This window comes from Schistocerca serialis, chromosome 11, assembly GCF_023864345.2.
Source record: "Schistocerca serialis cubense isolate TAMUIC-IGC-003099 chromosome 11, iqSchSeri2.2, whole genome shotgun sequence".
NCBI classification, from domain to species: Eukaryota; Metazoa; Arthropoda; class Insecta; order Orthoptera; family Acrididae; genus Schistocerca; species Schistocerca serialis.
In genome coordinates, this window is record NC_064648.1 from 446,330 (window position 1) to 518,418 (window position 72,089).

Here is a 72,089-nt window from a genome sequence, read left to right on the forward strand (position 1 = left end):
TCGTCCTCCAGGCGACTTGTCTCCAAGGGTCTAATGCTGCCTCGGGCACTTTATGGTCGTTCTCTTGTAAGTCTAGATTTACGAATCCGACGCCAAAATGATAGTTAATTGTATCGTTCAGGGCCGCCTAATGACGATGGAACTCTCAAATTGCGTCGAGATTCAATACATCGTCCTCCAGCCGACTTGTCTCCAAGGGTCTATTGCTGCCTCGGGCACCCTATGGTCGTTCTCCTGTGAGTCTAGATTTTCGAATCCGACGCAAAAATGAGAGTTAATTGTAACGTTCAGGGCCTTCTAATGCCGATGGAACACTCAAATTGCGTCGAAATCCAATACATCGGCCTCCAGCCGACTTGTCTCCAAGGGTCTATTGCTGCCTCGGGCACCTTATGGTCGTTCTCCTGTGAGTCTAGATTTTCGAATCCGACGCAAATATGATAGTTAATTGTAACGTTCAGGGCCTTCTAATGACGATGGAACACTCAAATTGCGTAGAGATTCAATACATCGTCCTCCAGCCGACTTGTCTCCAAGGGGATATTGCTGTCTCGGGCACAATATGATCTTTCTCCAGTGAGTCTAGATTTTCGAATCCGACGCAAAAATGATAGTGAATTGTAACGTTCAGCGCCTCCTAAAGACGATAGAAGACTCAAATTGCGTCGAGATTCAATACATCGTCCTCCAGCCGATTTGTCTCCAAGGGGTATATTGCTGTCTCGAGCACCGTATGAACTTCTCCTGTGAGTAGATTTTCGAATCCGATGCGAAACTGATAGTTAGTTGTAAGGTTCAGGGCCTTGTAATGACGATGGAACACCCAAATTGCGTCGAGATTCAATACATCGGCCTCCAGCCGACTTGTCTCCAACGGTCTATTGCTGCCTCGGGCACCTTATGGTCGTTCTCCTGTGAGTTTAGATTTTCGAATCCGACGAAAAACTGATAGTTAATTGTAACATTCAAGGCCTCCTAATGACGATGGAACACTCATTTTGCGTCGCGATCCAATACATCGGCCTCCAGCCGACTTGTCTCCAAGGGTCTATTGCTGCCTCGGGCACCTTATGGTCGTTCTCCTGTGAGTCTAGATTTTCGAATCCGACGCAAAAATCATAGTTAATTGTAACGTTCAGGGCCTTCTAATGACGATGGAACACTCAAATTGCGTAGAGATTCAATACATCGTCCTCCAGCCGACTTGTCTCCAAGGGGATATTGCTGTCTCGGGCACAATATGATCTTTCTCCTGTGAGCCTAGATTTTCGAATCCGACGCAAAAATGATAGTGAATTGTAACGTTCAGCGCCTCCTAATGACGATAGGAGACTCAAATTGCGTCGAGATTCAATACATCGTCCTCCAGCCGATTTGTCTCCAAGGGGTATATTGCTGCCTCGGGCACCTTATGGTCGTTCTCCTGTGAGTCTAGATTTTCGAATCCGACGCAAAAATGATAGTTAATTGTAACGTTCAGGGCCTTGTAATGACGATGGAACACTCAAATTGCGTCGAGATTCAATACATCGTCCTCCAGCCGACTTGTCTCCAAGGGTCTGTTGGTGCCTCGGGCACCGTATGGTCGTTCTCCTGTGAGTTTAGATTATCGAATCCGACGGAAAATTGATAGTTAATTTTAACGTTCAGGGCCTCCTAATGCCGATGGAACACTCACATTGCGTCGAGATTCAATACATCGGCCTCCAGCCGACTTGTCTCCAAGGGGATATTGCTGTCTCGGGCACAATATGATCCTTCTCCTGTGAGTCTAGGTTTTCGAATCCGACGCAAAAATGATAGTGAATTGTAACGTTCAGCGCCTCCTAATGACGATAGAAGACTCAAATTGCGTCGAGATTCAATACATCGTCCTTCAGCCGATTTGTCTCCAAGGGGTATATTGCTGTCTCGAGCACCGTATGAACTTCTCCTGTGAGTAGATTTTCGAATCCCATGGGAAACTGATAGTTAGTTGTAAGGTTCAGGGCCTTGTAATGACGATGGAACACCCAAATTGCGTCGAGATTCAATACATCGGCCTCCAGCCGACTAGTCTCCAACGGTCTATTGCTGCCTCGGGCACCTTATGGTCGTTCTCCTGTGAGTTTAGATTTTCGAATCCGACGAAAAACTGATAGTTAATTGTAACATTCAAGGCCTCCTAATGACGATGGAACACTCATTTTGCGTCGCGTTCCAATACATCGTCCTCCAACCGACTTGTCTCCAAGGGTCAATGGTCGTTCCCCTGTGAGTCTAGATTTTCGAATCCGACGCAAAAATCATAGTTAATTGTAACGTTCAGGGCCTTCTAATGACGATGGAACACTCAAATTGCGTCGAGATTCAATACATCGTCCTCCAGCCGACTTGTCTCCAAGTGGATATTGCTGTCTCGGGCACAATATGATCTTTCTCCTGTGAGCCTAGATTTTCGAATCCGACGCAAAAATGATAGTGTATTGTAACGTTCAGCGCCTCCTAATGACGATAGAAGACTCAAATTGCGTCGAGATTCAATACATCGTCCTCCAGCCGATTTGTCTCCAAGGGGTATATTGCTGTCTCGAGCACCGTATGAACTTCTCCTGTGAGTAGATTTTCGAATCCGACGCGAAACTGATAGTTAATTGTAAGGATCAGGGCTTTGTAATGACAATGGAACACTCAAATTTCGTCGAGATACAATACATCGGCCTACAGCCGACTTGTCTCCAAGGGGTATCGCTGCCTCGGGCACCACATGGTCCTTCTCCTGTGAGTCTAGATTTTCGAATCCGACGCAAAAATTATAGTGAATTGTAACGTTCAGCGCCTCCTAATGTCGATAGAGGACTCAAATTGCGTCGCGATCCAATACATCGTCCTCCAGCCGACTTGTCTCCAAGGGTCTAATGCTGCCTCGGGCACTTTATGGTCGTTCTCTTGTAAGTCTAGATTTACGAATCCGACGCCAAAATGATAGTTAATTGTAACGTTCAGGGCCGCCTAATGACGATGGAGCTCTCAAATTGCGTCGAGATTCAATACATCGTCCTCCAGCCGACTTGTCTCCAAGGGTATATTGCTGCCTCGGGCACCTTATGGTCGTACTCCTGTGAGTCTAGATTTTCGTATCCGACGCAAAAATGATAGTTAATTGTAACGTTCAGGCCTTCTAATGACGATGGAACACTCAAATTGCGTCGAGATTCAATACATCGGCCTCCAGGCGACTTGTCACCAAGGGCCTATTGCTGCCTCGGGCACCTTATGGTCGTTCTCCTGTGAGTCTAGATTTTCGAATCCGACGCAAAAATGATAGTTAATTGTAACGTTCAGGGCCTTCTAATGACGATGGAACACTCAAATTGCGTCGAGATCCAATACATCGGCCTCCAGCCGACTTGTCTCCAAGGGTCTATTGCTGCCTCGGGCACCTTATAGTCGTTCTCCTGTGAGTCTAGATTTTCGAATCCGACGCAAAAATCATAGTTAATTGTAACGTTCAGGGCCTTCTAATGACGATGGAACACTCAAATTGCGTCGAGATTCAATACATCGTCCTCCAGCCGACTTGCCTCCAAGGGGATATTGCTGTCTCGGGCACAATATGATCTTTCTCCTGTGAGTCTAGATTTTCGAATCCGACGCAAAAATGATAGTGAATTGTAACGTTCAGCGCCTCCTAATGACGACAGAAGAATCAAAATGCGTCGGCATTCAATACATCGTCCTCCAGCCGATTTGTCTCCAAGGGGATATTGCTGCCTCGGGCACCAAATGGTTCGTCTGCTGTGAGTCTAGATTTTCGAATCCGACGAAAAACTGATAGTTAATTGTAACATTCAGGGCCTCCTAATGACGATGGAAAACTCAAATTGCGTCGCGATCCAATACATCGTCCTCCAGGCGACTTGTCACCAAGGGTCTAATGCTGCCTCGGGCACTTTATGGTCGTTCTCATGTAAGTCTAGTTTTACGAATGCGACGCCAAAATGATAGTTAATTGTAACGTTCAGGGCCTCCTAATGACGATGGAACTCTCAAATTGCGTCGAGATTCAATACATCGTCCTCCAGCCGACTTGTCTCCAAGGGTCTATTGCTGCCTCGGGCACCTTATGGTCGTTCTCCTGTGAGTCTAGATTTTCGAATCCGACGCAAAAATGAAAGTTAATTGTAACGTTCAGGGCCTTCTAATGACGATGGAACACTCAAATTGCGTCGAGATCCAATACATCGGCCTCCAGCCGACTTGTCTCCAAGGGTCTATTGCTGCCTCGGGCACCTTATGGTCGTTCTCCTGTGAGTCTAGATGTTCGAATCCGACGCAAAAATGATAGTTAATTGTAACGTTCAGGGCCCTCTAATGACGATGGAACACTCAAATTGCGTCGAGATTCAATACATCGTCCTCCAGCCGACTTGTCTCCAAGGGGATATTGCTGTCTCGGGCACAATATGATCTTTCTCCAGTGAGCCTAGATTTTCGAATCCGACGCAAAAATGATAGTGAATTGTAACGTTCAGCGCCTCCTAATGACGATAGAAGACTCAAATTGCGTCGAGATTCAATACACCGTCCTCCAGCCGATTTGTCTCCAAGGGGTATATTGCTGTCTCGAGCACCGTATGAACTTCTCCTGTGAGTAGATTTTCGAATCCGACGCGAAACTGATAGTTAACTGTAAGGTTCAGGGCTTTGTAATGACAATGGAACACTCAAATTGCGTCGAGATTCAAAACATCGGCCTCCAGCCGACTTGTCTCCAAGGGTCTATTGCTGCCTCGGGCACTTTATGGTATTTCTCTTGTAAGTCTAGATTTACGAATGCGACGCCAAAATGATAGTTAATTGTAACGTTCAGGGCCTCCTAATGACGATGGAACTCTCAAATTGCGTCGAGATTCAATACATCGTCCTCCAGCCGACTTGTCTCCAAGGGTCTATTGCTGCCTCGGGCACCTTATGGTCGTTCTCCTGTGAGTTTAGATTTTCGAATCCGACGAAAAACTGATAGCTAATTGTAACATTCAAGGCCTCCTAATGACGATGGAACACTCATTTTGCGTCGAGATCCAATACATCGGCCTCCAGCCGACTTGTCTCCAAGGGTCTATTGCTGCCTCGGGCACCTTATGGTCGTTCTCCTGTGAGTCTAGATTTTCGAATCCGACGCAAAAATCATAGTTAATTGTAACGTTCAGGGCCTTGTAATGACGATGGAACACTCAAATTGCGTCGAGATTCAATACACCGTCCTCCAGCCGATTTGTCTCCAAGGGGTATATTGCTGTCTCGAGCACCGTATGAACTTCTCCTGTGAGTAGATTTTCGAATCCGACGCGAAACTGATAGTTAACTGTAAGGTTCAGGGCTTTGTAATGACAATGGAACACTCAAATTGCGTCGAGATTCAAAACATCGGCCTCCAGCCGACTTGTCTCCAAGGGGATATCGCTGCCTCGGGCACCACATGGTCCTTCTCCTGTGAGTCTAGATTTTCGAATCCGACGCAAAAATGATAGTGAATTGTAACGTTCAGCGCCTCCTAATGTCGATAGAAGACTCAAATTGCGTCGCGATCCAATACATCGTCCTCCAGCCGACTTGTCTCCGAGGGTCTATTGCTGCCTCGGGCACCTTATGGTCGTTCTCCTGTGAGTCTAGATTGTCGAATCCGACGCAAAAATGGTAGTTAATTGTAACGTTCGGGGCCTTGTAATGACGATGGAACACTCAAATTGCGTCGAGATTCAATACAACGTCCTCCAGCCTACTTGTCTCCAAGGGTTTGTTGGTGCCTCGGGCACCGTATGGTCGTTCTCCTGTGAGTTTAGATTATCGAATCCGACGGAAAAATGATACTTAATTTTAACGTTTAGGGCCTCCTAATGCCGATGGAACACGCACATTGCGTCGAGATTCAATACATCGGCCTCCAGCCGACTTGTCTCCAAGGGTCTATTGCTGCCTCGGGCACCTTATGGTCGTTCTCCTGTGAGTCTAGATTTTCGAATCCGACGCAAAAATGATAGTTTATTGTTACGTTCAGGGCCTTCTAATGACGATGGAACACTCAAATTGCGTCGAGATTCAATACATCGCCCTCCAGCCGACTTGTCTCCAAGTGGATATTGCTGTCTCGGGCACAATATGATCGTTCTCCTGTGAGTCTAGATTTTCGAATCCGACGCAAAAATGATAGTGAATTGAAACGTTCAGCGCCTCCTAATGACGATAGAAGACTCAAAATGCGTCGGCATTCAATACATCGTCCTCCAGCCGACTTGTCTCCAACGGTCTATTGCTGCCTCGGGCACCTTATGGTCGTTCTCCTGTGAGTTTAGATTTTCGAATCCGACGAAAAACTGATAGCTAATTGTAACATTCAAGGCCTCCTAATGACGATGGAACACTCATTTTGCGTCGAGATCCAATACATCGGCCTCCAGCCGACTTGTCTCCAAGGGTCTATTGCTGCCTCGGGCACCTTATGGTCGTTCTCCTGTGAGTCTAGATTTTCGAATCCGACGCAAAATTCATAGTTAATTGTAACGTTCAGGGCCTTCTAATGACGATGGAACACTCAAATTGCGTAGAGATTCAATACATCGTCCTCCAGCCGACTTGTCTCCAAGGGGATATTGCTGTCTCGGGCACAATATGATCTTTCTCCAGTGAGTCTAGATTTTCGAATCCGACGCAAAAATGATAGTGAATTGTAACGTTCAGAGCCTCCTAATGACGATAGAAGACTCAAATTGCGTCGAGATTCAATACATCGTCCTCCAGCCGACTTGTCTCCAAGGGCCTATTGCTGCCTCGGGCACCTAGATTTTCGTATCCGACGCAAAAATGATAGTTAATTGTAAGGCTAAGGGCCTTGTAATGACGATGGAACACTCAAATTGCGTCGAGATTCAACACATCGGCCTCCAGCCGACTTGTCTCCAAGGGGATTTCGCTGCCTCGGGCACCACATGGTCCTTCTCCTGTGAGTCTAGATTTTCGAATCCAACGCAAAAATGATAGTGAATTGAAACGTTCAGCGCCTCCTAATGACGATAGAAGACTCAAATTGCGTCGCGATCCAATACATCGTCCTCCAGCCGACTTGTCTCCAAGGGTCTATTGCTGCCTCGGGCACCTTATGGTCGTTCTCCTGTGAGTCTAGATTTTCGAATCCGACGCAAAAATCATAGTTAATTGTAACGTTCAGGGCCTTGTAATGACGATGGAACACTCAAATTGCGTCGAGATTCAATACATCGTCCTCCAGCCGACTTGTCTCCAAGGGGATATTGCTGTCTCGGGCACAATATGATCTTTCTCCTGTGAGCCTAGATTTTCGAATCCGACGCCAAAATGATAGTGAATTGTAACGTTCAGCGCCTCCTAATGACGATAGAAGACTCAAATTGCGTCGAGATTCAATACATCGTCCTCCAGCCGATTTGTCTCCAAGGGGTATATTGCTGCCTCGGGCACCTTATGGTCGTTCTCCTGTGAGTCTAGATTTTCGAATCCGACGCAAAAATGATAGTTAATTTTAACGTTCAGGGCCTCCTAATGCCGATGGATTACTCACATTGCGTCGAGATTCAATACATCGGCCTCCAGCCGACTTGTCTCCAAGGGTCTTTTGCTGCCTCGGGCACCTTATGGTCGTTCTCCTGTGAGTCTAGATTTTCGAATCCGACGCAAAAATGATAGTTAATTGTAACGTTCAGGGGCTTCTAATGACGATGGAACACTCAAATTGCGTCGAGATTCAATACATCGTCCTCCAGCCGACTTGTCTCCAAGGGGATATTGCTGTCTCGGGCACAATATGATCCTTCTCCTGTGAGTCTAGATTTTCGAATCCGACGCAAAAATGATAGTGAATTGTAACGTTCAGCACCTCCTAATGACGATAGAAGACTCAAATTGCGTCGAGATTCAATACATCGTCCTCCAGCCGATTTGTCTCCAAGGGGTATATTGCTGTCTCGAGCACCGTATGAACTTCTCCTGTGAGTAGATTTTCGAATCCGATGCGAAACTGATAGTTAGTTGTAAGGTTCAGGGCCTTGTAATGACGATGGAACACCCAAATTGCGTCGAGATTCAATACATCGGCCTCCAGCCGACTTGTCTCCAACGGTCTACTGCTGCCTCGGGCACCTTATGGTCGTTCTCCTGTGAGTTTAGATTTTCGAATCCGACGAAAAACTGATAGTTAATTGTAACATTCAAGGCCTCCTAATGACGATGGAACACTCATTTTGCGTCGAGATCCAATACATCGGCCTCCAGCCGACTTGTCTCCAAGGGTCTATTGCTGCCTCGGGCACCTTATGGTCGTTCTCCTGTGAGTCTAGATTTTCGAATCCGACGCAAAAATCATAGTTAATTGTAACGTTCAGGGCCTTCTAATGACGATGGAACACTCAAATTGCGTAGAGATTCAATACATCATCCTCCAGCCGACTTGTCTCCAAGGGGATATTGCTGTCTCGGGCACAATATGATCTTTCTCCAGTGAGTCTAGATTTTCGAATCCGACGCAAAAATGATAGTGTATTGTAACGTTCAGAGCCTCCTAATGACGATAGAAGACTCAAATTGCGTCGAGATTCAATACATCGTCCTCCAGCCGACTTGTCTCCAAGGGTCTATTGCTGCCTCGGGCACCTAGATTTTCGTATCCGACGCAAAAATGATAGTTAATTGTAAGGTTAAGGGCCTTGTAATGACGATGGAACACTCAAATTGCGTCGAGATTCAATACATCGGCCTCCAGCCGACTTGTCTCCAAGGGGATTTCGCTGCCTCGGGCACCACATGGTCCTTCTCCTGTGAGTCTAGATTTTCGAATCCGACGCAAAAATGATAGTTAATTGTAACGTTCAGGGCCTTCTAATGACGATGGAACACTCAAATTGCGTCGAGATTCAATACATCGTCCTCCAGCCGACTTGTCTCCAAGGGGATATTGCTTTCTCGGGCACAATACGATCCTTCTCCTGTGAGTCTAGATTTTCGAATCCGACGCAAAAATGATAGTGAATTGTAACGTTCAGCGCCTCCTAATGACGATAGAAGACTCAAATTTCGTCGAGATTCAATACATCGTCCTCCAGCCGATTTGTCTCCAAGGGGTATATTGCTGTCTTGAGCACCGTATGAACTTCTCCTGTGAGTAGATTTTCGAATCCGATGCGAAACTGATAGTTAGTTGTAAGGTTCAGGGCCTTGTAATGACGATGGAACACCCAAATTGCGTCGAGATTCAATACATCGGCCTCCAGCCGACTTGTCTCCAAGGGTCTAATGCTGCCTCGGGCACTTTATGGTCGTTCTCTTGTAAGTCTAGATTTACGAATCCGACGCCAAAATGATTGTTAATTGTAACGTTCAGGCCGCCTAATGATGATGGAACTCTCAAATTGCGTCGAGATTCAATACATCGTCCTCCAGCCGACTTGTCTCCAAGGGTCTATTGCTGCCTCGGGCACCTTATGGTCGTTCTCCTGTGAGTCTAGATTTTCGTATCCGACGCAAAAATGATAGTTAATTGTAACGTTCAGGCCTTCTAATGACGATGGAACACTCAAATTGCGTCGAGATTCAATACATCGGCCTCCAGGCGACTTGTCACCAAGGGTCTATTGCTGCCTCGGGCACCTTATGGTCGTTCTCCTGTGAGTCTAGATTTTCGAATCCGACGCAAAAATGATAGTTAATTGTAACGTTCTGGGCCTTCTAATGACGATGGAACACTCAAATTGCGTCGAGATCCAATACATCGGCCTCCAGCCGACTTGTCTCCAAGGGTCTATTGCTGCCTCGGGCACCTTATAGTCGTTCTCCTGTGAGTCTAGATTTTCGAATCCGACGCAAAAATCATAGTTAATTGTAACGTTCAGCGTCTCCTAATGACGATAGAAGACTCAAAATGCGTCGGCATTCAATACATCGTCCTCCAGCCGATTTGTCTCCAAGGGGATATTGCAGCCTCGGGCACCAAATGGTTCGTCTGCTGTGAGTCTAGATTTTCGAATCCGACGAAAAACTGATAGTTAATTGTAACATTCAGGGCCTCCTAATGACGATGGAAAACTCAAATTGCGTCGCGATCCAATACATCGTCCTCCAGGCGACTTGTCTCCAAGGGTCTAATGCTGCCTCGGGCACTTTATGGTCGTTCTCTTGTAAGTCTAGATTTACGAATGCGACGCCAAAATGATAGTTAATTGTAACGTTCAGGGCCTCCTAATGACGATGGAACTCTCAAATTGCTTTGAGATCCAATACATCGTCCTCCAGCCGACTTGTCTCCAAGGGTCTATTGCTGCCTCGGGCACCTTATGGTCGTTCTCCTGTGAGTCTAGATTTTCGAATCCGACGCAAAAATGATAGTTAATTGTAACGTTCAGGGCCTTCTAATGACGATGGAACACTCAAATTGCGTCGAGATTCAATACATCGTCCTCCAGCCGACTTGTCTCCAAGGGGATATTGCTGTCTCGGGTACAATATGATCCTTCTCCTGTGAGTCTAGATTTTCGAATCCGACGCAAAAATGATAGTGAATTGTAACGTTCAGCGCCTCCTAATGACAATAAGAGACTCACATTGCGTCGGGATTCAATACATCGTCCTCCAGCCAATTTGTCTCCAAGGGGATATTGCTGCCTCGGGCACCAAATGGTTCGTCTGCTGTGAGTCTAGATTTTCGAATCCGACGAAAAACTGATAGTTAATTGTAACATTCAGGGCCTCCTAATGATGATGGAAAACTCAAATTGCGTCGCGATCCAATACATCGTCCTCCAGGCGACTTGTCTCCAAGGGTCTAATGCTGCCTCGGGCACTTTATGGTCGTTCTCTTGTAAGTCTAGATTTACGAATCCGACGCCAAAATGATAGTTAATTGTAACGTTCAGGGCCGCCTAATGACGATGGAACTCTCAAATTGCGTCGAGATTCAATATATCGTCCTCCGGCCGACTTGTCTCCAAGGGTCTCTTGCTGCCTCGGGCACCTTATGGTCGTTCTCCTGTGAGTCTAGATTTTCGTATCCGACGCAAAAATGATGGTTAATTGTAACGTTCAGGCCTTCTAATGACGATGGAACACTCAAATTGCGTCGAGATTCAATACATCGGCCTCCAGCCGACTTGTCACCAAGAGTCTATTGCTGCCTCGGGCACCTTATGGTCGTTCTCCTGTGAGTCTAGATTTTCGAATCCAACGCAAAAATGATAGTTAATTGTAACGTTCACGGCCTTCTAATGACGATGGAACACTCAAATTGCGTCGAGAACCAATACATCGGCCTCCAGCCGACTTGTCTCCAAGGGTCTATTGCTGCCTCGGGCACCTTATGGTCGTTGTCCTGTGAATCTAGATTTTCGAATCCGACGCAAAAATCATAGTTAATTGTAACGTTCAGGGCCTTCTAATGACGATGGAACACTCAAATTGCGTCGAGATTCAATACATCGTCCTCCAGCCGACTGGTCTCCAAGGGGATATTGCTGTCTCGGGCACAATATGATCTTTCTCCAGTGAGTCTAGATTTTCGAATCCGACGCAAAAATGATAGTGAATTGTAACGTTCAGCGCCTCCTAATGACGATAGAAGACTCAAATTGCGTCGAGATTCAATACATCGTCCTCCAGCCGATTTGTCTCCAAGGGGTATATTGCTGTCTCGAGCACCGTATGAACTTCTCCTGTGAGTAGATTTTCGAATCCGATGCGAAACTGATAGTTAATTGTAAGGTTCAGGGCCTTGTAATGACGATGGAACACCCAAATTGCGTCGAGATTCAATACATCGGCCTCCAGCCGACTTGTCTCCAACGGTCTATTGCTGCCTCGGGCACCTTATGGTCGTTCTCCTGTGAGTTTTGATTTTCGAATCCGACGAAAAACTGATAGTTAATTGTAACATTCATGGCCTCCTAATGACGATGGAACACTCATTTTGCGTCGCGATCCAATACATCGTCCTCCAATCGACTTGTCTCCAAGGGTGAATAGCTGCCTCGGGCACCGTATGGTCGTTCCCCTGTGAGTCTAGATTTTCGAATCCGACGCAAAAATCATAGTTAATTGTAACGTTCAGGGCCTTCTAATGACGATGGAACACTCAAATTGCGTCGAGATTCAATACATCGTCCTCCAGCCGACTTGTCTCCAGGGGGATATTGCTGTCTCGGGCATAATATGATCTTTCTCCTGTGAGGCTAGATTTTTTAATCCGACGCAAAAATGATAGTGAATTGTAACGTTCAGAGATTCCTAATGACGATAGAAGACTCAAATTGCGTCGAGATTCAATACATCGTCCTCCAACCGATTTGTCTCCAAGGGGTATATTGCTGTCTCGAGCACCGTATGAACTTCTCCTGAGAGTACATTTTCGAATCCGACGCGAAATTGATAGTTAATTGAAGGTTCAGGGCTTTGTAATGACGATGGAACACTCAAATTGCGTCGAGATTCAATACATCGGCCTCCAGCCGACTTGTCTCCAAAGGGATATTGCTGCCTCGGGCACCACATGGTCCTTCTCCTGTGAGTCTAGATTTTCGAATCCGACGCAAAAATGTTAGTGAATTGAAACGTTCAGCGCCTCCTAATAACGATAGAAGACTCAAATTGCGTCGCGATCCAATACATCGTCCTCCAGCCGACTTGTCTCCAAGGGTCTATTGCTGCCTCGGGCACCTTATTGTCGTTCTCCTGTGAGTCTAGATTTTCGAATCCGACGCAAAAATGATAGCTGATTTTAAAGTTCAGGCCCTCCTAATGCCGATGGAACACTCAAATTGCGTCGACATTCAATACATCGGCCTCCAGCCGACTTGTCTCCAAGGGTCTATTGCTGCCTCGGGCACCTTATGGTCGTTCTCCTGTGAGTCTAGATTTTCGAATCCGACGCAAAAATGATAGTTAATTGTAACGTTCAGGGCCTTCTAATGACGATGGAACACTCAAATTGCGTCGAGATTCACTACATCGTCCTCCAGCCGACTTGTCTCCAAGGGTCTAATGCTGCCTCGGGCACTTTATGGTCGTTCTCTTGTAAGTCTAGATTTACGAATCCGACGCCAAAATGATAGTTAATTGTAACGTTCAGGGCCGCCTAATGACGATGGAACTCTCAAAATGCGTCGAGATTCAATACATCGTCCTCCAGCCAACTTGTCTCCAAGGGTCTATTGCTGCCTCGGGCACCTTATGGTCGTTCTCCTGTGAGTCTAGATTTTGTATCCGACGCAAAAATGATAGTTAATTGTAACGTTCAGGGCCTTGTAATGACGATGGAACACTCAAATTGCGTCGAGATTCAATACATCGGCCTCCAGCCGACTTGTCACCAAGGGTCTATTGCTGCCTCGGGCACCTTATGGTAGTTCTCCTGTGAGTCTAGATTTTCGAATCCAACGCAAAAATGATAGTTAATTGTAACGTTCAGGGCCTTCTAATGACGATGGAACACTCAAACTGCGTCGAGATCCAATACATCGGCCTCCAGCCGCCTTGTCTCCAAGGGTCTATTGCTGCCTCGGGCACCTTATGGTCATTCTCCTGTGAGTCTAGATTTTCGAATCCGACGCAAAAATCATAGTTAATAGTAACGTTCAGGGCCTTCTAATGACGATGGAACACTCAAATTGCGTCGAGATTCAATACATCGTCCTCCATCCGACTTGTCTCCAAGGGGATATTGCTGTCTCGGGCACAATATGATCTTTCTCCTGTGAGTCTAGATTTTCGAATCCGACGCAAAAATGATAGTGAATTGTAACGTTCAGCGCCTCCTAATGACGATAGAAGACTCAAATTGCGTCGAGATTCAATACATCGTCCTCCAGCCGATTTGTCTCCAAGGGGTATATCGCTGTCTCGAGCACCGTATGAACTTCTCCTGTGAGTAGATTTTCGAATCCGACGCGAAACTGATAGTTAATTGTAAGGTTCAGGGCCTTGTAATGACGATGGAACACTCATATTGCGTCGAGATTCAATACATCGGCCTCCAGCCGACTTGTCTCCATGGGGATATTGCTGCCTCGGGCACCACATGGTCCTTCTCCTGTGAGTCTAGATTTTCGAATCCGACGCAAAAATGTTAGTGAATTGAAACGTTCAGCGCCTCCTAATGACGATAGAAGACTCAAATTGCGTCGCGATCCAATACATCGTCCTCCAGCCGACTTGTCTCCAAGGGTCTATTGCTGCCTCGGGCCCTTATGGTCGTTCTCCTGTGAGTTTACACTATCGAATCCGACGCAAAAATGATAGTTAATTTTAACGTTCAGGGCCTCCTAATGCCGGTGGAACACTCAAATTGCGTCGAGATTCAATACATCGGCCTCCAGCCGACTTGTCTCCAAGGGTCTATTGCTGCCTCGGGCACCTTATGGTCGTTCTGTGAGTCTAGATTTTCGTATCCGACGCAAAAATGATAGTTAATTGTAACGTTCAGGGCCTTCTAATGACGATGGAACACTCAAATTGCGTCGAGATTCAATACATCGTCCTCCAGCCGATTTGTCTCCAAGGGGTATATTGCTGTCTCGAGCACCGTATGAACTTCTCCTGTGAGTAGATTTTCGAATCCGACGCGAAACTGATAGTTAATTGTAAGGTTCAGGGCCTTGAAATGACGATGGAACACTCATATTGCGTCGAGATTCAATACATCGTCCTCCAACCGACTTGTCTCCTAGGGTCAATAGCTGCCTCGGGCACCGTATGGTCGTTCCCCTGTGAGGTTAGATTATCGAATCCTACGCAAAAATGATAGTTAATTGTAACGTTTAGGGCCTCCTAATGACGATGGGACACTCAAATTGCGTCGAGATTCAATACATCGTCCTCCAGCCGACTTGTCTCCAAGGGGATATTGCTGTCTCGGGCACAATATGATCCTTCTCCTGTGAGTCTAGATTTTCGAATCCGACGCAAAAATGATAGTGAATTGTAACGTTCAGGGCCTTCTAAAGACGATGGAACACTCAAATTGCGTCGAGATTCAATACATCGGCCTCCAGCCGACTTGTCTCCAAGGGTCTATTGCTGCCTCGGGCACCGTATGAACTTCTCCTGTGAGTCTAGATTTTCGAATCCGACGCGAAACTGATCGTTAATTGTAAGGTTCAGGGCTTTGTAATGACGATGGAACACTCAAATTGCGTCGAGATTCAATACATCGGCCTCCAGCCGACTTGTCTCCAAGGGGATATCGCTGCCTCGGGCACCACATGATCCTTCTCCTGTGAGTCTAGATTTTCGAATCAGACGCAAAAATGATAGTGAATTGTAACGTTCAGCGCCTCCTAATGACGACAGAAGTCTCAAATTGCGTCGCGATCCAATACATCGTCCTCCAGCCGACTTGTCTCCAAGGGTCTATTGCTGCCTCGGGCACCTTATGGTCGTTCTCCTGTGAGTCTAGATTTTCGAATCCGACGCAAAAATGATAGTTAATTGTAACGTTCAGGGCCTTGTAATGACGATGGAACACTCAAATTGCGTCGAGATTTAATACATCGGCCTCCAGCTGACTTGTCTCCAAGGGTCTATTGCTGCCTCGGGCACCTTATGGTCGTTCTCCTCTGAGTCTAGATTTTCGAATCCGACGCAAAAATGATAGTGAATTGTAACGTTCAGGGCCTTCTAATCACGATGGAACACTCAAATTGCGTCGAGATTCAATACATCGTCCTCCAGGCGACTTGTCTCCAAGGGGATATTGCATTCTCGGGCACAATATGATCCTTCTCCTGTGAGTCTAGATTTTCGAATCCGACGCAAAAATGATAGTGAATTGTAACGTTCAGCGCCTCCTAATGACGATAGAAGACTCAAAATGCGTCGGCATTCAATACATCGTCCTCCAGCCGATTTGTCTCCAAGGGGATATTGCTGCCTCGGGCACCACATGGTCCTTCTCCTGTGAGTCTAGATTTTCGAATCCGACGCAAAAATGATAGTTAATTGTAACGTTCAGGGCCTTCTAATGACGATGGAACACTCAAATTGCGTCGAGATCCAATACATCGGCCTCCAGCCGACTTGTCTCCAAGGGTCTTTTGCTGCCTCGGGCACCTTATGGTCGTTCTCCTGTGAGTCCAGATTTTCGAATCCGACGCAAAAATCATAGTTAATTGTAACGTTCAGGGCCTTCTAATTACGATGGAACACTCAAATTGCGTCGAGATTCAATACATCGTCCTCCAGCCGATTTGTCTCCAAGGGGTATATTGCTGTCTCGAGCACCGTATGAACTTCTCCTGTGAGTAGATTTTCGAATCCGACGCGAAACTGACAGTTAATTGTAAGGTTCAGGGCTTTGTAATGACGATGGAACACTCAAATTGCGTCGAGATTCAATACATCGGCCTCCAGCCGACTTGTCTCCAAGGGGATATCGCTGCCTCGGGCACCACATGGTCCTTCTCCTGTGAGTCTAGATTTTCGAATCCGACGCAAAAATAATAGTGAATTGTAACGTTCAGCGCCTCCTAATGACGACAGAAGACTCAAATTGCGTCGCGATCCTATACATCGTCCTCCAGCCGACTTGTCTCCAAGGGTCTATTGCTGCCTCGGGCACCTTATGGTCGTTCTCCTGTGAGTCTAGATTTTCGAATCCGACGCAAAAATGATAGTTAATTGTAACGTTCAGGGCCTTGTAATGACGATGGAACACTCAAATTGCGTCGAGATTCAATACATCGTCCTCCAGCCGACTTGTCTCCAAGGGTATGTTGCTGCCTCGGGCACCGTATGGTCGTTCTCCTGTGAGTTTAGATTATCGAATCCGACGGAAAAATGATAGTTAATTGTAAGGTTCAGGGCCTTGTAATGCCGATGGAACACTCAAATTGCGTCGAGATTCAATACATCGGCCTCCAGCCGTCTTGTCTCCAAGGGTCTATTGCTGCCTCGGGCACCATATGGTCGTTCTCCTGTGAGTCTAGATTTTCGAATCCGACGCAAAAATGATAGTGAATTGTAACGTTCAGCGCCTCCTTATGACGATAGAAGACTCAAAATGCGTCGGCATTCAATACATCGTCCTCCAGCCGATTTGTCTCCAAGGGGATATTGCTGCCTCGGGCACCAAATGGTTCGTCTGCTGTGGGTCTAGATTTTCGAATCCGACGAAAAACTGATAGTTAATTGTAACATTCAGGGCCTCCTAATGACGATGGAACACTCAAATTGCGTCGCGATCCAATACATCGTCCTCCAGCCGACTTGTCTCCAAGGGTCTAATGCTGCCTCGGGCACTTTATGGTCGTTCTCTTGTAAGTCTAGATTTACGAATCCGACGCCAAAATGATAGTTAATTGTAACGTTCAAGGCCTCCTAATGACGATGGAACTCTCAAATTGCGTCGAGATTCAATACATCGTCCTCCAGCCGACTTGTCTCCAAGGGTCTATTGCTGCCTCGGGCACCTTATGGTCGTTCTCCTGTGAGTCTAGATTTTCCAATCCGACTGAAAAATGATAGTTAATTGTAACGTTCAGGGCCGCCTAATGACGATGGAACTCTCAAATTGCGTCGAGATCCAATACACCGGCCTCCAGCCGACTTGTCTCCAAGGGTCCATTGCTGCCTCGGGCACCTTATGGTCGTTCTCCTGTGAGTCTAGATTTTCGAATCCGACGCAAAAATCATAGTTAATTGTAACGTTCAGGGCCTTCTAATGACGATGGAACACTCAAATTGCGTCGAGATTCAATACATCGTCCTCCAGCCGACTTGTCTCTAAGGGGATATTGCTGTCTCGGTCACAATATGATCCTTCTCCTGTGAGTCTAGATTTTCGAATCCGACGCAAAAATGATAGTGAATTGTAACGTTCAGCGCCTCCTAATGACGACAGAAGACTCAAATTGCGTCGGCATTCAATACATCGTCCTCCAGCCGATTTGTCTCCAAGGGGTGTATTGCTGTCTCGAGCACCGTATGAACTTCTCCTGTGAGTAGATTTTCGAATCCGACGCGAAACCGATAGTTAATTGTAAGGTTCAGGGCCTTGTAATGACGATGGAACACTCAAATTGCGTCGAGATTCAATACATCGGCCTCCAGCCGACTTGTCTCCAACGGTCTATTGCTGCCTCGGGCACCTTATGGTCGTTCTCCTGTGAGTTTAGATTTTCGAATCCGACGAACAACTGATAGTTAATTGTAACATTCAGGGCCTCCTAATGACGATGGAACACTCATTTTGCGTCGCGATCCAATACATCGTCCTCCAACCGACTTGTCTCCAAGGGTCAATAGCTGCCTCGGGCACCGTATGGTCGTTCCCCTGTGAGTCTAGAATTTCGAATCCGACGCAAAAATCATAGTTAATTGTAACGTTCAGGGCCCTCTAATGATGATGGAACACTCAAATTGCGTCGAGATTCAATACATCGGCCTCCAGCCGACTTGTCTCCAAGGGGATATTGCTGCCTCGGGCACCTTATGGTCGTTCTACTGTGAGTCTAGATTTTCGAATCCGACGCAAAAATGATAGTTAATTGTAACGTTCAGGGCCTTCTAATGACGATGGAACACTCAAATTGCGTCGAGATTCAATACATCGTCCTCCAGCCAACTTGTCTCCAAGGGGATATTGCTGTCTCGGGCACAATATGATCCTTCTCCTGTGAGTCTAGATTTTCGAATCCGACGCAATAATGATAGTTAATTGTAACGTTCAGCGCCTCCTAATGACGATAGAGGACTCAAAATGCGTCGGCATTCAATACATCGTCCTCCAGCCGATTTGTCTCCAAGGGGATATTGCTGCCTCGGGCACCAAATGGTTCGTCTGCTGTGGGTCTAGATTTTCGAATCCGACGAAAAACTGATAGTTTATTGTAACATTCAGGGCCTCCTAATGACGATGGAACACTCAAATTGCGTCGCGATCCAATACATCATCCTCCAGCCGACTTGTCTCCAAGGGTCTAATGCTGCCTCGGGCACTTTATGGTCGTTCTCTTGTAAGTCTAGATTTACGAATCCGACGCCAAAATGATAGTTAATTGTAACGTTCAGGGCCGCCTAATGACGATGGAACTCTCAAATTGCGTCGAGATTCAATACATCGTCCTCCAGCCGATTTGTCTCCAAGGGGTGTATTGCTGTCTCGAGCACCGTATGAACTTCTCCTGTGAGTAGATTTTCGAATCCGACGCGAAACTGATAGTTAATTGTGAGGTTCAGGGCCTTGTAATGACGATGGAACACTCAAATTGCGTCGAGATTCAATACATCGGCCTCCAGCCGACTTGTCTCCAACGGTCTATTGCTGCCTCGGGCACCTTATGGTTGTTCTCCTGTGAGTTTAGATTTTCGAATCCGACGAAAAACTGATAGTTAATTGTAACATTCAGGGCCTCCTAATGACGATGGAACACTCATTTTGCGTCGCGATCCAATACATCGTCCTCCAACCGACTTGTCTCCAAGGGTCAATAGCTGCCTCGGGCACCGTATGGTCGTTCCCCTGTGAGTCTAGATTTTCGAATCCGACGCAAAAATGATAGTGAATTGTTACGATCAGGGCCTCCTAATGCCGATGGAACACTCAAATTGCGTCCAGATTCAATACCTCGGCCTCCAGCCGACTTGTCTCCAAGGGGATATTGCTGCCTCGGGCACCTTATGGTCGTTCTCCTGTGAGTCTAGATTTTCGAATCCGACGCAAAAATGATAGTTAATTGTAACGTTCAGGGCCTTCTAATGACGATGGAACATTCAAATTGCGTCGAGATTCAATACATCGTCCTCCAGCCGCCTTTTCTCCAAGGGGATATTGCTGTCTCGGGCACAATATGATCCTTCTCCTGTGAGTCTAGATTTTCGAATCCGACGAAAAAATGATAGTTAATTGTAACGTTCAGCGCCTCCTAATGACGATAGAGGACACAAAATGCGTCGGCATTCAATACATCGTCCTCCAGCCGATTTGTCTCCAAGGGGATATTGCTGCCTCGGTCACCAAATGGTTCGTCTGCTGTGGGTCTAGATTTTCGAATCCGACGAAAAACTGATAGTTAATTGTAACATTCACGGCCTCCTAATGACGATGGAACACTCAAATTGCATCGCGATCCAATACATCGTCCTCCAGCCGACTTGTCTCCAAGGGTCTAATGCTGCCTCGGGCACTTTATGGTCGTTCTCTTGTAAGTCTAGATTTACGAATCCGACGCCGAAATGATAGTTAATTGTAACGTTCAGGGCCGCCTAATGACGATGGAACTCTCAAATTGCGGCGAGATTCAATACATCGTCCTCCAGCCGACTTGACTCCAAGGGTCTATTGCTGCCTCGGGCACCTTATGGTCGTTCTCCTGTGAGTCTAGATTTTCGTATCCGACGCAAAAATGATAGTTAATTGTAACGTTCAGGGCCTTCTAATGACGATGGAACACTCAAATTGCGTCGAGATTCAATACATCGGCCTCCAGCCGACTTGTCACCATGGGTCTATTACTGCCTCGGGCACCTTATGGTCGTTCTCCTGTGAGTCTAGATTTTCGAATCCGACGGAAAAATGATAATTAATTGTAACGTTCAGGGCCGCCTAATGACGATGGAACTCTCAAATTGCGTCGAGATCCAATACATCGGCCTCCAGCCGACTTGTCTCCAAGGGTCTATTGCTGCCTCGGGCACCTTATTGTCGTTCTCCTGTGAGTCTAGATTTTCGAATCCGACGCAAAAATCATAGTTAATTGTAACGTTCAGGGCCTTCTAATGACGATGGAACACTCAAATTGCGTCGAGATTCAATACATCGTCCTCCAGCCGACTTGTCTCCAAGGGGATATTGCTGTCTCGGGCACAATATCATCCTTCTCCTGTGAGTCTAGATTTTCGAATCCGACGCAAAATTGATAGTGAATTGTAACGTTCACCGCCTCCTAATGACGATAGAAGACTCAAAATGCGTCGGCATTCAATACATCGTCCTCCAGCCGATTTGTCTCCAAGGGGATATTGCTGCCTCGGGCACCAAATCGAATCCGACGCAAAAATCATAGTTAATTGTAACGTTCAGGGCCTTCTAATAACGATGGAACACTCAAATTGCGTCGAGATTCAATACATCGTCCTCCAGCCGACTTGTCTCCAAGGGGATATTGCTGTCTCGGTCACAATATGATCTTTCTCCTGTGGGTCTAGATTTTCGAATCCGACGAAAAACTGATAGTTAATTGTAACATTCAGGGCCTCCTAATGACGATGGAACACTCAAATTGCGTCGCGATCCAATACATCGTCCTCCAGCCGACTTGTCTCCAAGGGTCTAATGCTGCCTCGGGCACTTTATGGTCGTTCTCTTGTAAGTCTAGATTTACGAATCCGACGCCAAAATGATAGTTAATTGTAACGTTCAGGGCCGCCTAATGATGATGGAACTCTCAAATTGCGTCGAGATTCAATACATCGTCCTCCAGCCGACTTGTCTCCAAGGGTCTATTGCTGCCTCGGGCACCTTATGGTCGTTCTCCTGTGAGTCTAGATTTTCGAATCCGACGCAAAACTCATAGTTAATTGTAACGTTCAGGGCCTTCTAATAACGATGGAACACTCAAATTGCGTCGAGATTCAATACATCGTCCTCCAGCCGACTTGTCTCCTAGGGGATATTGCTGTCTCGGTCACAATATGATCTTTCTAGTGTGAGTCTAGATTTTCGAATCCGACGCAAAAATGATAGTGAATTGTAACGTTCAGCGCCTCCTAATGACGATAGAAGACTCAAATTGCGTCGAGATTCAATACATCGTCCTCCAGCCGATTTGTCTCCAAGGGGTATATTGCTGTCTCGAGCACCGTATGAACTTCTCCTGTGAGTAGATTTTCGAATCCGACGTGAAACTGATAGTTAATTGTAAGGTTCAGGGCCTTGTAATGACGATGGAACACTCAAATTTCGTCGAGATTCAATACATCGGCCTCCAGCCGACTTGTCTCCAACGGTCTATTTCTGCCTCGGGCACGTTATGGTCCATCTCCTGTGAGTTTAGATTTTCGAATCCGACGAAAAACTGATAGTTAATTGTAACATTCAGGGCCTCCTAATGACGATGGAACACTCATTTTGCCTCGCGATCCAATACATCGTCCTCCAACCGACTTGTCTCCAAGGGTCAATAGCTGCCTCGGGCACTGTATGGTCGTTCCCCTTTGAGTCTAAATTTTCGAATCCGACGCAAAAATCATAGTTAATTGTAACGTTCAGGGCCTTCTACTGACGATGGATCACTCAAATTGCGTCGAGATTCAATACATCGTCCTCCAGCCGACTTGTCTCCAAGGGGATATTGCTGTCACGGGCACAATATGATCTTTCTTCTGTGAGTCTAGATTTTCGAATCCGACGCAAAAATGATAGTGAATTGTAACGTTCAGAGCCTCCTAATGACGATAGAAGACTCAAATTGCGTCGAGATTCAATACATCGTCCTCCAGCCGATTTGTCTCCAAGGGGTATATTGCTGTCTCGAGCACCGTATGAACTTCTCCTGTGAGTAGATTTTCGAATCCGACGCGAAAGTGATAGTTAATTGAAGGTTCAGGGCTTTGTAATGACGATGGAACACTCAAATTGCGTCGAGATTCAATACATCGGCCACCAGCCGACTTGTCTCCAAGGGGATATCGCTGCCTCGGGCACCACTTGGTCCTTCTCCTGTGAGTCTAGATTTTCGAATCCGACGCAAAAATGATAGTGAATTGAAACGTTCAGCGCCTCCTAATGACGATAGAAGACTCAAATTGCGTCGCGATCCAATACATCGTCCTCCAGCCGACTTGTCTCCAAGGGTCTATTGCTGCCTCGGGCACCTTATGGTCGTTCTCCTGTGAGTCTAGATTTTCGAATCCGACGCAAAAATGATAGTTAATTGTAACGTTCAGGGCCTTGTCATGACGATGGAACACTCAAAATGCGTCGAGATTCAATATATCGTCCTCCAGCCGACTTGTCTCCAAGGGTCTATTGCTGCCTCGGGCACCGTATGGTCGTTCTCCTGTGAGTTTAGATTATCGAATCCGACGCAAACATGATAGTTAATTTTAACGTTCAGGGCCTCCTAATGCCGATGGAACACTCAAATTGCGTCGAGATTCAATACATCGGCCTCCAGCCGACTTGTCTCCAAGGGTCTATTGCTGCCTCGGGCACCTTATGGTCGTTCTCCTGTGAGTATAGATTTTCGAATCCGACGCAAAAATGATAGTTAATTGTAACGTTCAGGGTCTTCTAATGACGATGGAACACGCAAATTGCGTCGAGATTCAATACATCGTCCTCCAGCCGACTTGTCTCCAAGGGGATATTGCTGTCTCGGGCACAATATGATCTTTCTCCTGTGAGTCTAGATTTTCGAATCCGACGCAAAAATGATAGTGAATTGTAACTTTCACCGCCTCCTAATGACGATAGAAGACTCAAATTGCGTCGGCATTCAATACATCGTCCTCCAGCCGATTTGTCTCGAGCACCGTATGAACTTCTCCTGTGAGTAGATTTTCGAATCCGACGCGAAACTGATAGTTAATTGTAAGGTTCAGGGCCTTGTAATGACGATGGAACACTCAAATTGCGTCGAGATTCAATACATCGGCCTCCAGCCGACTTGTCTCCAACGGTCTATTGCTGCCTCGGGCACCTTATGGTCGTTCTCCTGTGAGTTTAGATTTTCGAATCCGACGAAAAACTGATAGTTAATTGTAACACTCAGGGCCTCCTAATTACGATGGAACACTCATTTTGCGTCGCGATCCAATACATCGTCCTCCAACCGACTTGTCTCCAAGGGTCAATAGCTGCCTCGGGCACCGTATGGTTGTTCCCCTGTGAGTCTAGATTTTCGAATCCGACGCAAAAATGATAGTTAATTGTAACGTTCAGGGCCTTGTAATGACGATGGAACACTCAAATTGCGTCGAGATTCAATACATCGTCCTCCAGCCGACTTTTCTCCAAGGGGATATTGCTGTCTCGGGCACAATATGATCTTTCTCCTGTGAGTCTAGATTTTCGAATCCGACGCAAAAATGATAGTGAATCGGAACGTTCAGCGCCTCCTAATGACGATAGAAGACTCAAATTGCGTCGAGATTCAATACATCGTCCTCCAGCCGATTTGTCTCCAAGGGGTATATTGCTGTCTCGAGCACCGTATGAACTTCTCCTGTGAGTAGATTTTCGAATCCGACGCGGAACTGATAGTTAATTGTAAGGTTCAGGGCTTTGTAATGACGATGGAACACTCAAATTGCGTCGAGATTCAATACATCGGCCTCCAGCCGACTTGTCTCCAAGGGGATATCGCTGCCTCGGGCACCACATGGTCCTTCTCCTGTGAGTCTAGATTTTCGAATCCGACGCAAAAATGATAGTGAATTGTAACGTTCAGCTCCTCCTAATGACGATAGAATACTCAAATTGCGTCGCGATATAATACATCGTCCTCCAGCCGACTTGTCTCCAAGGGTCTATTGCTGCCTCGGGCACCTTATGGTCGTTCTCCTGTGAGTCTAGATTTTCGAATCCGACGCAAAAATGATAGTTAATTGTAACGTTCAGGGCCTTGTAATGACGATGGATCACTCAAATTGCGTCGAGATTCAATACATAGTCCTCCAGCCGACTTGTCTCCAAGGGTCTGTTGCTGCCTCGGGCACCGTATGGTCGTTCTCCTGTCAGTTTAGATTATCGAATCCGACGGAAAAATGATAGTAAATTATAACGTTCAGGGCCTCCTAATGCCGATGGAACACTCAAATTGCGTCGAGATTCAATACATCGGCCTCCAGCCGACTTGTCTCCAAGGGTCTATTGCTGCCTCGGGCACAATATGATCCTTCTCCTGTGAGTCTAGATTTTCGAATCCGACGCAAAAATGATAGTGAATTGTAACGTTCACCGCCTCCTAATGACGATAGAAGACTCAAAATGCGTCGGCATTCAATACATCGTCCTCCAGCCGATTTGTCTCCAAGGGGATATTGCTGTCTCGGGCATAATATGATCCTTCTCCTGTGAGTCTAGATTTTCGAATCCGACGCAAAAATGATAGTGAATTGTAACGTTCACCGCCTCCTAATGACGATAGAAGACTCAAAATGCGTCGGCATTCAATACATCGTCCTCCAGCCGATTTGTCTCCAAGGGGATATTGCTGCCTCGGGCACCAAATGGTTCGTCTGCTGTGGGTCTAGATTTTCAAATCCGACGAAAAACTGATAGTTAATTGTAACATTCAGGGCCTCCTAATGACGATGGAACACTCAAATTGTGTCGCGATCCAATACATCGTCCTCCAGCCGACTTGTCTCCAAGGGTCTAATGCTGCCTCGGGCACTTTATGGTCGTTCTCTTGTAAGTCTAGATTTACGAATCCGACGCCAAAATGATAGTTAATTGTAACGTTCAGGGCCGCCTAATGACGATGGAACTCTCAAATTGCGGCGAGATTCAATACATCGTCAACCAGCCGACTTGGCTCCAAGGGTCTATTGCTGCCTCGGGCACCTTATGGTCGTTCTCCTGTGAGTCTAGATTTTCGAATCCGACGCAAAAATCATAGTTAATTGTAACGTTCAGTGCCTTCTAATGACGATGGAACATTCAAATTGCGTCGAGATTCAATACATCGTCCTCCAGCCGACTTGTCTCCAAGGGGATATTGCTGTCTCGGTCACAATATGATCTTTCTCCTGTGAGTCTAGATTTTCGAATCCGACGCAAAAATGATAGTGAATTGTAACGTTCAGCGCGTCCTAATGACGATAGAAGACTCAAATTGCGTCGACATTCAATACATCGTCCTCCAGCCAATTTGTCTCCAAGGGGTATATTGCTGTCTCGAGCACCGTATGAACTTCTCCTGTGAGTAGATTTTCGAATCCGACGCGAAACTGATAGTTAATTGTAAGGTTCAGGGCCTTGTAATGACGATGGAACACTCAAATTGCGTCGAGATTCAATACATCGGCCTCCAGCCGATTTGTCTCCAACGGTCTATTTCTGCCTCGGGCACGTTATGGTCGTTCTCCTGTGAGTTTAGATTTTCGAATCCGACGAAAAACTGATAGTTAATTGTAACATTCAGGGCCTCCTAATGACGATGGAACACTCATTTTGCGTCGCGATCCAATACATCGTCCTCCAACCGACTTGTCTCCAAGGGTCAATAGCTGTCTCGGGCACCGTATAGTCGTTCCCCTTTGAGTCTAGATTTTCGAATCCGACGCAAAAATCGTAGTTAATTGTAACGTTCAGGGCCTTCTAATGACGATGGAACACTCAAATTGCGTCGAGATTCAATACATCGTCCTCCAGCCGACTTGTCTCCAAGGGGATATTGCTGTCTCGGGCACAATATGATCTTTCTCCTGTGAGTCTAGATTTTCGAATCCGAAGCAAAAATGATAGTGAATTGTAACATTCAGAGCCTCCTAATGACGATAGAAGACACAAATTGCGTCGAGATTCAATACATCGTCCTCCAGCCGATTTGTCTCCAAGGGGTATATTGCTGTCTCGAGCACCGTATGAACTTCTCCTGTGAGTAGATTTTCGAATCCGACGCGAAACTGATAGTTAATTGAAGGTTCAGGGCTTTGTAATGACGATGGAACACTCATATTGCGTCGAGATTCAATACATCGGCCTCCAGCCGACTTGTCTCCAAGGGGATATCGCTGCCTCGGGCACCACATGGTCCTTCTCCTGTGAGTCTAGATTTTCGAATCCGACGCAAAAATGATAGTGAATTGAAACGTTCAGCGCCTCCTAATGACGATAGAAGACTCAAATTGCGTCGCGATACAATACATCGTCCTCCAGCCGACTTGTCTCCAAGGGTCTATTGCTGCCTCGGGCACCTTATGGTCGTTCTCCTGTCAGTCTAGATTTTCGAATCCGACGCAAAAATGATAGTTAATTGTAACGTTCAGGGCCTTGTAATGACGATGGAACACTCAAATTGCGTCGAGATTCAATACATCGGCCTCCAGCCGACTTGTCTCCAAGGGTCTATTGCTGCCTCGGGCACCTTATGGTCGTTCTCCTGTGAGTCTAGATTTTCGAATCCGACGCAAAAATGATAGTTAATTGTAACGTTCAGGGCCTTCTAATGACGATGGAACACGCAAATTGCGTCGAGTATCAATACATCGTCCTCCAGCTGACTTGTCTCCAAGGGGATATCGCTGCCTCGGGCACCACATGGTCCTTCTCCTGTGAGTCTAGATTTTCGAATCCAACGCAAAAACGATAGTGAATTGAAACGTTCAGCGCCTCCTAATGACGATAGAAGACTCAAATTGCGTCGCGATCCAATACATCGTCCTCCAGCCGACTTGTCTCCAAAGGTTTATTGCTGCCTCTGGCACCTTATGGTCGTTCTCCTGTGAGTCTAGATTTTCGAATCCGACGCCAAAATGATAGTTAATTGTAACGTTCAGGGCCTTGTAATGACGATGGAACACTCAAATTGCGTCGAGATTCAATACATCGTCCTCCACCCGACTTGTCTCCAAGGGGATATTGCTGTCTCGGGCACAATATGATCTTTCTCCTGTGAGCCTAGATTTTCGAATCCGACGCAAAAATGATAGTGAATTGTAACGTTCAGCGCCTCCTAATGACGATAGAAGACTCAAATTGCGTCGAGATTCAATACATCGTCCTCCAGCCGATTTGTCTCCAAGGGGTATATTGCTGTCTCGAGCACCGTATGAACTTCTCCTGTGAGTAGATTTTCGAATCCGACGCGAAACTGATAGTTAATTGTAAGGTTCAGGGCTTTGTAATGACAATGGAACACTCAAATTGCGTCGAGATTCAATACATCGGCCTCCAGCCGACTTGTCTCCAAGGGGATATCGCTGCCTCGGGCACCACATGGTCCTTCTCCTGTGAGTCTAGATTTTCGAATCCGACGCAAAAATGATAGTGAATTGTAACGTTCAGCGCCTCCTAATGTCGATAGAAGACTCAAATTGCGTCGCGATCCAATACATCGTCCTCCAGCCGACTTGTCTCCGAGGGTCTATTGCTGCCTCGGGCACCTTATGGTCGTTCTCCTGTGAGTCTAGATTTTCGAATCCGACGCAAAAATGATAGTTAATTGTAACGTTCAGGGCCTTGTAATGACGATGGAACACTCAAATTGCGTCGAGATTCAATACATCGTCCTCCAGCCGACTTGTCTCCAAGGGTCTGTTGGTGCCTCGGGCACCGTATGGTCGTTCTCCTGTGAGTTTAGATTATCGAATCCGACGGAAAAATGATACTTAATTTTAACGTTCAGGGCCGCCTAATGCCGATGGAACACGCACATTGCGTCGAGATTCAATACATCGGCCTCCAGCCGACTTGTCTCCAAGGGTCTATTGCTGCCTCGGGCACCTTATGGTCGTTCTCCTGTGAGTCTAGATTTTCGAATCCGACGCAAAAATGATAGTTTATTGTAACGTTCCGGGCCTTCTAATGACGATGGAACACTCAAATTGCGTCGAGATTCAATACATCGTCCTCCAGCCGACTTGTCTCCAAGGGGATATTGCTGTCTCGGGCACAATATGATCCTGCTCCTGTGAGTCCAGATTTTCGAATCCGACGCAAAAATGATAGTGAATTGTAACGTTCAGCGCCTCCTAATGACGATAGAAGACTCAAAATGCGTCGGCATTCAATACATCGTCCTCCAGCCGACTTGTCTCCTAGGGGATATTGCTGCCTCGGGCACCAAATGGTTCGTCTGCTGTGAGTCTAGATTTTCGAATCCGACGAAAAACTGATAGTTAATTGTAACATTCAGGGCCTCCTAATGACGATGGAACACTCAAATTGCGTCGCGATCCAATACATCGTCCTCCAGGCGACTTGTCTCCAAGGGTCTAATGCTGCCTCGGGCACTTTATGGTCGTTCTCTTGTAAGTCTAGATTTACGAATCCGACGCCAAAATGATAGTTAATTGTAACGTTCAGGGCCGCCTAATGACGATGGAACTCTCAAATTGCGTCGAGATTCAATACATCGTCCTCCAGCCGACTTGTCTCCAAGGGTCTATTGCTGCCTCGGGCACCTTATGGTCGTTCTCCTGTGAGTCTAGATTTTCGTATCCGACGCAAAAATGATAGTTAATTGTAACGTTCAGGCCTTCTAATGACGATGGAACACTCAAATTGCGTCGAGATTCAATAAATCGGATTCCAGGCGACTTGTCACCAAGGGTCTATTGCTGCCTCGGGCACCTTATGGTCGTTCTCCTGTGAGTCTAGATTTTCGAATCCGACGCAAAATGATACTTAATTGTAACGTTCAGGGCCTTCTAATGCCGATGGAACACTCAAATTGCGTCGAGATCCAATACATCGGCCTCCAGCCGACTTGTCTCCAAGGGTCTATTGCTGCCTCGGGCACCTTATGGTCGTTCTCCTGTGAGTCCAGATTTTCGAATCCGACGCAAAAATCATAGTTAATTGAAACGTTCAGGGATTTCTAATGACGATGGAACACTCATATTGCGTAGAGATTCAATACATCGTCCTCCAGCCGACTTGTCTCCAAGGGGATATTGCTGTCTCGGGCACAATATGAACTTTCTCCAGTGAGTCTAGATTTTCGAATCCGACGCAAAAATGATAGTGAATTGTAACGTTCAGCGCCTCCTAAAGACGATAGAAGGCTCAAATTGCTTCGAGATTCAATACATCGTCCTCCAGCCGATTTGTCTCCAAGGGGTATATTGCTGTCTGGAGCACCGTATGAACTTCTCCTGTGAGTAGATTTTCGAATCCGATGCGAAACTGATAGTTAGTTCTAAGGTTCAGGGCCTTGTAATGACGATGGAACACCCAAATTGCGTCGAGATTCAATACATCGGCCTCCAGCCGACTTGTCTCCAACGGTCTATTGCTGCCCCGGGCACCTTATGGTCGTTCTCCTGTGAGTTTAGATTTTCGAATCCGACGAAAAACTGATAGTTAATTGTAACATTCAAGGCCTCCTAATGACGATGGAACACTCATTTTGCGTCGAGATCCAATACATCGGCCTCCAGCGAACTTGTCTCCAAGGGTCTATTGCTGCCTCGGGCACCTTATGGTCGTTCTCCTGTGAGTCTAGATTTTCGAATCCGACGCAAAAATCATAGTTAATTGTAATGTTCAGGGCCTTCTAATGACGATGGAACACTCAAATTGCGTAGAGATTCAATACATCGTCCTCCAGCCGACTTGTCTCCAAGGGGATATTGCTGTCTCGGGCACAATATGATCTTTCTCCAGTGAGTCTAGATTTTCGAATCCGACGCAAAAATGATAGTGAATTGTAACGTTCAGAGCCTCCTAATGACGATAGAAGACTCAAATTGCGTCGAGATTCAATACATCGTCCTCCAGCCGACTTGTCTCCAAGGATCTATTGCAGCCTCGGGCACCTAGATTTTCGTATCCGACGCAAAAATGATAGTTAATTGTAAGGTTAATGGCCTTGTAATGACGATGGAACACTCAAATTGCGTCGAGATTCAATACATCGGCCTCCAGCCGACTTGTCTCCAAGGGGATTTCGCTGCCTCGGGCACCACATGGTCCTTCTCCTGTGAGTCTAGATTTTCGAATCCAACGCAAAAATGATAGTGAATTGAAACGTTCAGCGCCTCCTAATGACGATAGAAGACTCAAATTGCGTCGCGATCCAATACATCGTCCTCCAGCCGACTTGTCTCCAAGGGTCTATTGCTGCCTCGGGCACCTTATGGTCGTTCTCCTGTGAGTCTAGATTTTCGAATCCGACGCAAAAATGATAGTTAATTGTAACGTTCAGCGCCTCCTAATGACGATAGAAGACTCAAATTGGGTCGAGATTCAATACATCGTCCTCCAGCCGATTTGTCTCCAAGGGGATATTGCTGTCTCGGGCACAATATGATCTTTCTCCTGTGAGTTTAGATTTTCGAATCCGACGCAAAAATGATAGTGAATTGTAACGTTCAGCGCCTCCTAATGACGATAGAAGACTCAAATTGGGTCGAGATTCAATACATCGTCCTCCAGCCGATTTGTCTCCAAGGGGTATATTGCTGCCTCGGGCACCTTATGGTCGTTCTCCTGTGAGTCTAGTTTTTCGAATCCGACGCAAAAATGATAGTTAATTTTAACGTTCAGGGCCTCCTAATGCCGATGGAACACTCACATTGCGTCGAGATTCAATACATCGGCCTCCAGCCGACTTGTCTCCAAGGGTCTTTTGCTGCCTCGGGCACCTTATGGTCGTTCTCCTGTGAGTCTAGTTTTCGAATCCGACGCAAAAATGATAGTTAATTGTAACGTTCAGGGCCTTCTAATGACGATGGAACACTCAAATTGCGTCGAGATTCAATACATCGTCCTCCAGCCGACTTGTCTCCAAGGGGATATTGCTGTCTCGGGCACAATATGATCCTTCTCCTGTGAGTCTATATTTTCGAATCCGACGCAAAAATGATAGTGAATTGTAACGTTCAGCGCCTCCTAATGACGATAGAAGACTCAAATTGCGTCGAGATTCAATACATCGTCCTCCAGCCGATTTGTCTCCAAGGGGTATATTGCTGTCTCGAGCACCGTATGAACTTCTCCTGTGAGTAGATTTTCGAATCCGATGCGAAACTGATAGTTAGTTGTAAGGTTCAGGGCCTTGTAATGACGATGGAACACCCAAATTGCGTCGAGATTCAATACATCGGCCTCCAGCCGACTTGTCTCCACGGTCTATTGCTGCCTCGGGCACCTTATGGTCGTTCTCCTGTGAGTCTAGATTTTCGAATCCGACGCAAAAATGATAGTTTATTGTAACGTTCAGGGCCTTCTAATGACGATGGAACACTCAAATTGCGTCGAGATTCAATACATCGTCCTCCAGCCGACTTGTCTCCAAGGGGATATTGCTGTCTCGGGCACAATATGATCCTTCTCCTGTGAGTCTAGATTTTCGAATCCGACGCAAAAATGATAGTGAATTGTAACGTTCAGCGCCTCCTAATGACGATAGAAGACTCAAAATGCGTCGGCATTCAATACATCGTCCTCCAGCCGACTTGTCTCCAAGGGGATATTGCTGCCTCGAGCACCAAATGGTTCGTCTGCTGTGAGTCTAGATTTTCGAATCCGACGAAAAACTGATAGTTAATTGTAACATTCAGGGCCTCCTAATGACGATGGAACACTCAAATTGCGTCGCGATCCAATACATCGTCCTCCAGGCGACTTGTCTCCAAGGGTCTAATGCTGCCTCGGGCACTTTATGGTCGTTCTCTTGTAAGTCTAGATTTACGAATCCGACGCCAAAATGATAGTTAATTGTAACGTTCAGGGCCGCCTAATGACGATGGAACTCTCAAATTGCGTCGAGATTCAATACATCGTCCTCCAGCCGACTTGTCTCCAAGGGTCTATTGCTGCCTCGGGCACCTTATGGTCGTTCTCCTGTGAGTCTAGATTTTCGTATCCGACGCAAAAATGATAGTTAATTGTAACGTTCAGGCCTTCTAATGACGATGGAACACTCAAATTGCGTCGAGATGCAATACATCGGATTCCAGGCGACTTGTCACCAAGGGTCTATTGCTGCCTCGGGCACCTTATGGTCGTTCTCCTGTGAGTCTAGATTTTCGAATCCGACGCAAAATGATACTTAATTGTAACGTTCAGGGCCTTCTAATGCCGATGGAACACTCAAATTGCGTCGAGATCCAATACATCGGCCTCCAGCCGACTTGTCTCCAAGGGTCTATTGCTGCCTCGGGCACTTTTTGGTCGTTCTCCTGTGAGTCTAGATTTTCGAATCCGACGCAAAAATCATAGTTAATTGTAACGTTCAGGGCCTTCTAATGACGATGGAATACTCATATTGCGTAGAGATTCAATACATCGTCCTCCAGCCGACTTGTCTCCAAGGGGATATTGCTGTCTCGGGCACAATATGAACTTTCTCCAGTGAGTCTAGATTTTCGAATCCGACGCAAAAATGATAGTGAATTGTAACGTTCAGCGCCTCCTAAAGACGATAGAAGACTCAAATTGCGTCGAGATTCAATACATCGTCCTCCAGCCGATTTGTCTCCAAGGGGTATATTGCTGTCTGAAGCACCGTATGAACTTCTCCTGTGAGTAGATTTTCGAATCCGATGCGAAACTGATAGTTAGTTCTAAGGTTCAGGGCCTTGTAATGACGATGGAACACCCAAATTGCGTCGAGATTTTATACATCGGCCTCCAGCCGACTTGTCTCCACGGTCTATTGCTGCCTCGGGCACCTTATGGTCGTTCTCCTGTGAGTTTAGATTTTCGAATCCGACGAAAAACTGATAGTTAATTGTAACATTCAAGGCCTCCTAATGACGATGGAACACTCATTTTGCGTCGAGATCCAATACATCGGCCTCCAGCGAACTTGTCTCCAAGGGTCTATTGCTGCCTCGGGCACCTTATGGTCGTTCTCCTGTGAGTCTAGATTTTCGAATCCGACGCAAAAATCATAGTTAACTGTAACGTTCAGGGCCTTCTAATGACGATGGAACACTCAAATTGTGTAGAGATTCAATACATCGTCCTCCAGCCGACTTGTCTCCAAGGGGATATTGCTGTCTCGGGCACAATATGATCTTTCTCCAGTGAGTCTAGATTTTCGAATCCGACTCAAAAATGATAGTGAATTGTAACGTTCAGAGCCTCCTAATGACGATACAAGACTCAAATTGCGTCGAGATTCAATACATCGTCCTCCAGCCGACTTGTCTCCATGGTCTATTGCTGCCTCGGGCACCCAGATTTTCGTATCCGACGCAAAAATGATAGTTAATTGTAAGGTTAAGGGCCTTGTAATGACGATGGAACACTCAAATTGCGTCGAGATTCAATACATCGGCCTCCAGCCGACTTGTCTCCAAGGGGATTTCGCTGCCTCGGGCACCACATGGTCCTTCTCCTGTGAGTCTAGATTTTCGAATCCAACGCAAAAATGATAGTGAATTGAAACGTTCAGCGCCTCCTAATGACGATAGAATACTCAAATTGCGTCGCGATCCAATACATCGTCCTCCAGCCGACTTGTCTCCAAGGGTCTATTGCTGCCTCGGGCACCTTATGGTCGTTCTCCTGTGAGTCTAGATTTACGAATCCGACGCAAAAATGATAGTTAATTGTAACGTTCAGGGCCTTGTAATGACGATGGAACACTCAAATTGCGTCGAGATTCAATACATCGTCCTCCAGCCGACTTGTCTCCAAGGGGATATTGCTGTCTCGGGCACAATATGATCTTTCCCCTGTGAGCCTAGATTTTCGAATCCGACGCAAAAATGATAGTGAATTGTAACGTTCAGCGCCTCCTAATGACGATAGAAGACTCAAATTGGGTAGAGATTCAATACATCGTCCTCCAGCCGATTTGTCTCCAAGGGGTATATTGCTGCCTCGGGCACCTTATGGTCGTTCTCCTGTGAGTCTAGACTTTCGAATCCGACGCAAAAATGATAGTTAATTTTAACGTTCAGAGCCTCCTAATGCCGATGGAACACTCACATTGCGTCGAGATTCAATACATCGGCCTCCAGCCGACTTGTCTCCAAGGGTCTTTTGCTGCCTCGGGCACCTTATGGTCGTTCTCCTGTGAGTCTAGATTTTCGAATCCGACGCAAAAATGATAGTTAATTGTAACGTTCAGGGCCTTCTAATGACGATGGAACACTCAAATTGCGTCGAGATTCAATACATCGTCCTCCAGCCGACTTGTCTCCAAGGGGATATTGCTGTCTCGGGCACAATATGATCCTTCTCCTGTGAGTCTAGATTTTCGAATCCGACGCAAAAATGATAGTGAATTGTAACGTTCAGCGCCTCCTAATGACGATAGAAGACTCAAATTGCGTCGAGATTCAATACATCGTCCTCCAGCCGATTTGTCTCCAAGGGGTATATTGCTGTCTCGAGCACCGTATGAACTTCTCCTGTGAGTAGATTTTCGAATCCGATGCGAAACTGATAGTTAGTTGTAAGGTTCAGGGCCTTGTAATGACGATGGAACACCCAAATTGCGTCGAGATTCAATACATCGGCCTCCAGCCGACTTGTCTCCACGGTCTATTGCTGCCTCGGGCACCTTATGGTCGTTCTCCTGTGAGTCTAGATTTTCGAATCCGACGCAAAAATGATAGTTTATTGTAACGTTCAGGGCCTTCTAATGACGATGGAACACTCAAATTGCGTCGAGATTCAATACATCGTCCTCCAGCCGACTTGTCTCCAAGGGGATATTGCTGTCTCGGGTACAATATGATCCTTCTCCTGTGAGTCTAGATTTTCGAATCCGACGCAAAAATGATAGTGAATTGTAACGTTCAGCGCCTCCTAATGACGATAGAAGACTCAAAATGCGTCGGCATTCAATACATCGTCCTCCAGCCGACTTGTCTCCAAGGGGATATTGCTGCCTCGGGCACCAAATGGTTCGTCTGCTGTGAGTCTAGATTTTCGAATCCGACGAAAAACTGATAGTTAATTGTAACATTCAGGGCCTCCTAATGACGATGGAACACTCAAATTGCGTCGCGATCCAATACATCGTCCTCCAGCCGACTTGTCTCCAAGGGTCTATTGCTGCCTCGGGCACCTTATGGTCGTTCTCCTGTGAGTCTAGATTTTCGTATCCGACGCAAAAATGATAGTTAATTGTAACGTTCAGGCCTTCTAATGACGATGGAACACTCAAATTGCGTCGAGATTCAATACATCGGATTCCAGGCGACTTGTCACCAAGGGTCTATTGCTGCCTCGGGCACCTTATGGTCGTTCTCCTGCGAGTCTAGATTTTCGAATCCGACGCAAAATGATACTTAATTGTAACGTTCAGGGCCTTCTAATGCCGATGGAACACTCAAATTGCGTCGAGATCCAATACATCGGCCTCCAGCCGACTTGTCTCCAAGGGTCTATTGCTGCCTCGGGCACTTTTTGGTCGTTCTCCTGTGAGTCTAGATTTTCGAATCCGACGCAAAAATCATAGTTAATTGTAACGTTCAGGGCCTTCTAATGACGATGGAACACTCATATTGCGTAGAGATTCAATACATCGTCCTCCAGCCAACTTGTCTCCAAGGGGATATTGCTGTCTCGGGCACAATATGAACTTTCTCCAGTGAGTCTAGATTTTCGAATCCGACGCAAAAATGATAGTGAATTGTAACGTTCAGCGCCTCCTAAAGACGATAGAAGACTCAAATTGCGTCGAGATTCAATACATCGTCCTCCAGCAGATTTGTCTCCAAGGGGTATATTGCTGTCTGGAGCACCGTATGAACTTCTCCTGTGAGTAGATTTTCGAATCCGATGCGAAACTGATAGTTAGTTCTAAGGTTCAGGGCCTTGTAATGACGATGGAACACCCAAATTGCGTCGAGATTCAATACATCGGCCTCCAGCCGACTTGTCTCCAACGGTCTATTGCTGCCTCGGGCACCTTATGGTCGTTCTCCTGTGAGTTTAGATTTTCGAATCCGACGAAAAACTGATAGTTAATTGTAACATTCAAGGCCTCGTAATGACGATGGAACACTCATTTTGCGTCGAGATCCAATACATCGGCCTCCAGCGAACTTGTCTCCAAGGGAATATTGCTGTCTCGGGCACAATATGATCTTTCTCCTGTGAGCCTAGATTTTCGAATCCGACGCAAAAATGATAGTGAATTGTAACGTTCAGCGCCTCCTAATGACGATAGAAGACTCAAATTGGGTCGAGATTCAATACATCGTCCTCCAGCCGATTTGTCTCCAAGGGGTATATTGCTGTCTCGAGCACCGTATGAACTTCTCCTGTGAGTAGATTTTCGAATCCGATGCGAAACTGATAGTTAGTTGTAAGGTTCAGGGCCTTGTAATGACGATGGAACACCCAAATTGCGTCGAGATTCAATACATCGGCCTCCAGCCGACTTGTCTCCACGGTCTATTGCTGCCTCGGGCACCTTATGGTCGTTCTCCTGTGAGTTTAGATTTTAGAATCCGACGAAAAACTGATAGTTAATTGTAACATTCAAGGCCTCCTAATGACGATGGAACACTCATTTAGTGTCGCGTTCCAATACATCGTCCTCCAACCGACTTGTCTCCAAGGGTCAATAGCTGCCTCGGGCACCGTATGGTCGTTCCCCTGTGAGTCTAGATTTTCGAATCCGACGCAAAAATCATAGTTAATTGTAACGTTCAGGGCCTTCTAATGACGATGGAACACTCAAATTGCGTCGAGATACAATACATCGTCCTCCAGCCGACTTGTCTCCAAGGGGATATTGCTGTCTCGGGCACAATATGATCTTTCTCCTGTGAGCCTAGATTTTCGAATCAGACGCAAAAATGATAGTGAATTGTAACGTTCAGCGCCTCCTAATGACGATAGAAGACTCAAATTGCGTCGAGATTCAATACATCGTCCTCCAGCCGATTTGTCTCCAAGGGGTATATTGCTGTCTCGAGCACCGTATGAACTTCTCCTGTGAGTAGATTTTCGAATCCGACGCGAAACTGATAGTTAATTGTAAGGTTCAGGGCTTTGTAATGACAATGGAACACTCAAATTGCGTCGAGATTCAATACATCGCCCTACAGCCGACTTGTCTCCAAGGGGATATCGCTGCCTCGGGCACCACATGGTCCTTCTCCTGTGAGTCTAGATTTTCGAATCCGACGCAAAAATGATAGTGAATTGTAACTTTCAGCGCCTCCTAATGTCGATAGAGGACTCAAATTGCGTCGCGAACCAATACATCGTCCTCCAGCCGACTTGTCTCCAAGGGTCTAATGCTGCCTCGGGCACTTTATGGTCGTTCTCTTGTAAGTCTAGATTTACGAATCCGACGCCAAAATGATAGTTAATTGTAACGTTCAGGGCCGCCTAATGACGATGGAACTCTCAAATTCCGTCGAGATTCAATACATCGTCCTCCAGCCGACTTGTCTCCAAGGGTCGATTGCTGCCTCGGGCACCTTATGGTCGTTCTCCTGTGAGTCTAGATTTTCGTATCCGACGCAAAAATGATAGTTAATTGTAACGTTCAGGCCTTCTAATGACGATGGAACACTCAAATTGCGTCGAGATTCAATACATCGGCCTCCAGGCGACTTGTCACCAAGGGTCTATTGCTGCCTCGGGCACCTTATGGTCGTTCTCCTGTGAGTCTAGATTTTCGAATCCGACGCAAAAATGATAGTTAATTGTAACGTTCAGCGCCTTCTAATGACGATGGAACACTCAAATTGCGTCGAGTTCCAATACATCGGCCTCCAGCCGACTTGTCTCCAAGGGTCTATTGCTGCCTCGGGCACCTTATAGTCGTTCTCCTGTGAGTCTAGATTTTCGAATCCGACGCAAAAATCATAGTTAATTGTAACGTTCAGGGCCTTCTAATGACGATGGAACACTCAAATTGCGTCGAGATTCAATACATCGTCCTCCAGCCAACTTGTCTCCAAGGGGATATTGCTGTCTCGGGCACCAAATGGTTCGTCTGCTGTGAGTCTAGATTTTCGAATCCGACGAAAAACTGATAGTTAATTGTAACATTCAGGGCCTCCTAATGACGATGGAAAACTCAAATTGCGTCGCGATCCAATACATCGTCCTCCAGGCGACTTGTCTCCAAGGGTCTAATGCTGCCTCGGGCACTTTAGGGTCGTTCTCTTGTAAGTTTAGATTTACGAATGCGACGCCAAAATGATAGTTAATTGTAACGTTCAGGGCCGCCTAATGACGATGGAACTCCCAAATTGCGTCGAGATTCAATACATCGTCCTCCAGCCGACTTGTCTCCAAGGGTCTATTGCTGCCTCGGGCACCTTATGGTCGTTCTCCTGTGAGTCTAGATTTTCGAATCCGACGCAAAAATGATAGTTAATTGTAACGTTCAGGGCCTTCTAATGACGATGGAACACTCAAATTGCGTCGAGATCCAATACATCGGCCTCCAGCCGACTTGTCTCCAAGGGTCTATTGCTGCCTCGGGCACCTTATGGTCGTTCTCCCGTGAGTCTAGATTTTCGAATCCGACGCAAAAATGATAGTTAATTGTAACGTTCAGGGCCTTCTAATGACGATGGAACAATCAAATTGCGTCGAGATTCAATACATCGTCCTCCAGCCGACTTGTCTCCAAGGGGATATTGCTGTCTCGGGTACAATATGATCCTTCTCCTGTGAGTCTAGATTTTCGAATCCGACGCAAAAATGATAGTGAATTGTAACGTTCAGCGCCTCCTAATGACAATAGAAGACTCAAATTGCGTCGGGATTCAATACATCGTCCTGCAGCCGATTTGTCTCCAAGGGGATATTGCTGCCTCGGGCACCAAATGGTTCGTCTGCTGTGAGTCTAGATTTTCGAATCCGACGAAAAACTGATAGTTAATTGTAACATTCAGGGCCTCCTAATGACGATGGAAAACTCAAATTGCGTCGCGATCCAATACATCGTCCTGCAGGCGACTTGTCTCCAAGGGTCTAATGCTGCCTCGGGCAATTTATGGTCGTTCTCTTGTAAGTCTAGATTTACGAATCCGACGCCAAAATGATAGTTAATTGTAACGTTCAGGGCCGCCTAATGACGATGGAACTCTCAAATTGCATCGAGATTCAATACATCGTCCTCCAGCCGACTTGTCTCCAAGGGTCTATTGCTGCCTCGGGCACCTTATGGTCGTTCTCCTGTGAGTCTAGATTTTCGTATCCGACGCAAAAATGATAGTTAATTGTAACGTTCAGGCCTTCTAATGACGATGGAACACTCAAATTGCGTCGAGATTCAATACATCGGCCCTCAGCCGACTTGTCACCAAGGGTCTATTGCTGCCTCGGGCACCTTATGGTCGTTCTCCTGTGAGTCTAGATTTTCGAATCCGACGCAAAAGTGATAGTTAATTGTAACGTTCAGGGCCTTCTAATGACGATGGAACACTCAAATTGCGTCGAGATCCAATACATCGGCCTCCAGCCGACTTGTCTCCAAGGGTCTATTGCTGCCTCGGGCACCTTATGGTCGTTCTCCTGTGAGTCTAGATTTTTGAATCCGACGCAAAAATGATGGTTAATTGTAACGTTCAGGGCCTTCTAATGACGATGGAACACTCAAATTGCGTCGAGATTCAATACATCGTCCTCCAGCCGACTTGTCTCCAAGGGGATATTGCTGTCTCGGGTACAATATGATCCTTCTCCTGTGAGTCTAGATTTTCGAATCCGACGCAAAAATGATAGTGAATCGTAACGTTCAGCGCCTCCTAATGACAATAGATGACTCAAATTGCGTCGGGATTCAATACATCGTCCTCCAGCCAATTTGTCTCCAAGGGGATATTGCTGCCTCGGGCACCAAATGGTTCGTCTGCTGTGAGTCTAGATTTTCGAATCCGACGAAAAACTGATAGTTAATTGTAACATTCAGGGCCTCCTAATGACGATGGAACACTCAAATTGCGTCGCGATCCAATACATCGTCCTCCAGGCGACTTGTCTCCAAGGGTCTAATGCTGCCTCGGGCACTTCATGGTCGTTCTCTTGTAAGTCTAGATTTACGAATCCGACGCCAAAATGATAGTTAATTGTAACGTTCAGGGCCGCCTAATGACGATGGAACTCTCAAATTGCGTCGAGATTCAATACATCGTCCTCCAGCCGACTTGTCTCCAAGGGTCTATTGCTGCCTCGGGCACCTCATGGTCGTTCTCCTGTGAGTCTAGATTTTCGTATCCGACGCAAAAATGATAGTTAATTGTAACGTTCAGGCCTTCTAATGACGATGGAACACTCAAATTGCGTCGAGATTCAATACATCGTCCTCCAGGCGACTTGTCACCAAGGGTCTATTGCTGCCTCGGGCACCTTATGGTCGTTCTCCTGTGAGTCTAGATTTTCGAATCCGACGCAAAAATGATAGTTAATTGTAACGTTCAGCGCCTTCTAATGACGATGGAACACTCAAATTGCGTCGAGATCCAATACATCGGCATCCAGCCGACTTGTCTCCAAGGGTCTATTGCTGCCTCGGGCACCTTATAGTCGTTCTCCTGTGAGTCTAGATTTTCGAATCCGACGCAAAAATCATAGTTAATTGTAACGTTCAGGGCCTTCTAATGACGATGGAACACTCAAATCGCGTCGAGATTCAATACATCGTCCTCCAGCCAACTTGTCTCCAAGGGGATATTGCTGTCTCGGGCACAATATGATCTTTCTCCTGTGAGTCTAGATTTTCGAATCCGACGCAAAAATGATAGTGAATTGTAACGTTCAGCGCCTCCTAATGACGATAGAAGACTCAAAATGCGTCGGCATTCAATACATCGTCCTCCAGCCGATTTGTCTCCAAGGGGATATTGCTGCCTCGGGCACCAAATGGTTCGTCTGCTGTGAGTCTAGATTTTCGAATCCGACGAAAAACTGATAGTTAATTGTAACATTCAGGGCCTCCTAATGACGATGGAAAACTCAAATTGCGTCGCGATCCAATACATCGTCCTCCAGGCGACTTGTCTCCAAGGGTCTAATGCTGCCTCGGGCACTTTATGGTCGTTCTCTTGTAAGTTTAGATTTACGAATGCGACGCCAAAATGATAGTTAATTGTAACGTTCAGGACCTCCTAATGACGATGGAACTCTCAAATTGCGTCGAGATTCAATACATCGTCCTCCAGCCGACTTGTCTCCAAGGGTCTATTGCTGCCTCGGGCACCTTATGGTCGTTCTCCTGTGAGTCTAGATTTTCGAATCCGACGCAAAAATGATAGTTAATTTAACGTTCAGGGCCTTCTAATGACGATGGAACACTAAAATTGCGTCGAGATCCAATACATCGGCCTCCAGCCGACTTGTCTCCAAGGGTCTATTGCTGTCGCGGGCACCTTATGGTCGTTCTCCTGTGAGTCTAGATCTTCGAATCCGACGCAAAAATGATAGTTAATTGTAACGTTCAGGGCCTTGTAATGACGATGGAACACTCAAATTGCGACGAGATTCAATACATCGTCCTCCAGCCGACTTGTCTCCAAGGGGATATTGCTGTCTCGGGTACAATATGATCCTTCTCCTGTGAGTCTAGATTATCGAATCCGACGCAAAAATGATAGTGAATTGTAACGTTCAGCGCCTCCTAATGACAATAGAAGACTCAAATTGCGTCGGGATTCAATACATCGTCCTCCAGCCGATTTGTCTCCAAGGGGATATTGCTGCCTCGGGCACCAAATGGTTCGTCTGCTGTGAGTCTAGATTTTCGAATCCGACGAAAAACTGATAGTTAATTGTAACATTCAGGGCCTCCTAATGACGATGGAAAACTCAAATTGCGTCGCGATCCAATACATCGTCCTTCAGGCGACTTGTCTCCAAGGGTCTAATGCTGCCTTCGGCACTTTATGGTCGTTCTCTTGTAAGTCTAGATTTACGAATCCGACGCAAAAATGATAGTTAATTGTAACGTTCAGGGCCTCCTAATGACGATGGAACTCTCAAATTGCGTCGAGATTCAATACATCGTCCACCAGCCGACTTGTCTCCAAGGGTCTATTGCTGCCTCGGACACCTTATGGTCGTTCTCCTGTGAGTCTAGATTTTCGAATCCGACGCAAAAATGATAGTTAATTGTAACGTTCAGGGCCTCGTAATGACGATGGAACACTCAAATTGCGTCGAGATTCAATACATCGGCCCTCAGCCGACTTGTCACCAAGGGTCTATTGCTGCCTCGGGCACCTTATGGTCGTTCTCCTGTGAGTCTAGATTTTCGAATCCGACGCAAAAGTGATAGTTAATTGTAACGTTCAGGGCCTTCTAATGACGATGGAACACTCAAATTGCGTCGAGATCCAATACATCGGCCTCCAGCCGACTTGTCTCCAAGGGTCTATTGCTGCCTCGGGCACCTTATGGTCGTTCTCCTGTGAGTCTAGATTTTCGAATCCGACGCAAAAATGATAGTTAATTGTAACGTTCAGGGCCTTCTAATGACGATGGAACACTCAAATTGCGTCGAGATTCAATACATCGTCCTCCAGCCGACTTGTCTCCAAGGGGATATTGCTGTCTCGGGTACAATATGATCCTTCTCCTGTGAGTCTAGATTTTCGAATCCGACGCAAAAATGATAGTGAATTGTAACGTTCAGCGCCTCCTAATGACAATAGAAGACTCAAATTGCGTCGGGATTCAATACATCGTCCTCCAGCCGATTTGTCTCCAAGGGGATATTGCTGCCTCGGGCACCAAATGGTTCGTCTGCTGTGAGTCTAGATTTTCGAATCCGACGAAAAACTGATAGTTAATTGTAACATTCAGGGCCTCCTAATGACGATGGAACACTCAAATTGCGTCGCGATCCAATACATCGTCCTCCAGGCGACTTGTCTCCAAGGGTCTAATGCTGCCTCGGGCACTTTATGGGCGTTCTCTTGTAAGTCTAGATTTACGAATCCGACGCCAAAATGATAGTTAATTGTAACGTTCAGGGCCGCCTAATGACGATGGAACTCTCAAATTGCGTCGAGATTCAATACATCGTCCTCCAGCCGACTTGTCTCCAAGGGTCTATTGCTGCCTCGGGCACCTTATGGTCGTTCTCCTGTGAGTCTAGATTTTCATATCCGACGCAAAAATGATAGTTAATTGTAACGTTCAGGCCTTCTAATGACGATGGAACACTCAAATTGCGTCGAGATTCAATACATCGGCCTCCAGGCGACTTGTCACCAAGGGTCTATTGCTGCCTCGGGCACCTTATGGTCGTTCTCCTGTGAGTCTAGATTTTCGAATCCGACGCAAAAATGATAGTTAATTGTAACGTTCAGCGCCTTCTAATGACGATGGAACACTCAAATTGCGTCGAGATCCAATACATCGGCCTCCAGCCGACTTGTCTCCAAGGGTCTATTGCTGCCTCGGGCACCTTATAGTCGTTCTCCTGTGAGTCTAGATTTTCGAATCCGACGCAAAAATCATAGTTAATTGTAACGTTCAGGGCCTTCTAATGACGATGGAACACTCAAATTGCGTCGAGATTCAATACAGCGTCCTCCAGCCATCTTGTCTCCAAGGGGATATTGCTGTCTCGGGCACAATATGATCTTTCTCCTGTGAGTCTAGATTTTCGAATCCGACGCAAAAATGATAGTTAATTGCAACGTTCAGGCCTTCTAATGACGATGGAACACTCAAATTGCGTCGAGATTCAATATATCGGCCTCCAGGCGACTTGTCACCAAGGGTCTATTGCTGCCTCGGGCACCTTATGGTCGTTCTCCTGTGAGTCTAGATTTTCGAATCCGACGCAAAAATGATAGTTAATTGTAACGTTCAGGGCCTTCTAATGACGATGGAACACTCAAATTGCGTCGAGATCCAATACATCGGCCTCCAGCCGACTTGTCTCCAAGGGTCTATTGCTGCCTCGGGCACCTTATGGTCGTTCTCCTGTGAGTCTAGATTTTCGAATCCGACACAAAAATCATAGTTAATTGCAACGTTCAGGGCCTTCTAATGACGATGGAACACTCAAATTGCGTCGAGATTCAATACATCGTCCTCCAGCCGACTTGTCTCCAAGGGGATATTGCTGTCTCGGGCACAATATGATCTTTCTCCTGTGAGTCTAGATTTTCGAATCCGACGCAAAAATGATAGTGAATTGTAACGTTCAGCGCCTCCTAATGACGATAGAAGACTCAAAATGCGTCGGCATTCAATACATCGTCCTCCAGCCGATTTGTCTCCAAGGCTATATTGCTGCCTCGAGCACCAAATGGTTCGTCTGCTGTGAGTCTAGATTTTCGAATCCGACGAAAAACTGATAGTTAATTGTAACATTCAGGGCCTCCTAATGACGATGGAACACTCAAATTGCGTCGCGATCCAATACATCGTCCTCCAGGCGACTTGTCTCCAAGGGTCTAATGCTGCCTCGGGCACTTTATGGTCGTTCTCCTGTAAGTCTAGATTTACGAATCCGACGCCAAAATGATAGTTAATGGTAACGTTCAGGGCCGCCTAATGACGATGGAACTCTCAAATTGCGTCGAGATTCAATACATCGTCCTCCAGCCGACTTGTCTCCAAGGGTCTATTGCTGCCTCGAGCACCTTATGGTCGTTCTCCTGTGAGTCTAGATTTTCGTATCCGACGCAAAAATGATAGTTAATTGTAACGTTCAGGCCTTCTAATGACGATGGAACACTCAAATTGCGTCGAGATTCAATACATCGGCCTCCAGGCGACTTGTCACCAAGGGTCTATTGCTGCCTCGGGCACCTTATGGTCGTTCTCCTGTGAGTCTAGATTTTCGAATCCGACGCAAAAATGATAGTTAATTGTAACATTCAGGGCCTTCTAATGACGATGGAAAACTCAAATTGCGTCGAGATCCAATACATCGGCCTCCAGGCGACTTGTCACCAAGGGTCTATTGCTGCCTCGGGCACCTTATGGTCGTTCTCCTGTGAGTCTAGATTTTCGAATCCGACGCAAAAATGATAGTTAATTGTAACGTTCAGCGCCTTCTAATGACGATGGAACACTCAAATTGCGTCGAGATCCAATACATCGGCCTCCAGCCGACTCGTCTCCAAGGGTCTATTGCTGCCTCGGGCACCTTATAGTCGTTCTCCTGTGAGTCTAGATTTTCGAATCCGACGCAAAAATCATAGTTAATTGTAACGTTCAGGGCCTTCTAATGACGATGGAACACTCAAATTGCGTCGAGATTCAATACATCGTCCTCCAGCCAACTTGTCTCCAAGGGGATATTGCTGTCTCGGGCACAATATGATCTTTCTCCTGTGAGTCTAGATTTTCGAATCCGACGCAAAAATGATAGTGAATTGTAACGTTCAGCGCCTCCTAATGACGATGGAAGACTCAAAATGCGTCGGCATTCAATACATCGTCCTCCAGCCGATTTGTCTCCAAGGGGATATTGCTGCCTCGGGCACCAAATGGTTCGTCTGCTGTGAGTCTAGATTTTCGTATCCGACGCAAAAATGATAGTTAATTGCATCGTTCAGGCCTTCTAATGACGATGGAACACTCAAATTGCGTCGAGATTCAATATATCGGCCTCCAGGCGACTTGTCACCAAGGGTCTATTGCTGCCTCGGGCACCTTATGGTCGTTCTCCTGTGAGTCTAGATTTTCGAATCCGACGCAAAAATGATAGTTAATTGTAACGTTCAGGGCCTTATAATGACGATGGAACACTCAAATTGCGTCGAGATCCAATACATCGGCCTCCAGCCGACTTGTCTCCAAGGGTCTATTGCTGTCGCGGGCACCTTATGGTCGTTCTCCTGTGAGTCTAGATTTTCGAATCCGACGCAAAAATCATAGTTAATTGCAACGTTCAGGGCCTTCTAATGACGATGGAACACTCAAATTGCGTCGAGATTCAATACATCGTCCTCCAGCCGACTTGTCTCCAAGGGGATATTGCTGTCTCGGGCACAATATGATCTTTCTCCTGTGAGTCTAGATTTTCGAATCCGACGAAAAACTGATAGTTAATTGTAACATTCAGGGCCTCCTAATGACGATGGAAAACTCAAATTGCGTCGCGATCCAATACATCGTCCTCCAGGCGACTTGTCTCCAAGGGTCTAATGCTGCCTCGGGCACTTTATGGTCGTTCTCTTGTAAGTTTAGATTTACGAATGCGACGCCAAAATGATAGTTAATTGTAACGTTCAGGACCTCCTAATGACGATGGAACTCTCAAATTGCGTCGAGATTCAATACATCGTCCTCCAGCCGACTTGTCTCCAAGGGTCTATTGCTGCCTCGGGCACCTTATGGTCGTTCTCCTGTGAGTCTAGATTTTCGAATCCGACGCAAAAATGATAGTTAATTGTAACGTTCAGGGCCTTCTAATGACGATGGAACACTCAAATTGCGTCGAGATCCAATACATCGGCCTCCAACCGACTTGTCTCCAAGGGTCTATTGCTGTCGCGGGCACCTTATGGTCGTTCTCCTGTGAGTCTAGATCTTCGAATCCGACGCAAAAATGATAGTTAATTGTAACGTTCAGGGCCTTGTAATGACGATGGAACACTCAAATTGCGACGAGATTCAATACATCGTCCTCCAGCCGACTTGTCTCCAAGGGGATATTGCTGTCTCGGGTACAATATGATCCTTCTCCTGTGAGTCTAGATTTTCGAATCCGACGCAAAAATGATAGTGAATTGTAACGTTCAGCGCCTCCTAATGACAATAGAAGGCCCAAATTGCGTCGGGATTCAATACATCGTCCTCCAGCGGATTTGTCTCCAAGGGGATATTGCTGCCTCGGGCACCAAATGGTTCGTCTGCTGTGAGTCTAGATTTTCGAATCCGACGAAAAACTGATAGTTAATTGTAACATTCAGGGCCTCCTAATGACGATGGAAAACTCAAATTGCGTCGCGATCCAATACATCGTCCTTCAGGCGACTTGTCTCCAAGGGTCTAATGCTGCCTTCGGCACTTTAGGGTCGTTCTCTTGTAAGTCTAGATTTACGAATCCGACGCAAAAATGATAGTTAATTGTAACGTTCAGGGCCTCCTAATGACGATGGAACTCTCAAATTGCGTCGAGATTCAATACATCGTCCACCAGCCGACTTGTCTCCAAGGGTCTATTGCTGCCTCGGACACCTTATGGTCGTTCTCCTGTGAGTCTAGATTTTCGAATCCGACGCAAAAATGATAGTTAATTGTAACGTTCAGGGCCTCGTAATGACGATGGAACACTCAAATTGCGTCGAGATTCAATACATCAGCCCTCAGCCGACTTGTCACCAAGGGTCTATTGCTGCCTCGGGCACCTTATGGTCGTTCTCCTGTGAGTCTAGATTTTCGAATTCGACGCAAAAGTGATAGTTAATTGTAACGTTCAGGGCCTTCTAATGACGATGGAACACTCAAATTGCGTCGAGATCCAATACATCGGCCTCCAGCCGACTTGTCTCCAAGGGTCTATTGCTGCCTCGGGCACCTTATGGTCGTTCTCCTGTGAGTCTAGATTTTCGAATCCGACGCAAAAATGATAGTTAATTGTAACGTTCAGGGCCTTCTAATGACGATGGAACACTCAAATTGCGTCGAGATTCAATACATCGTCCTCCAGCCGACTTGTCTCCAAGGGGATATTGCTGTCTCGGGTACAATATGATCCTTCTCCTGTGAGTCTAGATTTTCGAATCCGACGCAAAAATGATAGTGAATTGTAACGTTCAGCGCCTCCTAATGACAATAGAAGACTCAAATTGCGTCGGGATTCAATACATCGTCCTCCAGCCGATTTGTCTCCAAGGGGATATTGCTGCCTCGGGCACCAAATGGTTCGTCTGCTGTGAGTCTAGATTTTCGAATCCGACGAAAAACTGATAGTTAATTGTAACATTCAGGGCCTCCTAATGACGATGGAACACTCAAATTGCGTCGCGATCCAATACATCGTCCTCCAGGCGACTTGTCTCCAAGGGTCTAATGCTGCCTCGGGCACTTTATGGGCGTTCTCTTGTAAGTCTAGATTTACGAATCCGACGCCAAAATGATAGTTAATTGTAACGTTCAGGGCCGCCTAATGACGATGGAACTCTCAAATTGCGTCGAGATTCAATACATCGTCCTCCAGCCGACTTGTCTCCAAGGGTCTATTGCTGCCTCGGGCACCTTATGGTCGTTCTCCTGTGAGTCTAGATTTTCATATCCGACGCAAAAATGATAGTTAATTGTAACGTTCAGGCCTTCTAATGACGATGGAACACTCAAATTGCGTCGAGATTCAATACATCGGCCTCCAGGCGACTTGTCACCAAGGGTCTATTGCTGCCTCGGGCACCTTATGGTCGTTCTCCTGTGAGTCTAGATTTTCGAATCCGACGCAAAAATGATAGTTAATTGTAACGTTCAGCGCCTTCTAATGACGATGGAACACTCAAATTGCGTCGAGATCCAATACATCGGCCTCCAGCCGACTTGTCTCCAAGGGTCTATTGCTGCCTCGGGCACCTTATAGTCGTTCTCCTGTGAGTCTAGATTTTCGAATCCGACGCAAAAATCATAGTTAATTGTAACGTTCAGGGCCTTCTAATGACGATGGAACACTCAAATTGCGTCGAGATTCAATACATCGTCCTCCAGCCATCTTGTCTCCAAGGGGATATTGCTGTCTCGGGCACAATATGATCTTTCTCCTGTGAGTCTAGATTTTCGAATCCGACGCAAAAATGATAGTGAATTGTAACGTTCAGCGCCTCCTAATGCCGATAGAAGACTCAAAATGCGTCGGCATTCAATACATCGTCCTCCAGCCGATTTGTCTCCAAGGGGATATTGCTGCCTCGGGCACCAAATGGTTCGTCTGCTGTGAGTCTAGATTTTCGTATCCGACGCAAAAATGATAGTTAATTGCAACGTTCAGGCCTTCTAATGACGATGGAACACTCAAATTGCGTCGAGATTCAATATATCGGCCTCCAGGCGACTTGTCACCAAGGGTCTATTGCTGCCTCGGGCACCTTATGGTCGTTCTCCTGTGAGTCTAGATTTTCGAATCCGACGCAAAAATGATAGTTAATAGTAACGTTCAGGGCCTTCTAATGACGATGGAACACTCAAATTGCGTCGAGATCCAATACATCGGCCTCCAGCCGACTTGTCTCCAATGGTCTATTGCTGCCTCGGGCACCTTATGGTCGTTCTCCTGTGAGTCTAGATTTTCGAATCCGACACAAAAATCATAGTTCATTGCAACGTTCAGGGCCTTCTAATGACGATGGAACACTCAAATTGCGTCGAGATTCAATACATCGTCCTCCAGCCGACTTGTCTCCAAGGGGATATTGCTGTCTCGGGCACAATATGATCTTTCTCCTCTGAGTCTAGATTTTCGAATCCGACGCAAAAATGATAGTGAATTGTAACGTTCAGCGCCTCCTAATGACGATAGAAGACTCAAAATGCGTCGGCATTCAATACATCGTCCTCCAGCCGATTTGTCTCCAAGGCTATATTGCTGCCTCGAGCACCAAATGGTTCGTCTGCTGTGAGTCTAGATTTTCGAATCCGACGAAAAACTGATAGTTAATTGTAACATTCAGGGCCTCCTAATGACGATGGAACACTCAAATTGCGTCGCGATCCAATACATCGTCCTCCAGGCGACTTGTCTCCAAGGGTCTAATGCTGCCTCGGGCACTTTATGGTCGTTCTCTTGTAAGTCTAGATTTACGAATCCGACGCCAAAATGATAGTTAATGGTAACGTTCAGGGCCGCCTAATGACGATGGAACTCTCAAATTGCGTCGAGATTCAATACATCGTCCTCCAGCCGACTTGTCTCCAAGGGTCTATTGCTGCCTCGGGCACCTTATGGTCGTTCTCCTGTGAGTCTAGATTTTCGTATCCGACGCAAAAATGATAGTTAATTGTAACGTTCAGGCCTTCTAATGACGATGGAACACTCAAATTGCGTCGAGATTCAATACATCGGCCTCCAGGCGACTTGTCACCAAGGGTCTATTGCTGCCTCGGGCACCTTATGGTCGTTCTCCTGTGAGTCTAGATTTTCGAATCCGACGCAAAAATGATAGTTAATTGTAACGTTCAGGGCCTTCTAATGACGATGGAAAACTCAAATTGCGTCGAGATCCAATACATCGGCCTCCAGGCGACTTGTCACCAAGGGTCTATTGCTGCCTCGGGCACCTTATGGTCGTTCTCCTGTGAGTCTAGATTTTCGAATCCGACGCAAAAATGATAGTTAATTGTAACGTTCAGCGCCTTCTAATGACGATGGAACACTCAAATTGCGTCGAGATCCAATACATCGGCCTCCAGCCGACTTGTCTCCAAGGGTCTATTGATGCCTCGGGCACCTTATAGTCGTTCTCCTGTGAGTCTAGATTTTCGAATCCGACGCAAAAATCATAGTTAATTGTAACGTTCAGGGCCTTCTAATGACGATGGAACACTCAAATTGCGTCGAGATTCAATACATCGTCCTCCAGCCAACTTGTCTCCAAGGGGATATTGCTGTCTCGGGCACAATATGATCTTTCTCCTGTGAGTCTAGATTTTCGAATCCGACGCAAAAATGATAGTGAATTGTAACGTTCAGCGCCTCCTAATGACGATGGAAGACTCAAAATGCGTCGGCATTCAATACATCGTCCTCCAGCCGATTTGTCTCCAAGGGGATATTGCTGCCTCGGGCACCAAATGGTTCGTCTGCTGTGAGTCTAGATTTTCGTATCCGACGCAAAAATGATAGTTAATTGCAACGTTCAGGCCTTCTAATGACGATGGAACACTCAAATTGCGTCGAGATTCAATATATCGGCCTCCAGGCGACTTGTCACCAAGGGTCTATTGCTGCCTCGGGCACCTTATGGTCGTTCTCCTGTGAGTCTAGATTTTCGAATCCGACGCAAAAATGATAGTTAATTGTAACGTTCAGGGCCTTATAATGACGATGGAACACTCAAATTGCGTCGAGATCCAATACATCGGCCTCCAGCCGACTTGTCTCCAAGGGTCTATTGCTGCCTCGGGCACCTTATGGTCGTTCTCCTGTGAGTCTAGATTTTCGAATCCGACGCAAAAATCATAGTTAATTGCAACGTTCAGGGCCTTCTAATGACGATGGAACACTCAAATTGCGTCGAGATTCAATACATCGTCCTCCAGCCGACTTGTCTCCAAGGGGATATTGCTGTCTCGGGCACAATATGATCTTTCTCCTGTGAGTCTAGATTTTCGAATCCGACGCAAAAATGATAGTGAATTGTAACGTTCAGCGCCTCCTAATGACGATAGAAGACTCAAAATGCGTCGGCATTCAATACATCGTCCTCCAGCCGATTTGTCTCCAAGGCTATATTGCTGCCTCGGGCACCAAATGGTTCGTCTGCTGTGAGTCTAGATTTTCGAATCCGACGAAAAACTGATAGTTAATTGTAACATTCAGGGCCTCCTAATGACGATGGAACACTCAAATTGCGTCGCGATCCAATACATCGTCCTCCAGGCGACTTGTCTCCAAGGGTCTAATGCTGCCTCGGGCACTTTATGGTCGTTCTCTTGTAAGTCTAGATTTACGAATCCGACGCCAAAATGATAGTTAATTGTAACGTTCAGGGCCGCCTAATGACGATGGAACTCTCAAATTGCGTCGAGATTCAATACATCGTCCTCCAGCCGACTTGTCTCCAAGGGTCTATTGCTGCTTCGGGCACCTTATGGTCGTTCTCCTGTGAGCCTAGATTTTCGTATCCGACGCAAAAATGATAGTTAATTGTAACGTTCAGGCCTTCTAATGACGATGGAACACTCAAATTGCGTCGAGATTCAATACATCGGCCTCCAGGCGACTTGTCACCAAGGGTCTATTGCTGCCTCGGGCACCTTATGGTCGTTCTCCTGTGAGTCTAGATTTTCGAATCCGACGCAAAAATGATAGTTAATTGTAACGTTCAGGGCCTTCTAATGACGATGGAAAACTCAAATTGCGTCGAGATCCAATACATCGGCCTCCAGCCGACTTGTCTCCAAGGGTCTATTGCTGCCTCGGGCACCTTATAGTCGTTCTCCTGTGAGTCTAGATTTTCGAATCCGACGCAAAAATCATAGTTAATTGTAACGTTCAGGGCCTTCTAATGACGATGGAACACTCAAATTGCGTCGAGATTCAATACATCGTCCTCCAGCCGACTTGTCTCCAAGGGGATATTGCTGTCTCGGGCACCAAATGGTTCGTCTGCTGTGAGTCTAGATTTTTGAATCCGACGAAAAACTGATAGTTAATAGTAACATTCAGGGCCTCCTAATGACGATGGAAAACTCAAATTGCGTCGCGATCCAATACATCGTCCTCCAGGCGACTTGTCACCAAGGGTCTAATGCTGCCTCGGGCACTTTATGGTCGTTCTCTTGTAAGTCTAGATTTACGAATCCGACACCAAAATGATAGTTAATTGTAACGTTCAGGGCCTCCTAATGACGATGGAACTCTCAAATTGCGTCGAGATTCAATACATCGTCCACCAGCCGACTTGTCTCCAAGGGTCTATTGCTGCCTCGGGCACCTTATGGTCGTTCTCCTGTGAGTCTAGATTTTCGAATCCGACGCAAAAATGATAGTTAATTGTAACGTTCAGGGCCTTCTAATGACGATGGAACACTCAAATTGCGTCGAGATCCAATACATCGGCCTCCAGCCGACTTGTCTCCAAGGGTCTATTGCTGCCTCGGGTACCTTATGGTCGTTCTCCTGTGAGTCTAGATTTTCGAATCCGACGCAAAAATGATAGTTAATTGTAACGTTCAGGGCCTTCTAATGACGATGGAACACTCAAATTGCGTCGAGATTCAATACATCGTCCTCCAGCCGACTTGTCTCCAAGGGGATATTGCTGTCTCGGGTACAATATGATCCTTCTCCTGTGAGTCTAGATTTTCGAATCCGACGCAAAAATGATAGTGAATTGTAACGTTCAGCGCCTCCTAATGACAATAGAAGACTCAAATTGCGTCGGGATTCAATACATCGTCCTCCAGCCGATTTGTCTCCAAGGGGATATTGCTGCCTGGGGCACCAAATGGTTCGTCTGCTGTGAGTCTAGATTTTCGAATCCGACGAAAAACTGATAGTTAATTGTAACATTCAGGGCCTCCTAATGACGATGGAAAACTCAAATTGCGTCGCGATCCAATACATCGTCCTCCAGGCGACTTGTCTCCATGGGTCTAATGCTGCCTCGGGCACTTTATGGTCGTTCTCTTGTAAGTCTAGATTTACGAATCCTACACCAAAATGATAGTTAATTGTAACGTTCAGGGCCGCCTAATGACGATGGAACTCTCAAATTGCGTCGAGATTCAATACATCGTCCTCCAGCCGACTTGTCTCCAAGGGTCTATTGCTGCCTCGGGCACCTTATGGTCGTTCTCCTGTGAGTCTAGATTTTCGTATCCGACGCAAAAATGATAGTTAATTGTAACGTTCAGGCCTTCTAATGACGATGGAACACTCAAATTGCGTCGAGATTCAATATATCGGCCTCCAGGCGACTTGTCACCAAGGGTCTATTGCTGCCTCGGGCACCTTATGGTCGTTCTCCTGTGAGTCTAGATTTTCGAATCCGACGCAAAAAAGATAGTTAATTGTAACGTTCAGGGCCTTCTAATGACGATGGAACACTCAAATTGCGTCGAGGTCCAATACATCGGCCTCCAGCCGACTTGTCTCCAAGGGTCTATTGCTGCCTCGGGCACCTTATGGTCGTTCTCCTGTGAGTCTAGATTTTCGAATCCGACGCAAAAATCATAGTTAACTGCAACGTTCAGGGCCTTCTAATGACGATGGAACACTCAAATTGCGTCGAGATTCAATACATCGTGCTCCAGCCGACTTGTCTCCAAGGGGATATTGCTGTCTCGGGCACAATATGATCTTTCTCCTGTGAGTCTAGATTTTCGAATCCGACGCAAAAATGATAGTGAATTGTAACGTTCAGCGCCTCCTAATGACGATAGAAGACTCAAAATGCGTCGGCATTCAATACATCGTCCTCCAGCCGATTTGTCTCCAAGGGGATATTGCTGCCTCGGGCACCAAATGGTTCGTCTGCTGAGTCTAGATTTTCGAATCCGACGCGAAACTGATAGTTAATTGAAAGTTCAGGGCTTTGTAATGACGATGGAACACTCAAATTGCGTCGAGATTCAATACATCGGCCTCCAGCCGACTTGTCTCCAAGGGGATATTGCTGCCTCGGGCACCACATGGTCCTTCTCCTGTGAGTCTAGATTTTCGAATCCGACGCAAAAATGTTAGTGAATTGAAACGTTCAGCGCCTCCTAATAACGATAGAAGACTCAAATTGCGTCGCGATCCAATACATCGTCCTCCAGCCGACTTGTCTCCAAGGGTCTATTGCTGCCTCGGGCACCTTATTGTCGTTCTCCTGTGAGTCTAGATTTTCGAATCCGACGCAAAAATGATAGTTAATTGTAACGTTCAGGGCCTTCTAATGACGATGGAACACTCAAATTGCGTCGAGATTCAATACATCGTCCTCCAGCCGACTTGTCTCCAAGGGGATATTGCTGTCTCGGGCACATTATGATCCTTCTGCTGTGAGTCTACATTTTCGAATCCGACGCAAAAATGATAGTGAATTGTAACGTTCAGCGCCTCCTAATGACGATAGAAGACTCAAATTGCGTCGGCATTCAATACATCGTCCTCCAGCCGATTTGTCTCCAAGGGGATATAGCTGCCTCGGGCACCAAATGGTTCGTCTGCTGTGAGTCTATATTTTCGAATCCGAAGAAAAACTGATAGTTAATTGTAACATTCAGGGCCTCCTAATGACGATGGAACACTCAAATTGCGTCGCGATCCAATACATCGTCCTCCAGCCGACTTGTCTCCAAGGGTCTAATGCTGCCTCGGGCACTTTATGGTCGTTCTCTTGTAAGTCTAGATTTACGAATCCGACGCCAAAATGATAGTTAATTGTAACGTTCAGGGCCGCCTAATGACGATGGAACTCTCAAATTGCGTCGAGATTCAATACATTGTCCTCCAGCCGACTTGTCTCCAAGGGTCTATTGCTGCCTCGGGCACCTTATGGTCGTTCTCCTGTGAGTCTAGATTTTCGTATCCGACGCAAAAATGATAGTTAATTGTAACGTTCAGGGCCTTCTAATGACGATGGAACACTCAAATTGCGTCGAGATTCAATACATCGGCCTCCAGCCGACTTGTCACCAAGGGTCTATTGCTGCCTCGGGCACCTTATGGTATTTCTCCTGTGAGTCTAGATTTTCGAATCCGACGCAAAAATGATAGTGAATTGTAACGTTCAGGGCCTTCTAATGACGATGGAACACTCAAATTGCGTCGAGATCCAATACATCGGCCTCCAGCCGCTTTGTCTCCAAGGGTCTATTGCTGCCTCGGGCACCTTATGGTCGTTCTCCTGTGAGTCTAGATTTTCGAATCCGACGCAAAAATCATAGTTAATTGTAACGTTCAGGGCCTTCTAATGACGATGGAACACTCAAATTACGTCGAGATTCAATACATCGTCCTCCAGCCGACTTGTCTCCAAGGGGATATTGCTGTCTCGGGCACAATATGATCTTTCTCCTGTGAGTCTAGATTTTCGAATCCGACGCAAAAATGATAGTGAATTGTAACGTTCAGCGCCTCCTAATGACGACAGAAGACTCAAATTGCGTCGAGATTCAATACATCGTCCTCCAGCCGATTTGTCTCCAAGGGGTATATTGCTGTCTCGAGCACCGTATGAACTTCTCCTGTTAGTAGATTTTCGAATCCGACGCGAAACTGATAGTTAATTGTAAGGTTCAGGGCCTTGTAATGACGATGGAACACTCATATTGCGTCGAGATTCAATACATCGGCCTCCAGCCGACTTGTCACCAAGGGTCTATTGCTGCCTCGGGCACCTTATGGTCGTTCTCCTGTGAGTCTAGATTTTCGAATCCGACGTAAAAATGATAGTTAATTGAAACGTTCAGGGCCTTCTAATGACGATGGAACACTCAATTTGCGTCGAGATTCAATACATCGGCCTCCAGCCGACTTGTCACCAAGGGTCTATTGCTGCCTCGGGCACCATATGGTCGTTCTCCTGTGAGTCTAGATTTTCGAATCCGACGCAAAAATGATAGTTAATTGTAACGTTCAGGGCCTCATAATGACGATGGAACACTCAAATTACGTCGAGATTCAATACATCGTCCTCCAGCCGACTTTTGTACAAGGGGATATTGCTGCCTCGGGCACCATGTGGTCCGTCTCCTGTGAGTCTAGATTTACGAATCCGACGCGAAACTGATAGTTAATTGTAACGTTCAGGGCCTCCTAATGACGATGGAACACTCAAATTGCGACGAGATCCAATACATCGGCCTCCAGCCGACTTGTCTCCAAGGGTCTATTGCTGCCTCGGGCACCATATGGTCGTTCTCCTGTGAGTCCAGATTTTCGAATCCGAAGCAAAAATCATAGTTAATTGTAACGTTCAGGGCCTTCTAATGACGATGGAACACTCAAATTGCGTCGAGATTCAATACATCGGACTCCAGCCGACTTGTCACCAAGGGTCTATTGCTGCCTCGGGCACCTTTTTGGTCGTTCTCCTGTGAGTCTAGATTTTCGAATCCGACGCAAAAATGATAGTTAATTGTAACGTTCAGGGCCTTCTAATGACGATGGAACACTCAAATTGCGTCGAGATTCAATACATCGTCCTCCAGCCGATTTGTCTCCAAGGGGTATATTGCTGTCTCGAGCACCGTATGAACTTCTCCTGTGAGTCTAGATTTTCGAATCCGACGCGAAACTGATCGTTAATTGTAAGGTTCTGGGCTTTGTAATGACGATGGAACACTCAAATTGCGTCGAGATTCAATACATCGGCCTCCAGCCGACTTGTCTCCAAGGGGATATCGCTGCCTCGGGCACCACATGGTCCTTCTCCTGTGAGTCTAGATTTTCGAATCCGACGCAAAAATGATAGTGAATTGTAACGTTCAGCGCCTCCTAATGACAATAGAAGACTCAAATGGCGTCGGGATTCAATACATCGTCCTCCAGCCGATTTGTCTCCAAGGGGATATTGCTGCCTCGGGCACCAAATGGTTCGTCTGCTGTGAGTCTAGATTTTCGAATCCGACGAAAAACTGATAGTTAATTGTAACATTCAGGGCCTCCTAATGACGATGGAAAACTCAAATTGCGTCGCGATCCAATACATCGTCCTCCAGGCGACTTGTCTCCATGGGTCTAATGCTGCCTCGGGCACTTTATGGTCGTTCTCTTGTAAGTCTAGATTTACGAATCCGACGCCAAAATGATAGTTAATTGTAACGTTCAGGGCCGCCTAATGACGATGGAACTCTCAAATTGCGTCGAGATTCAATACATCGTCCTCCAGCCGACTTGTCTCCAAGGGTCTATTGCTGCCTCGGGCACCTTATGGTCGTTCTCCTGTGAGTCTAGATTTTCGTATCCGACGCAAAAATGATAGTTAATTGTAACGTTCAGGCCTTCTAATGACGATGGAACACTCAAATTGCGTCGAGATTCAATATATCGGCCTCCAGGCGACTTGTCACCAAGGGTCTATTGCTGCCTCGGGCACCTTATGGTCGTTCTCCTGTGAGTCTAGATTTTCGAATCCGACGCAAAAATGATAGTTAATTGTAACGTTCAGGGCCTTCTAATGACGATGGAACACTCAAATTGCGTCGAGGTCCAATACATCGGCCTCCAGCCGACTTGTCTCCAAGGGTCTATTGCTGCCTCGGGCACCTTATGGTCGTTCTCCTGTGAGTCTAGATTTTTGAATCCGACGCAAAAATCATAGTTAACTGCAACGTTCAGGGCCTTCTAATGACGATGGAACACTCAAATTGCGTCGAGATTCAATACATCGTCCTCCAGCCGACTTGTCTCCAAGGGGATATTGCTGTCTCGGGCACAATATGATCTTTCTCCTGTGAGTCTAGATTTTCGAATCCGACGCAAAAATGATAGTGAATTGTAACGTTCAGCGCCTCCTAATGACGATAGAAGACTCAAAATGCGTCGGCATTCAATACATCGTCCTCCAGCCGATTTGTCTCCAAGGGGATATTGCTGCCTCGGGCACCAAATGGTTCGTCTGCTGAGTCTAGATTTTCGAATCCGACGCGAAACTGATAGTTAATTGAAGGTTCAGGGCTTTGTAATGACGATGGAACACTCAAATTGCGTCGAGATTCAATACATCGGGCTCCAGCCGACTTGTCTCCAAGGGGATATTGCTGCCTCGGGCACCACATGGTCCTTCTCCTGTGAATCTAGATTTTCGAATCCGACGCAAAAATGTTAGTGAATTGAAACGTTCAGCGCCTCCTAATAACGATAGAAGACTCAAATTGCGTCGCGATCCAATACATCGTCCTCCAGCCGACTTGTCTCCAAGGGTCTATTGCTGCCTCGGGCACCTTATTGTCGTTCTCCTGTGAGTCTAGATTTTCGAATCCGACGCAAAAATGATAGTTAATTATAACGTTCAGGGCCTTATAATGACGATGGAACACTCAAATTGCGTCGAGATTCAATACATCGTCCTCCAGCCGACTTGTCTCCAAGGGGATATTGCTGTCTCGGGCACATTATGATCCTTCTGCTGTGAGTCTACATTTTCGAATCCGACGCAAAAATGATAGTGAATTGTAACGTTCAGCGCCTCCTAATGACGATAGAAGACTCAAATTGCGTCGGCATTCAATACATCGTCCTCCAGCCGATTTGTCTCCAAGGGGATATTGCTGCCTCGGGCACCAAATGGTTCGTCTGCTGTGAGTCTATATTTTCGAATCCGAAGAAAAACTGATAGTTAATTGTAACATTCAGGGCCTCCTAATGACGATGGAACACTCAAATTGCGTCGCGATCCAATACATCGTCCTCCAGCCGACTTGTCTCCAAGGGTCTAATGCTGCCTCGGGCACTTTATGGTCGTTCTCCTGTAAGTCTAGATTTACGAATCCGACGCCAAAATGATAGTTAATTGTAACGTTCAGGGCCGCCTAATGACGATGGAACTCTCAAATTGCGTCGAGATTCAATACATTGTCCTCCAGCCGACTTGTCTCCAAGGGTCTATTGCTGCCTCGGGCACCTTATGGTCGTTCTCCTGTGAGTCTAGATTTTCGTATCCGACGCAAAAATGATAGTTAATTGTAACGTTCAGGGCCTTCTAATGACGATGGAACACTCAAATTGCGTCGAGATTCAATACATCGGCCTCCAGCCGACTTGTCACCAAGGGTCTATTGCTGCCTCGGGCACCTTATGGTATTTCTCCTGTGAGTCTAGATTTTCGAATCCGACGCAAAAATGATAGTTAATTGTAACGTTCAGGGCCTTCTAATGACGATGGAAAACTCAAATTGCGTCGAGATCCAATACATCGGCCTCCAGCCGCCTTGTCTCCAAGGGTCTATTGCTGCCTCGGGCACCTTATGGTCGTTCTCCTGTGAGTCTAGATTTTCGAATCCGACGCAAAAATCATAGTTAATTGTAACGTTCAGGGCCTTCTAATGACGATGGAACACTCAAATTACGTCGAGATTCAATACATCGTCCTCCAGCCGACTTGTCTCCAAGGGGATATTGCTGTCTCGGGCACAATATGATCTTTCTCCTGTGAGTCTAGATTTTCGAATCCGACGCAAAAATGATAGTGAATTGTAAAGTTCAGCGCCTCCTAATGACGATAGAAGACTCAAATTGCGTCGAGATTCAATACATCGTCCTCCAGCCGATTTGTCTCCAAGGGGTATATTGCTGTCTCGAGCACCGTATGAACTTCTCCTGTTAGTAGGTTTTCGAATCCGACGCGAAACTGATAGTTAATTGTAAGGTTCAGGGCCTTGTAATGACGATGGAACACTCATATTGCGTCGAGATTCAATACATCGGCCTCCAGCCGACTTGTCACCAAGGGTCTATTGCTGCCTCGGGCACCTTATGGTCGTTCTCCTGTGAGTCTAGATTTTCGAATCCGACGCAAAAATGATAGTTAATTGTAACGTTCAGGGCCTTCTAATGACGATGGAACACTCAATTTGCGTCGAGATTCAATACATCGGCCTCCAGGCGACTTGTCACCAAGGGTCTATTGCTGCCTCGGGCACCATATGGTCGTTCTCCTGTGAGTCTAGATTTTCGAATCCGACGCAAAAATGATAGTTAATTGTAACGTTCAGGGCCTCATAATGACGATGGAACACTCAAATTACGTCGAGATTCAATACATCGTCCTCCAGCCGACTTTTGTACAAGGGGATATTGCTGCCTCGGGCACCATGTGGTCCGTCTCCTGTGAGTCTAGATTTACGAATCCGACGCGAAACTGATAGTTAATTGTAACGTTCAGGGCCTCCTAATGACGATGGAACACTCAAATTGCGACGAGATCCAATACATCGGCCTCCAGCCGACTTGTCTCCAAGGGTCTATTGCTGCCTCGGGCACCATATGGTCGATCTCCTGTGAGTCCAGATTTTCGAATCCGAAGCAAAAATCATAGTTAATTGTAACGTTCAGGGCCTTCTAATGACGATGGAACACTCAAATTGCGTCGAGATTCAATACATCGGCCTCCAGCCGACTTGTCACCAAGGGTCTATTGCTGCCTCGGGCACCTTTTGGTCGTTCTCCTGTGAGTCTAGATTTTCGAATCCGACGCAAAAATGATAGTTAATTGTAACGTTCAGGGCCTTCTAATGACGATGGAACACTCAAATTGCGTCGAGATTCAATACATCGTCCTCCAGCCGATTTGTCTCCAAGGGGTATATTGCTGTCTCGAGCACCGTATGAACTTCTCCTGTGAGTCTAGATTTTCGAATCCGACGCGAAACTGATCGTTAATTGTAAGGTTCAGGGCTTTGTAATGACGCTGGAACACTCAAATTGCGTCGAGATTCAATACATCGGCCTCCAGCCGACTTGTCTCCAAGGGGATATCGCTGCCTCGGGCACCACATGGTCCTCCTCCTGTGAGTCTAGATTTTCGAATCCGACGCAAAAATGATAGTGAATTGTAACGTTCAGCGCCTCCTAATGACGACAGAAGTCTCAAATTGCGTCGCGATCCAATACATCGTCCTCCAGCCGACTTGTCTCCAAGGGTCTATTGCTGCCTCGGGCACCTTATGGTCGTTCTCCTGTGAGTCTAGATTTTCGAATCCGACGCAAAAATGATAGTTAATTGTAACGTTCAGGGCCTTGTAATGACGATGGAGCACTCAAATTGCGTCGAGATTCAATACATCGGCCTCCAGCTCACTTGTCTCCAAGGGTCTATTGCTGCCTCGGGCACCTTATGGTCGTTCTCCTGTGAGTCTAGATTTTCGAATCCGACGCAAAAATGATAGTTAATTGTAACGTTCAGGGCCTTCTAATCACGATGGAACACTCAAATTGCGTCGCGATCCAATACATCGTCCTCCAGCTGACTTGTCTCCAAGGGTCTAATGCAGCCTCGGGCACTTTATGGTCGTTCTCTTGTAAGTCTAGATTTACGAATCCGACGCCAAAATGATAGTTAATTGTAACGTTCGAGGCCGCCTAATGACGATGGAACTCTCAAACTGCGTCGAGATTCAATACATCGTCCTCCAGCCGACTTGTCTCCAAGGGCCTATTGCTGCCTCGGGCACCTTATGGTCGTTCTCCTGTGAGTCTAGATTTTCGTATCCGACGCAAAAATGATAGTTAATTGTAACGTTCAGGGCCTTCTAATGACGATGGAACACTCAAATTGCGTCGCGATCCAATACATCGTCCTCCAGCAGACTTGTCTCCAAGGGTCTAATGCTGCCTCGGGCACTTTATGGTCGTTCTCTTGTAAGTCTAGATTTACGAATCCGACGCCAAAATGATAGTTAATTGTAACGTTCAGGGCCGCCTAATGACGATGGAACTCTCAAATTGCGTCGAGATTCAATACATCGGCCTCCAGCCGACTTGTCTCCAAGGGGATATCGCTGCCTCGGGCACCACATGGTCCTTCTCCTGTGAGTCTAGATTTTCGAATCCGACGCAAAAATGATAGTTAATTGTAACGTTCAGGGCCTTCTAATGACGATGGAACACTCAAATTGCGTCGAGATCCAATACATCGGCCTCCAGCCGACTTGTCTCCAAGGGTCTTTTGCTGCCTCGGGCACCTTATGGTCGTTCTCCTGTGAGTCCAGATTTTCGAATCCGACGCAAAAATGATAGTTAATTGTAACGTTCAGGGCCCTCTAATTACGATGGAACACTCAAATTGCGTCGAGATTCAATACATCGTCCTCCAGCCGATTTGTCTCCAAGGGGTATATTGCTGTCTCGAGCACCGTATGAACTTCTCCTGTGAGTAGATTTACGAATCCGACGCGAAACTGATAGTTAATTGTAAGGTTCAGGGCTTTGTAATGACGATGGAACACTCAAATTGCGTCGAGATTCAATACATCGGCCTCCAGCCGACTTGTCACCAAGGGGATATCGCTGCCTCGGGCACCACATGGTCCTTCTCCTGTGAGTCTAGATTTTCGAATCCGACGCAAAAATAATAGTGAATTGTAACGTTCAGCGCCTCCTAATGACGACAGAAGACTCAAATTGCGTCGCGATCCTATACATCGTCCTCCAGCCGACTTGTCTCCAAGGGTCTATTGCTGCCTCGGGCACCTTATGGTCGTTCTCCTGTGAGTCTAGATTTTCGAATCCGACGCAAAAATGATAGTTAATTGTAACGTTCAGGGCCTTGTAATGACGATGGAACACTCAAATTGCGTCGAGATTCAATACATCGTCCTCCAGCCGACTTGTCTCCAAGGTTCTGTTGCTGCCTCGGGCACCGTATGGTCGTTCTCCTGTGAGTTTAGATTATCGAATCAGACGGAATAATGATAGTTAATTTTAACGTTCAGGGCCTCCTAATGCCGATGGAACACTCAAATTGCGTCGAGATTCAATACATCGGCCTCCAGCCGACTTGTCTCCAAGGGTCTATTGCTGCCTCGGGCACCTTATGGTCGTTCTCCTGTGAGTCTAGATTTTCGAATCCGACGCTAAAATGATAGTGAATTGTAACGTTCAGCGCCTCCTAATGACGATAGAAGACCCAAAATGCGTCGGCATTCAATACATCGTCCTCCAGCCGATTTGTCTCCAAGGGGATATTGCTGCCTCGGGCACCAAATGGTTCGTCTGCTGTGGGTCTAGATTTTCGAATCCGACGAAAAACTGATAGTTAATTGTAACATTCAGGGCCTCCTAATGACGATGGAACACTCAAATTGCGTCGCGATCCAATACATCGTCCTCCAGCCGACTTGTCTCCAAGGGTCTAATGCTGCCTCGGGCACTTTACGGTCGTTCTCTTGTAAGTCTAGATTTACGAATCCGACGCCAAAATGATAGTTAATTGTAACGTTCAAGGCCTCCTAATGACGATGGAACTCTCAAATTGCGTCGAGATTCAATACATCGTCCTCCAGCCGACTTGTCTCCAAGGGTCTATTGCTGCCTCGGGCACCTTATGGTCGTTCTCCTGTGAGTCTAGATTTTCGTATCCGACGCAAAAATGATAGTTATTTGTAACGTCAGGGCCTTCTAATGACGATGGAACACTCAAATTGCGTCGAGATTCAATACATCGGCCTCCAGCCGACTTGTCACCAAGGGTCTATTGCTGCCTCGGGCACATTATGGTCGTTCTCCTGTGAGTCTAGATTTTCGAATCCGACGGAAAAATCATAGTTAATTGTAACGTTCAGGGCCTTCTAATGACGATGGAACACTCAAATTCCGTCGAGATTCAATACATCGTCCTCCAGCCGACTTGTCTCCAAGGGGATATTGCTGTCTCGGTCACAATATGATCTTTCTCCTGTGAGTCTAGATTTTCGAATCCGACGCAAAAATGATTGTGAAATGTAACGTTCAGCGCCTCCTAATGACGATAGAAGACTCAAATTGCGTCGAGATTCAATACATTGTCCTCCAGCCGATTTGTCTCCAAGGGGTATATTGCTGTCTCGAGCACCGTACGAACTTCTCCTGTGCGTAGATTATCGAATCCGACGCGAAACTGATAGTTAATTGTAAGGTTCAGGGCCTTGTAATGAAGATGGAACACTCAAATTGCGTCGAGATTCAATACATCGGCCTCCAGCCGACTTGTCTCCAAGGGGATATCGCTGCCTCGGGCACCACATGGTCCTTCTCCTGTGAGTCTAGATTTTCGAATCCGACGCAAAAATGATAGTGAATTTAAACGTTCAGCGCCTCCTAATGCCGATGGAACACTCAAATTGCGTCGAGATTCAATACATCGGCCTCCAGCCGACTTGTCTCCAAGGGGAAATTGCTGCCTCGGGCACCTTATGGTCGTTCTCCTGTGAGTCTAGATTTTCGAATCCGACGCAAAAATGATAGTTAATTGTAACGTTCAGGGCCTTGTAATGACGATGGAACACTCAAATTGCGTCGAGATTCAATACATCGTCCTCCAGCCGACTTGTCTCCAAGGGGATATTGCTGTCTCGGGCACAATATGATCCTTCTCCTGTGAGTCTAGATTTTCGAATCCGACGCAAAAATGATAGTGAATTGTAACGTTCAGCGCCTCCTAATGACGATAGAAGACTCAAAATGCGTTGGCATTCAATACATCGTCCTCCAGCCGATTTGTCTCCAAGGGGATATTGCTGCCTCGGGCACCAAATGGTTCGTCTGCTGTGGGTCTAGATTTTCGAATCCGACGAAAAACTGATAGTTTATTGTAACATTCAGGGCCTCCTAATGTCGATGGAACACTCAAATTGCGTCGCGATCCAATACATCGTCCTCCAGCCGACTTGTCTCCAAGGGTCTAATGCTGCCTCGGGCACTTTATGGTCGTTCTCTTGTAAGTCTAGATTTACGAATCCGACGCCAAAATGATAGTTAATTGTAACGTTCAGGGCCGCCTAATGACGATGGAACTCTCAAATTGCCTCGAGATTCAATACATCTTCCTCCAGCCGACTTGTCTCCAAGGGTCTATTGCTGCCTCGGGCACCTTATGGTCGTTCCCCTGTGAGTCTAGATTTTCGAATCACAAGCAAAAATCATAGTTAATTGTAACGTTCAGGGCCTTCTAATGACGATGGAACACTCAAATTGCGTCGAGATTCAATACATCGTCCTCCAGCCGACTTGTCTCCAAGGGTCTATTGCTGCCTCGGGCACCTTATGGTCGTTCTCCTGTGAGTCTAGATTTTCGAATCCGACGCAAAAATGATAGTTAATTGTAACGTTCAGGGCCTTGTAATGACGATGGAACACTCAAATTGCGTCGAGATTCAATACATCGTCCTCCAGCCGACTTTTCTCCAAGGGTCTGTTGCTGCCTCGGGCACCGTATGGTCGTTCTCCTGTGAGTTTAGATAATCGAATCCGACGCAAACATGATAGTTAATTTTAACGTTCAGGGCCTCCTAATGCCGATGGAACACTCAAATTGCGTCGAGATTCAATACATCGGCCTCCAGCCGACTTGTCTCCAAGGGTCTAATGCTGCCTCGGGCACAATATGATCCTTCTCCTGTGAGTCTAGATTTTCGAATCCGACGCTAACATGATAGTGAATTGTAACGTTCAGCGCCTCCTAATGACGATAGAAGACTCAAATTGCGTCGGCATTCAATACATCGTCCTCCAGCCGATTTGTCTCCAAGGGGTGTATTGCTGTCTCGAGCACCGTATGAACTTCTCCTGTGAGTAGATTTTCGAATCCGACGCGAAACTGATAGTTAATTGTAAGGTTCAGGGCCTTGTAATGACGATGGAACACTCAAATTGCGTCGAGATTCAATACATCGGCCTCCAGCCGACTTGTCTCCAACGGTCTATTGCTGCCTCGGGCACCTTATGGTCGTTCTCTTGTGAGTTTAGATTTTCGAATCCGACGAAAAACTGATAGTTAATTGTAACATTCAGGGCCTCCTAATGATGATGGAAACCTCATTTTGCGTCGCGATCCAATACATCGTCCTCCAACCGACTTGTCTCCAAGGGTCAATAGCTGCCTCGGGCACCGTATGGTCGTTCCCCTGTGAGTCTAGATTTTCGAATCCGACGCAAAAATCATAGTTAATTGTAACGTTCAGGGCCCTCTAATAATGATGGAACACTCAAATTGCGTCGAGATTCAATACATCGGCCTCCAGCCGACTTGTCTCCAAGGGGATATTGCTGCCTCGGGCACCTTATGGTCGTTCTCCTGTGAGTCTAGATTTTCGAACCCGACGTAAAAATGATAGTTAATTGTAACGTTCAGGGCCTTCTAATGACGATGGAACACTCAAATTGCGTCGAGATTCAATACATTGTCCTCCAGCCGACTTGTCTCCAAGGGGATATTGCTGTCTCGGGCACAATATGATCCTTCTCCTGTGAGTCTAGATTTTCGAATCCGACGCAAAAATTATAGTGAATTGTAACGTTCAGCGCCTCCTAATGACGATAGAAGACTCAAATTGCGTCGGCATTCAATACATCGTCCTCCAGCCGATTTGTCTCCAAGGGGATATTGCTGCCTCGGGCACCAAATTGTTCGTCTGCTGTGGGTCTAGATTTTCGAATCCGACGAAAAACTGATAGTTTATTGTAACATTCAGGGCCTCCTAATGACGATGGAACACTCAAATTGCGTCGCGATCCAATACATCGTCCTCCAGCCGACTTGTCTCCAAGGGTCTAATGCTGCCTCGGGCACTTTATGGTCGTTCTCTTGTAAGTCTAGATTTACGAATCCGACGCCAAAATGATAGTTAATTGTAACGTTCAGGGCCGCCTAATGACGATGGAACTCTCAAATTGCGTCGAGATTCAATTCATCGTCCTCCAGCCGATTTGTCTCCAAGGGGTGTATTGCTGTCTCGAGCACCGTATGAACTTCTCCTGTGAGTAGATTTTCGAATCCGACGCGAAACTGATAGTTAATTGTAAGGTTCAGGGCCTTGTAATGACGATGGAACACTCAAAATGCGTCGAGATTCAATACATCGGGATCCAGCCGACTTGTCTCCAACGGTCTATTGCTGCCTCGGGCACCTTATGATTGTTCTCCTGTGAGTTTAGATTTTCGAATCCGACGAAAAACTGATAGTTAATTGTAACATTCAGGGCCTCCTAATGACGATGGAACACTCATTTTGCGTCGCGATCCAATACATCGTCCTCCAACCGACTTGTCTCCAAGGCTCAATAGCTGCCTCGGGCACCGTATGGTCGTTCCCCTGTGAGTCTAGATTTTCGAATCCGACGCAAAAATCATAGTTAATTGTAACGTTCAGGGCCCTCTAATGATGATGGAACACTCAAATTGCGTCGAGATTCAATACATCGGCCTCCAGCCGACTTGTCTCCAAGGGTCTATTGCTGCCTCGGGCACCTTATGGTCGTTCTCCTGTGAGTCTAGATTTTCGTATTCGACGCAAAAATGATAGTTAATTGTAACGTTCAGGGCCTTCTAATGACGATGGAACACTCAAATTGCGTCGAGATTCAATACATCGGCCTCCAGCCGACTTGTCACCACGGGTCTATTACTGCCTCGGGCACCTTATGGTCGTTCTCCTGTGAGTCTAGATTTTCGAATCCGACGGAAAAATGATAGTTAATTGTAACGTTCAGGGCCGCCTAATGACGATGGAACTCTCAAATTGCGTCGAGATCCAATACATCGGCCTCCAGCCGATTTGTCTCCAAGGGGATATTGCTGCCTCGGGCACCAAATCGAATCCGACGCAAAAATCATAGTTAATTGTAACGTTCAGGGCCTTCTAATGACGATGGAACACTCAAATTGCGTCGAGATTCAATACATCGTCCTCCAGCCGACTTGTCTCCAAGGGGATATTGCTGTCTCGGTCACAATATGATCTTTCTCCTGTGGGTCTAGATTTTCGAATCCGACGAAAAACTGATAGTTAATTGTAACATTCAGGACCTCCTAAAGACGATGGAACACTCAAATTGAGTCGCGATCCAATACATCGTCCTCCAGCCGACTTGTCTCCAAGGGTCTAATGCTGCCTCGGGCACTTTATGGTCGTTCTCTTGTAAGTCTAGATTTACGAATCCGACGCCAAAATGACAGTTAATTGTAACGTTCAGGGCCGCCTAATGAACATGGAACTCTCAAATTGCGTCGAGATTCAATACATCGTCCTCCAGCCGACTTGTCTCCAAGGGTCTATTGCTGCCTCGGGCACCTTATGGTCGTTCTCCTGTGAGTCTAGATTTTCGAATCCGACGCAAAAATCATAGTTAATTGTAACGTTCAGGGAGTTCTAATAACGATGGAACACTCAAATTGCGTCGAGATTCAATACATCGTCCTCCAGCCGACTTGTCTCCAAGGGGATATTGCTGTCTCGGTCACAATATGATCTTTCTCCTGTGAGTCTAGATTTTCGAATCCGACGCAAAAATGATAGTGAATTGTAACGTTCAGCGCCTCCTAATGACGATAGAAGACTCAAATTGCGTCGAGATTCAATACATCGTCCTCCAGCCGATTTGTCTCCAAGGGGTATATTGCTGTCTCGAGCACCGTATGAACTTCTCCTGTGAGTAGATTTTCGAATCCGACGCGAAACTGATAGTTAATTGTAAGGGTCAGGGCCTTGTAATGACGATGGAACACTCAAATTTCGTCGAGATTCAATACATCGGCCTCCAGCCGACTTGTCTCCAACGGTCTATTTCTGCCTCGGGCACGTTATGGTCCATCTCCTGTGAGTTTAGATTTTCGAATCCGACGAAAAACTGATAGTTAATTGTAACATTCAGGGCCTCCTAATGACGATGGAACACTCATTTTGCGTCGCGATCCAATACATCGTACTCCAACTGACTTGTCTCCAAGGGTCAATAGCTGCCTCGGGCACCGTATGGTCGTTCCCCTTTGAGTCTAGATTTTCGAATCCGACGCAAAAATCACAGTTAATTGTAAGGTTCAGGGCCTTCTAATGACGATGGAACACTCAAATTGCGTCGAGATTCAATACATCGTCCTCCAGCCGACTTGTCTCCAAGGGGATATTGCTGTCTCGGGCGCAATATGATCTTTCTCCTGTGAGTCTAGATTTTCGAATCCGACGCAAAAATGATAGTGAATTGTAACGTTCAGAGCCTCCTAATGACGATAGAAGACTCAAATTGCGTCGAGATTCAATACATCGTCCTCCAGCCGATTTGTCTCCAAGGGGTATATTGCTGTCTCGAGCACCGTATGAACTTCTCCTGTGAGTAGATTTTCGAATCCGACGCAAAAATCACAGTTAATTGTAAGGTTCAGGGCCTTCTAATGACGATGGAACACTCAAATTGCGTCGAGATTCAATACATCGTCCTCCAGCCGACTTGTCTCCAAGGGGATATTGCTGTCTCGGGCGCAATATGATCTTTCTCCTGTGAGTCTAGATTTTCGAATCCGACGCAAAAATGATAGTGAATTGTAACGTTCAGAGCCTCCTAATGACGATAGAAGACTCAAATTGCGTCGAGATTCAATACATCGTCCTCCAGCCGATTTGTCTCCAAGGGGTATATTGCTGTCTCGAGCACCGTATGAACTTCTCCTGTGAGTAGATTTTCGAATCCGACGCAAAAATCACAGTTAATTGTAAGGTTCAGGGCCTTCTAATGACGATGGAACACTCAAATTGCGTCGAGATTCAATACATCGTCCTCCAGCCGACTTGTCTCCAAGGGGATATTGCTGTCTCGGGCGCAATATGATCTTTCTCCTGTGAGTCTAGATTTTCGAATCCGACGCAAAAATGATAGTGAATTGAAACTTTCAGCGCCTCCTAATGACGATAGAAGACTCAAATTGCGTCGCGATCCAATACATCGTCCTCCAGCCGACTTGTCTCCAAGGGTCTATTGCTGCCTCGGGCACCTTATGGTCGTTCTCCTGTGAGTCTAGATTTTCGAATCCGACGCAAAAATGATAGTTAATTGTAACGTTCAGGGCCTTGTAATGACGATGGAACACTCAAAATGCGTCGAGATTCAATATATCGTCCTCCAGCCGACTTGTCTCCAAGGGTCTGTTGCTGCCTCGGGCACCGTATGGTCGTTCTCCTGTGAGTTTAGATTATCGAATCCGACGCAAACATGATAGTTAATTGTAACGTTCAGGGCCTCCTAATGCCGATGGAACACTCAAATTGCGTCGAGATTCAATACATCGGCCTCCAGCCGACTTGTCTCCAAGGGTCTATTGCTGCCTCGGGCACCTTATGGTCGTTCTCCTGTGAGTCTAGATTTTCGAATCCGACGCAAAAATGATACTTAATTGTAACGTTCAGGGCCTTCTAATGACGATGGAACACGCAAATTGCGTCGAGATTCAATACATCGTCCTCCACCCGACTTGTCTCCAAGGGGATATTGCTGTCTCGGGCAGAATATGATCTTTCTCCTGTGAGTCTAGATTTTCGAATCCGACGCAAAAATGATAGTGAATTGTAACTTTCACCGCCTCCTAATGACGATAGAAGACTCAAATTGCGTCGGCATTCAATACATCGTCCTCCAGCCGATTTGTCTCGAGCACCGTATGAACTTCTCCTGTGAGTAGATTTTCGAATCCGACGCGAAACTGATAGTTAATTGTAAGGTTCAGGGCCTTGTAATGACGATGGAACACTCAAATTGCGTCGAGATTCAATACATCGGCCTCCAGCCGACTTGTCTCCAACGGTCTATTGCTGCCTCGGGCACCTTATGGTCGTTCTCCTGTGAGTTTAGATTTTCGAATCCGACGAAAAACTGATAGTTAATTGTAACATTGAGGGCCTCCTAATGACGATGGAACACTCATTTTGCGTCGCGATCCAATACATCGTCCTCCAACCGACTTGTCTCCAAGGGTCAATAGCTGCCTCGGGCACCGTATGGTTGTTTCCCTGTGAGTCTAGATTTTCGAATCAGACGCAAAAATGATAGTTAATTGTAACGTTCAGGGCCTTGTATTGACGATGGAACACTCAAATTGCGTCGAGATTCAATACATCGTCCTCCAGCCGACTTTTCTCCAAGGGGATATTGCTGTCTCGGGCACAATATGATCTTTCTCCTGTGAGTCTAGATTTTCGAATCCGACGCAAAAATGATAGTGAATTGTAACGTTCAGCGCCTCCTAATGACGATAGAAGACTCAAATTGCGTCGAGATTCAATACATCGTCCTCCAGCCGATTTGTCTCCAAGGGGTATATTGCTGTCTCGAGCACCGTATGAACTTCTCCTGTGAGTAGATTTTCGAATCCGACGCGAAACTGATAGTTAATTGTAAGGTTCAGGGCTTTGTAATGACGATGGAACACTCAAATTGCGTCGAGATTCAATA